Here is a 71,576-nt window from a genome sequence, read left to right on the forward strand (position 1 = left end):
TTTACATACACTTAGGTTGGAGTCATTAAAACTCATTTTTTCAACAATTATTTACAGACAGATTATTTCACAAGTCCAGTGGGTCAGAAGTGTACATACACTAAGTTGACAGTGCCTTTAAACAGCTTGGAAAATTCCAGAAAATTATGCCATGGTTTTAGAAGCTTGTGATAGGCTAATTGACATAATTTGAGTCAATTGGAGGTGTATCTGTGGATGTATTTCAAGGCCTACCTTCAAACTCAGTGCCTCTTTGCCTGACATTATGGGAAAATCAAAAGAAATCAGCCAAGACCTCAGAAAAAAGTCTGGTTCATCCTTGGGAGCAATTTCCAAACGCCTGAAAGGTACCACGCTCACCTGTACAAACAATAGTTTGCAAGTATAAACACCATGGGACCACGTAGCCGTCACACCGCTCAGGAAGGAGATGCGTTCTTTCTCCTAGAGATGAACGTACTTTGGTGCGAAAGGTGCAAATGAATCTCAGAACAGCAGCAAAGGACCTTGTGAAGATGCTGGAGGAAACCGGTACAAAAGTATCTATATCCACAGTAAATCGAGTCCTATATCGACATAACCTGAAAGGCCGCTCAGCAAGGAAGAAGGCACTGCTACAAAAATCCAGACTACGGTTTGCAACTGCACATGGGGACAAATATTGTACTTTTTGGAGAAATGTCCTCTGGTCTGATGAAACAAAAATAGAACTGTTTGGCCATAATGACCATTGTTATGTTTGGAGGAAAAGGGGGAGGCTTGCAAGCCGAAGAACACCATCCCAACCATGAAGCACACGGGTGGCAGCGTCATGTTGTGGGGGTGCTTTGCTGCAGGAGGGACTGGTGCACTTCACAAAATGGATGGCATCATGAAGAAGAAAAATTATGTGGATATTTTGAAGCAACATCTCAAGACATCAGTTAAAGCTTGGTCGCAAATGGGTCTTCCAAAAGGACAATGACCCCAAGCATACTTCCAAAGTTGTGGCAAAATGGCTTAAGGACGCCTCCCGGGTGGCGCAGTGGTTAAGGGCGCTGTACTGCAAACCTTTGACCCACAGGAACGTGATGAAAGAAATAGAAGCTGAAATAAATAATTCTCTCTACTATTATTCTGACATTTCACATTCTTAAAATAAAGTGGTGATCCTAACTGACCTAAGACAGGGAATTTTTACTAGGATTAGAGCTGGCCGCCCGGTCAAACTGAGCAATCGGGGGAGAAGGGCCTTGGTCAGGGAGGTGACCAAGAACCCGATGGTCACTCTGACAGAGCTCCAGAGCTTCCTCTGTGGAGATGGAAGAACATTCCAGAAGGACAGCCATCTCTGCAGCACTCCACCAATCAGGCCTTGATGGTAGAGTGGCTAGACGGAAGCCACTCCTCGGTAAAAGACACGACAGCCCACTTGGAGTTTGCAACCAAGATTGAACTCTTTGGCCTGAATGCCAAACATCACGTCAGGAGGAAACCTGGCACCATCCTTACGGTGAAGCATGGTGGTGGCAGCATCATGCTGTGGGGATGTTTTTCAGTGGCAGAGACTGGGAGACTAGTCTGGATCGAGACAAAGATGAACAAAGCAAAGTACAGAGCGATCCTTGATGAAAACCTGCTCCAGAGCGTTCAGGACCTCAGACTGGGCCGAAGGTTCACCTTCCATCAGGACAGTGGCCCTAAGCACACAGCCAAGACAAAGCAGGAGGGGCTTCGGGACAAGTCTCTGAATGTCCTTGAGTGACCCAGCCAGAGCCCGGACTTGAACCCGATCGAACATCTCTGGAGAGACCTGAAAATAGCTCTGCAATAACGCTCCCCATCCAACCTGACAGAGCTTGAGAGGATCTGCAGAGAAGAATGGGAGAAACTCTGCAAATATAGGTGTGCCAAGCTTGTAGCGTCATACCCAAGAAGACTCAAGGCTGTAATCACTGCCAAAGGTGCTTCAACAAAGTACTGAGTAAATTGTCTGAATACTTATGTAAATGTGATATTTACATGTTTTATTCTGAATAAATTAGCAAACATTTCTAAAAACCTGTTTTTGCTTTGTCATTATGTTAAGATTGATGAGGGAAAAAAATAATTTAATACATTTTAGAATAAGGCTGTAACGTAACATGTGGAGGGGTCAAGGGGTCTGAATACTTTCCGAATGCACTGTATGTTTGTGTGTTTTCGTTTGCTTGTTTACTCTACTTTCCAACAAAGTGTATCTGTGTATCTGTCCCTGCTGAGCTACATGTTTTTCTAATACCTCACATGGCATACCAGACACAGCCTGTAAAAATACACTTTGTTATTCGCTAAGTAGCCTAATCATGTCACTGACACACAGAAGCCTGTTTTACCATCCACATGAAGGATAATGGTATGTGCCGGTATGTGCCTTACTTCTGGATGAATCATACCACATACTAGCCCCACTGGCGGACTTACCATTAGGCAGAAGAAGCAATTGCCTCAGGCCTCACATAATCAAGGGGCCTCATGAGCTGGGATTTAAAAAATGTAATACAAAAATTGAATATATTTCTTTCCCCGCCGCTTGAGGACCTTTCATGCCGAGGCATAATGAACAAAAAACTAATTCCCATTCAAATCTGTTTAAGCTAGAGATACTGCATCTGTTTTCTTGGCATGGGCTGAGTCTCCATCCACCGCATCCACCAATGTGGGCCTTGTATCTGCGATGGAAGATGGCCGAGCTACAGCTGTGTTTGTCAGACCAGGAGACATCCAGAAAATCGGTCTTCTCACAAAAACGTCTGTAGCGTCGAGCAGTTTGGGCTACACTAATATGACCCCACTAAGATGAGACTCTCTTGAACACGATTGTCTTCTCCGTTTTGCTCTACAACACCCACAAGTGTTATGGAATTCGTCTGAATGTAACCAGATACTGGGCCAAAAAATGAATGATAGTGAATAGGGCATTTCCAAACATACATCCTTTTGATTACATTTTTGACAATCTGTTTTTCCATGTATGAATCTGTTATTCAATGAGTTTCTATGGGCTAATAGCAGTAAGGCCAAATTCAATGTTATCAAATATTTAATTTGTAATTATATTTTATACCTACAGTGGTCCTAAAATTCCAAATCAAATAGCTAAATGATCCTTGGTATGACCATCTTAAAACAATTCCATATGCTAGCTTAGTAAAAACCCAGCCCCAGGCACTCAAGCTCTTAGTAAAAAGATAGGTGCTGCTGATACCACTGTAATCGTCGTTGAGGCAGAGGATGTACAGTATGTGTAGCCCATGTATCTGATGAAGGCATGGGCAAAAAGATTAAGGCATGTTATACTCTTTTTGGCCATACGGCATCAGATACATGGGCTACATATAGTTAGACAGAGGGGCGTTGTTTTGCTCACTCAGATGCTTTCTCCGGTGAGATAGTTGGTGAGTGCACGGTGCACTGTTCGGATGCTGGAATTATTTTGGATGAACGTGTGAAGGTAACCTACTTTTTGAAGTTATTTATGGCACATTAAAAGGTAATACATGTTTACAGTAGTGCTGAGCGATTAACCAAAATGTTAGTTATTTTTTTGTTTTTGAAAAAAAAATTGCACAATGTCTTTTTTCCTTCTTCTTCGATCTCAATGTGCATATTGTGCTGCAGTTTCTATAGACATAAATCAGATCATGCCCAAACTGTGCGATGTAGTAGGGAGTTGTAGTTTCCAAGTGGCCTCTGCCTGGGCCCCCAAAATCACTAAGTCTGCCCCTGACCAGCTCTACTGGTAGCCTACTGTAGTTTAAACGGTTTATTATGTTGGAAAACATCCTGCAGTAGCCTCAGATATGTGATCATTTGTCCAGATCAACTAGCATGTGTCAAACCAGAGATTTATTTACACCACTCGATCCTGTCCATCTATAGGCCTATCACTCATCACCTCTCACAAACGTTTAAGTAGCCAAACCTGTGAGAAATAAAATAGTCAGGGGTTTAGGGGCCTTATAGATACATTAAAATAGGGGAAACATGTAATTCATTCCAATATGCTCAGTGGAAAATGTTCCACTACATGAAAGTGCCTTCTGGAAGTTAACACTTCTGTTTGTTCCATTTCATCTCATGATCAAAGATCACCCCATGGTATACACATATAATCAAAGAAGCACTCAGCTCGTGTCTCTGTTAAACTGAATATTCCAACTATTTAAAAAGTGTTTTAATTGAACCTGTAATACCTTTCTGTATATTATACCTCAGCAACAGACAACTCATAGCAAACAGATCAGTGTCAGGGATGATAATACCCTATTCCCTGTCAGTGGATGGTTTGGAGGACTGTGTCTCTCCAGGACTTAGTATTGTAAACGGCTCAGGTTTCTGCCCACACCCAGCCCAATGACAGACAGACATATCAGAAGCGGTAGGATGTTGGTTGATGTCTGTAAATACTGGCTACTTGAATTACTGCACAGACAGATACAGGTCTGGGATGTGACGTCAAACCTACAGCTGCCCGTTCAGGGGACTGTAACAGGGATTGTTAAGTGAGAGAGGGCAGACAGAGAGCGAGAAGAATAATGCACCCCAAACAAAAGTCGGGTTGTTTTGGAAAACACAAACCTCAACTCGCTGCCACATAAATTATTGCATAAATACTGGCAAGAAACAAACTTGAGAAACACACTATATGTACACCAATAAACAGCACACCCATACATCTTGTCGTTATTTCTACCCCATGATGGCTTCACAGTTTGTACCAAAAGCCTACAACAGAAGACAGCTATAGAGATGGCTAACACAGATCGTCAGGCAAATGCTTTGGCACTGTTGCTCTGCCCTCAAAAGGGCCTGCCTTCCTCCCTGAGAATGGCCAAGGAAACACTGGAAGGGAGTTCATAGTGACAGCTGGTTGGCTGCATCCCTTCCTGCAGATTCCATCATCTTCTCCCTGGGCCCAGAGTAAATGAGTGATCCCATAGGTCAAAGGTAGCACTCTTTTTCCCAGGAGTCCACCCAGCCAGAACAACATTCCCTTGAAACAGGAAGGGAGGGCAATGTCCATATGTTGTCTTCACTCACAGGGATCCCAATAGTGCTTCAGCAGCTCAGTGACAAGGCAGGGACCACTGTTTGGAACAGGACTGTGAAACTATCCCAGAGGCCGGAGAAACTGTAATGAGCTGTAAAATGAAGACTGCCCACCCACCCCAAACACAGCAGAACAGACACTCAAGGGAGAGAACAGGGTTTATATCAAAGTCTAGCTTATTACAGAATGTTGTGGAGGAACAGGTGTTGAAAATGGGAGATGGTCACTGACTCACCTCACGGCTGGTATGTATGTCACAGGCAGGACAGCACATCTAGGTGTTGTATAATGCTTATACCGACACTAAAACAATTCCCATTTCAAATAAAATGTTATGTCCCATGCGCTGAAAGAACAGGTGTAGCCTTTACCGTGAAATTCTTACTTACAAGCCCCATAACCAACAATGCAGTTCAAGAAATAGAGTGAAGAAAATATTTATTTACTAAATAAACTAAAGTTAAAATAAATAACACAATTAAATAACAATAACGAGTCTATATACAGGGGGTACCTGTACCGAGTCAATGTGCGGTGGTACAGGTTAGTCGAGGTAAATTTGTACATGTAGGTAGGGGTAAAGTGACTATGCATTGGTAATAAACAGCGAGTAGCAGCAGTGTAAAAACAAAGGGAGGTGGGTGGGGGGGCGGGGTCAATGTAAATAGTCCGGGTGGCCATTTGTTGAATTGTTCAGCAGTCTTACGGCTTGGGGGTAGAAGCTGTTAAGGAGCATTTTGGTCCTAGACTTGGTGCTCCAGTACCGCTTGCCGTGCGTTAGCAGAGAGAACAGTCTATGACTTGGACTTGGGTGACTGGAGTCTTAGAATTTTTCTGGGGCCTTCCTCTGACACCATCTAGATTATAGGTCCTGGACGGCAGGAAGCTTCGCCCCCCAGTGATGTTCTGGGCCATTCGCAATACCCTCTATAGCGCCTTACGGTCAGATGCCGAGCAGTTGCCATACCAGTCCGCGATGCAACTGGTCAGGATGCTCTCAATGGTGCTGCTGTATAACTTTTTGAGGATCTGGGGACCCATGCCAAATATTGTCAGTCTCCTGAGGGGGAAAAGGTGTTGTCGTGGCCTCTTCACGACTGTCTTGGTGTTTTTGGACCATGATAGTTCGTTGGTGATGTGGACACCATGGAACTTGAAAGTATTGACCCGCTCCACTAACAGCCTCGTCGACATTAATAGAGGCCTGTTCAGCCCGCCTTTTCCTATAGTCCACGATCAGCTCCTTTGTCTTGCTCACATTGAGTGGCTTTGTCCTGGCAGTCTCTGACCTCCTCCCTAAAAACTGTCTCATCGTTGTCGGTGATCAGGCCTACCACTTGTGTCGTCAGAAAACTTGGTGTTGGAGTCATGTTTGGCCACACAGTCGTGGATGAACAGGGAGTACAGGAGGGGACTAAGCACGCACCCCTGAGGGGCCCCAGTGTTGAGGATCAGCGTGGCAGATGTGTTGCTGCCTACCCTTACCACCTGGAGGCGGTCCGTCAGGAAGTCCAGGATCCAGTTGCAGAGGGAGGTGTTTATTCCCAGGGTCCCCTAGTGATGAGCTTTGTGGGCACGATGGTGTTGAATGCTCAGCTGTACAGTTGCCCCAATATTAATATGCATTCTTAACACCCAGAGGGATATTGTGTGTACTAAAAATGTATTTGATCATACAGCGGAGTACATTACAGTATATGTGATATTCAGTTACATGAGGTTACCGCTGAAGCCCAGCATTCAGGCCATAAGGTCTAAAACGGATACATGAAATAATTACACATTATCTGATACAGGCTGCAGGACTGAAGAGGCAACCAGTGCTGAACAAAACATCTGCAGTCTTCTGTGCTGAGGGGGGACCATGTGCGAAGCTTCGTAGTGAGTGTTGGCTGTGCAGCCGGTCACTTAACTCAGTCAAGCATGTGGTGCAACTGGAGAGCAGCTGCAGCCAGCTGTTGGTCTGAAGCAGTGAGTGGTAAAAACTGGAGAACCCCTGTCTAGGTCCTATGTGGCCCTGACAATAACATACACAATCACACTAGTTTGCTGAATGCTACTCAGACAAGATTACAGAGATCAGAAGGTTGTCAATGCAGATTAATGTCCTAAAGGTCCTGTTCATCAACCAGAGTGCACTGTACCCGGGAAGGAGGGCTTTTCACCAGGCTTCTAGATTTGTTAATATATATTATATTAATAAGTGTATCTACATTCACACAACATTGAGCTGGCTTGATAGATCATGACTGAACCAGACAGACTCAGGTCAGGTGTGGCACTGTCACACCAGGTCCAGCTCCAGGCATAAGCAACATACAATTGCTAAAAGTTCTCTCCGCCCCATGGCAAAATGTGTAGAACAGCAGAAAACAAGCTTTAAAACTGCAACATTTTCTCTAAACCATGGCAAAATGTGTAGTATTGTAAGAAATTAACTTTGAAACTTGAATTCTCTCTCCGTCGTCAAGAGGGGGGCCCTCAACCAAATCTCACTTAGGGGCCCCAAATGGCTAGTGCCAGCCCTGTGACAAACAAAACATTTAACACAGCAGAGAGAGATGGAAATTAGTAACCTACACTCACACAGACACATCCCAGTCAACACCAAAGACATCAAAGGTAGATCCACCAACACTTCAAACACCTCAATTATTAACTCTGTGGTTTATCATCAGTTTAGGCCTTATTCTGGAGTATGATATAACTGGTTAAAGATACCTCACTGGAACAAAACCAGCAAATGCCCTCCATTCATACACTCCCTTCTTTACTTCCCTCAAATGACACCCCTCCATTAACTGCTCCATTCCAGCCTGGTGAGACGGAACGGCGGTGAAAGGTGCCTACTGCATGGCCAGTCTCCACTTAAGCAGCTTGTCCACAGGGGCGAGGGCACTCTCCTTATGGATGGGCAACAGGTGTGAGGCAGGTGCCCCGGCTTAAAGCCTTCTCTAGTCAAATATGCATGAGGAAGGTCCCATAACCATGCTGCTGTCTGCGCTCAGCCTGGTTTAACAGCCTGGCAACAAGAGAGGATCATTACATCCTGAGCCTATACCCACTCCAAGTCAAAACAGCAGAGAGGCCTTTTAATTTAAAAGCCCTAATGAGTTTGTATTTTCCATTGGCATGCCTGATTAATAATTGATACATAATAACAAGTGATCCAGCGTTTGTTTTGACTAGGGTTGCAAAATTCTATACATTTCCTGGTTTTCCCAAATCCCAGTTGGAGGATACCTGGAATAAGGAGGGTATAAGCAGGAAATACAGTATCTTCCAACCAGGAAAACCGGGGAAAGTTCCTGTAATTTTGCAACACTAGTTTTGACCCAAGGGACAGAAGAAGCAAGCCATATGAGGGATGTATGGGAGCCTAGCAGTGGCGTGTATTCATGGTTGCCAAGGGAAGACAGGTTTCACAAAATAATTGACCAAGAAAATATTAACAATTATGTATCTCTAGACTCTCTGTGCTTCATACTTTTCCAATTAATAGCCAATTAACATTGAGCTGAACTGAGTGAGCTCAACTGTGAATGGTCCTGGCACACCAATTAGTTTTTTTGAGATGTTGCATCTCATTGTATTGTCCTCTGGTGGCTAGCTAGCTAAAATTGGCCCTTTCCTAAATTAGCCATGGATGGAGATAGGGATTTGGACTTGTGGATTTACTTAATTCTCCGTACTAGACAATGATTATAACGGCAATTCTGATCCAACCATAAATTCATACATTGTGCCCCTGGCCTGAGAGGATGGAAGTTCAACATGTAGCTATGTAGTAGGCTAACGTTAACTAGCTGGCTCATCGTTGCCCATGAAAGGAAGTTAGGCTACCTTACTAGCTAGCCTAAGACAAAACCTAAAAGCGTGTACTGTATGATGGTCATAGACCGTTTCGGCAAAATTAAAGAAAGGATGGCATTGGCGTTTCTCTACAAGTAGGGTGAGTCAACGTTTTTTTTTATAATTATGGACACACACAGAGAGAAATGAATCAGTATCATGGACAGCTACATGATATTTAGTTTACGTTGATTGGAATAAATAGTTTAAATATTTTAGTTGAAATGGTGCTGGAATAGTGGTAGCTCCTGATTTTTTTGTGACTTGCTGTAACTCTCTAGTGTTATAAAACAATAGTTTAGTAGTCTGAAAATGACAGAAACATTAACTTGATTGACCATGCTGTAGGTCATGTAAATGTTTGTTACATGCAATATCCTTTGTGGACTTCACCAGACAGATGTTGCTTTCCAGTTTTTGATTCATCACAAGGTGTGGTTGAAAATATTCTGCCACCGTGTCTTCTTATTGTCTCTGCCTTCAGCCTAAATACAGTATATGACGGTCTTAAGGCAGGAACTAACAGGTTATAGAGCAAATGACGATATTATCACAACACATAGGTTGTGATATGCCATTCCCCAGTGATTGTACCGATGTACCGCTACTGGAGCAGAGGACACAGGAACGAGCAGAGTGGAGGTTCCCAGAACAAGCGAGGGTCGGACACAGCATTTTCATTCCAACTAGAGATATTGAAGGAAAGCAAAGGTGTCTCAACGATAGCTCTTGGCTTCCATCTTGTGGTAATTTCGGATAAAGCACAGCAACTTTTTACTACACCCTTAAGACCAGCATGCATAAAAAACAGCATTCTGCACATTTCCAGTATTCCTCTTCTAGCCCCAATTTAATTTATTTATATATATATATATATATATATATATTATATTTTTTAACTACTGGCTGATATACATTGCAAATAAGAGGGCAATTTACACAATTCTCATTGTTCAACAGACCAAGCCAGGCTTCAGTTGTTGAACGCTGTTATGTTTACTGACTGGGCTCTTCAAAATAAACACCGGCTGTTGAGTGGAACACTGCCCTTTTAATGCCAAGTGTTCACACGCGTATTGTTACAGTGTGGCTCGCTGCTATACCCAACTGCCCATTGTACTCCACACCTTCACCTATCAGATGACAGGGACATGCATGCATCTGTCACTTAGTGTAGTCTACCTGGTCGCCACGTGGCAGCTGCTATACGACTTCACAGCATCACCTGGGCCCAAAGGGACAGTAAGAGGCAAACTGATCCCCTTTGACTCTCACCTAGACAGATGCTAAACAGGGCCATGCTCTCCAGGTGACTAATTGGTCGCTTTTAAGCCAGTCCTTGTCAAATATGCATGAGGAGCTATTGTGGTGCCTGCTGTATGTCTGGTTCTATTGACTATGGCCTTAGAAACTTCACATAACATGTTGTGGTTGATTTAGCATTCTATTTTAACTGTCACCTGAGAGGAATAAGCTGTAAATAAAGAATATTTTCTTTAATGAAACATCAGGGCAGTCATGGGTTATTAAAAAAATGTTTACTTCAGTGGCAATGACATTTCAAATCCAATTGTGACAAAGTAAATCCATATATACAGGATTACCAAACTTAATCTTAAATCAAAAGTACAAAAAGTATCTTTAAAATTGAGGATTAGCTTGTTGAGTTGATCATTGTCAGTAATCACATTCTATTTGTGTGCAGATTTAGACTTTTTGGGTGTTTTTATTCCTCCTTTTTTCTTGGGCGTTGAGAGCTCCTTGATGCAACACTCACAAACCCAGCAACCTGAGGAGAAAAAAACTGTGATGTTACATATTACAGTAGAGCCACATCAAACCAAAGGCTAAAAAATAGACCGCATTGTGGGATCCTTCAGACTAAAAAGCATCTGACAAAAAACAGCTATTTCTAACATTTGATTTCAACACTTAAAGCACTTTGACCACATTCCAAACATTAACTTCCGGATGTTTAATGTGCATCTACACTAACTATAGCAAATTGAGGTAACAAACAACCCTTCTTGACTGCACAAAAAAACAACTTAATTGGCAGTCTTCACCCCAAGCTGAAAAGTAGTTCAGTTGGCTAAGCAAATTAATAATGCTGTTTCACATAAAACCAGCTAAATTCAAATCACCACAAAACTCCATATGAGACTATAAAGAGAAAGTGAGAGAGCGCGCGACAGAGTCCCTTCCTTCCATGAAATAATCACTGATCTAACACACGCATTGAAAGGAGTAAGCAATGATTCCATCAATGATTTCACCAAGGAAAGAAGTAATGAGGCATCCTTAAAGTATTTGAACAGACCCAGAGAGAGAGCCCACCTAGAGGGATGGAGTCTAGGCCCACGCAGAAGGTGTGGAAGCCCCGGTCACACTTGTCACAGAACATCATCTCCTCCTCGTGGTGGGGCTGCTCACACACCGTGCACGTCTTACACTCCATACACTGCCACGGGTAGGTCTTAATCAGGCCCACCAGCTCCTCACTCATATCCAGGCACGATGGGTGACCTGGGACACACACACATACACACACACAGGGCATCGCTCGCACCACAGCACTACTTCAAAACACACTGCATAATCCCAACTTGTGATCACGACTAGGCTAATCGAACTAAGTTATTTTGCTCATATTTTAGAAGCTTTATGTTCATTATGAACAATGCTATGTTGTAAATGAAAGCTAGTGTGATTTGTCAATTTTAATTTAAAAACAAAACAGAAGTTCCACTTACCACTGTTCTTACACTGTGAGCAGTGAATGAGAGCTTCTGGCTTTCCTTTCTTGTTGGACTCCTTACCCTTCTGGCAAATGCCACAAATAGCATTGGGTATGACCTTAGGCTGCAAGGGCAGAACAATGCTATAATTTTTAGCAACAAGGCCTAGTGCACCATGTGACAAAGGGCTTCTGAGCAACACACATACTGTACAATGTGTAAAAGCCTAAAAGGCCTCATAGGATGTATATATATATATTTTTTTTTTTTTTCCACTCGCAATCGATCCAATCTTGTTAGGTGCTTCTTATTTCACCCCCTCAAATAAGAATGACTAAAAAAAGCCTATTGTCTAATTTTGAGAACCTCATCAAATCTTTGCTTGTAGTCATCACTTATATATAGTTGTGGGGACTGGGAGACTATGATACTTGGATCTCAAGAGCTCCAAAGGCAAAAACCAAGAGGTCAAGTTGATTTAAGTGTAAGTTGGATGTGCCATGCTGTCCCCCATCACCGCTCATAGCAGGCTAAACACTTGAATGTCCCGCCTAAGGAGACTGAGGTGTTTCCACCCATTGTTAACCCACATTTATAAAAAGGCAGTTAGCCAAAGACATTTCTGACAGAAGGAAAACTCCTCTTTCACTGCAGATATACATTTCTTTACAGGATCTCAGTCTCTGTGCTGCTAACACAATCAAAACATCTCTGTACAGTCTATTTGTTTGAAATCTTTATTTCAATGGTTAACTGTGTCTAAATACTGACATATCAAACGTTTTCCTACATAAAAAGTACTGGATTAGATAAGAGCAGTTAAAGCCTTTCTAAGAAACAAACAACGAAACGTGGGAGGGCGAATCGGAGATTAGAGACACACAGTTAAGTTAATAAAGGACATAGCGAAACAAGAGGTCTTCACAGAAAGAGTGCCAGCTAAACTAGGAGAACAAAAATGTATCCAAAGGAAGGTATGACAATTAAAGGGACACCTTTATGCCATTGCACTCAAATCAAACATGTAAGACACATTAAATTCTGAGAGTGAGAAGAATACAAATTGAGCTTTGAAGGATCAACATAAACTGTACCTACTTAGGTGCGCAGTCTGCACAAATATTGGGAATGTGTGCAATCAATTGGGAGGATACAGCCCATGAGTATGAAGTACGCTGTGTGTTCATGAAAATATCACCTATTTTCAAAATGTCAACCCGCTTGGTGTTGCCATCCTGAAAATGAACTCTACCTTGCATTAAAATTATAATAAAGTAAACTTTAATGCCATGTTTTCTATAGCAACATTAATAGGTTGAGTACATTTGTATGCAGTACATTTGTATCTGTATTGGCTTCAGTCTTAATTCAACGAGCGCCGATATTGGAAAGTTATTGTTAAATTCGAACACATCTATGACGCATTACATACTAACAATAAAGGGAGGGTAAGTAGACAAAGGTTTTACAAAGTTTGGTTTAAAAGTGTGGTGTGGAAACATGCTGATTGGAAACATAACAGACAAATCCATCCCTGTGGAAAGTTATGAGCTCTCCACATCAATCAATGACCAAATCCTGATGTATGATATGGTGTTTGTCGTGTAGTAATACGTAATACTAGTCATGCCATGACAAGCTATGTATATTTGTGCTGACTGCTCTTGCTGTCGGTTTTTGGCAAACTAAATTTGATCAATTCTGCCATGTTGCCCTTGCAGTAAAACCGATGAGAGTAAATTGCCAGAAGGTAGATCATGTTGATCCCGGAAATGCCATTCTCTTATCAAATAATTTAAACTTAACACAACAATAACTTTCAGAGGCAACCGAAAGTAAAAAAGCCAACATATAGAATGTGTATTAACAGGCCTCTGACACACTGACATTGTGTTCTCCAGTCTCATAATAAACAAAGAACAGTCTGTAAGGTTATATCAAACAACCGTTATAGAATAACGGCACAAGAATACTGGTTTAAAAGCATACTAATATACACAGACATAATTTTAATTATAAAACTTTTAAACACTCAAGTATTAACGTAATTTTAGTGCTACTACTAAATAAAATGTATGCATCTTATAAAGTATGTATCATAAGAAATATGTTTAAAAACAATGAATCTAGCAGCCAAATATACTGTAACTGGTCTCTTGTCTTAATTAGTGTGTTGCCAAGTACACAGAAGAGAGGTATATTAAGACATTCAAATAGGGTAAAAAATGTACAAGTCTTTAAGACCAATCAAAAGTGCAGTGAAGAACAAGTCCTAGATGTGACAGAACTACTCCAAAATGTTATTGCTCATAAATTCTGATACGGAACCATCAGTGTATTACCATACGGTTGGTATAGAACCATCACTGTTTTAAAGAGACTTTCCGGAAGATTTGCATACTTTTTAGCCAGTAGTTCTGAAAGTAACGCTGAAGAACCAGAACGGTTCCCCTAAAATTGCTTACATGCAGTACGTCATTGCTCGCTGTGTCACTGAGTCGTTGGGCCCGCCCTGCAACCTCATTGGATAACGCTGGGCATGCCTGGGCCAGCCGCCTTCTTCTCTCACTGTGCAACTCGTCAATGTGCATCTTGCTAGCTGTCACTCAAATGGCAAAGGGCTTAAGCAGACTGGCTGGAACTCTAATTGCTATGGGGCTTGACCACATGGGCCAAGCTTGCATTGCTCAAAACACAGCTTCCAGAAAACAGTTGTTTTCAAACTAGGGATTTTGTGGCTAATTGAGGTAAGACAATAATTCTGCTCATAGACTATGCATGTATGAACTACACATTGCCACATCCAGCCCAAAGCGGGAGGTTTAAAAATAATACTTAAGTAGTCGCCAAATATCCGGAACATCTCTTTAACCATATGGTTGGTTCACAACCAAACTGGACCAAGTGGAAGAGGGAAGGCAGAGTGTTGCCCCAAGAGAGAACTATTGCCACCTGGTGGAGTGTGTGTGTTAGGAGTGACAGGGCCAGAAATCGGGGTTGGGACAAAGGAGGGTCTCTCTACTGAAAGTGCTGAAGAAGCTGGAAGAGGTGCCGGAGTAGGGGAAAGGGAAAAGAAGTGCTGTTGGAGAAAGTCAGGGGCTTTTTTCTTCTACCTTGTACCCAGGGACAGATTTGTGTTGGTTGAGGCGTGGGGTGGCATCTTTAGCCGGGGTGGCAGTCCTGTCCTTGACCTTGCCCTTTGACTGCACTCCACTGTCCTGACTGTCCCCATCTGAGGTGTTTCCAGATGAGCTGTCCTGTAAACACAATTCAGTTCTTACTATTCAAGCAAGCTGCCAAGAAGTTTACATAGTCAACCTACAAAGCATCTCTAGGCATTTACTGGTAATACAATACAACATGTCATTGCATCTCAAGCTCTGAAATCAAGTGAAGCGTGTACAAAGAGTTCCAGAATCCAGTTCCTTACTGAATTTTTCTTGCCCTCTTCTCCCTTGTTTTCATCTGCATCATCCGAGTCCCCATCGCTGTCCAGGGCAGGCAGCTCCGGGTCAAGGGGGGGCTCGAACAGGGCTGTGTTCAGGGGCAAGTAGCGCAGCTCATTGGGAGAGTACCTGTATCAAACACAGGAACATCAATTTATCAGCTATTCAAATATCTTTAGAGGTCAGGACCTCATTAATGAAGACTAGTTTTTTGGTTAGTGACCCATACCTTTTGTAATAGTCCTGGAACTGCCCAGGGATGAGGGCTACTGGATAGGGTCCAGTCTTGGTTCTCTCTGGAGGAAGAACTTTATACCTCCCTTGGGGTACTTGGATAATCTGTTCGAAAGTTGCATTTGAAACACACTTCAATTACACGTTCAAATTCACACAAATAAGTCTTACAGTTTACCAATGTACCGATATACTGTATCTACTCAAACATGAACACTTGGGAGTTCTTATGAACACATACAAAATATGTATGACTACTAAGCCTCTGTTTATTGAAGGTATTATACATATACACATATACATGTGTCTGAAGGTCAAAATATGCCCTTCTCTCTTCCATCCTTTCCCGGTTGAAGTTACTGTTGAACTCTGCAGCTTTCTTGGCAGCTTTCTTTATGTACTCTGGCACTTTACTGGCTTCAACCTTCTGAGGGTTTTGTTGCTGCATTTTCTAGGATATAAAAATTAAATGTTACCACACAACATATAGAATAACCATGTCAACCATTAATGTACTGTGAGTGAAAATATAATCTGGGAACTTAAGTCAAAGGCTGTTGTAACATATATTCACACTCCCTTTTTTCATCCACACCAAAGCTATAAAAAAAAAAAAGTGTCAATGTTGCGGAGCATAGCAACATTAGTAATACTCTCTGAACTGAGAGTACTTACAGAGTACTCTTTTGCTATCCTCTGACGCTCCCTCTCTTGGAGAATGACAGAATACTCAGCATGTTTGCCCGGGTACTCCTTGATCATTAAATCAATTACTTCATCACTTCGTAAAGCAGTCAAACCTGGAAAAAGAGATTCACAATTACTTAATATATACAGTTTCAAGGAGTGGCCTAATTCCCCAAAACAACTATTGGGATGGCTTTGGCCCTGATTGGTCTATGTCACACTCCAAGCTCATCCTGGTTACGCAACAATTACATGTTTCTAAGTTCTCACCCAAGGTGCACTGTGTCTCGGTGATGACATTTTGCTCCCTCAGATATAGCTTCTCCTTGTGGGAGAGGTCTCTCCTTTCCAAATCTAAAATAATAATATATTGGATAATTAAAAATAGTAGGCTACTCCAGCCGGAGACAACATTACATACATTTTTTTTAAATGACAAAGCCTGAAGGCTTATTTCCATTGATGGTCCTTTGTAGCTCAGTTGGTTGAACATGCGCTTGTAACACCAGGGTAGTGGGTGTATTAATGTATACATGCATGACTAAGTTGCTTTGGATAAAAGTGTCTGCTAAATGGCATTTATTATTAAGGTAAGGCATGGTTAGCCAGAGAGTGACTAGTTGAACATCAGTATAGTCTACAGATAGCCTAGTTATAGCCCAATCATCAAATTTACACACAATGATCCTATATGCCAAATGTTCAGCCACATCACCTGGATATTTTCGCTTGAATGAAGTCACTCCCAGATATTCACTGACTTGTTCTTGCAACATATAGTACTCCCCACTGCCATCTGAGGGCCACCTGTACTCAGTCAGATTTTCTGCTGAGAAGTATGTGGGCCTGGGGAAACACATGTATGACTGAAAGGTTAAGAGCAGGGTAAAGTCTTATGTTATTAGATACAGAGGCTGCGATTAGACCGGTCCAATTCTGATATTTCTTCTCTGATATTTCTTTCACTAATTAAGTCTTTGACCAATCAGATCAGCTCTGAAGAGATTGATCAAAAAAACAATTAGTGAAAAAAAAGAAGATCAGAATTGGGCTGCCTGTGTAAAAACAGCCTAACTGTTTGTTAACAAAGATTGGGTGTGGTCTATTAGGAAGTAGTGATGCAAATATGTCTATCTACACCTTCAGATACGACCTTACAACATACCCAAGTTCCTGACTGGAGGTGTCGCAACTTCTGGAACTGTCGCCTGAACCCATGCGCCGCCTTTTTGGAGCTTGACTGCCATCATTGGAAACTTCCTCAATGTCATCCTAAAAATACAGTTAGGATACACAGTTAGGATACACAAAACACCTGAACTATTACTTGTTGAAGTTAATAGTTCTTTCCAGAATGAAAGTTTGTTGGCCACTGAACAACAATGTTAACGCAACATGTAGTGTTGGTCCCAAGTTCCTTGAGCTGAAATAAAAGATTGCAGAAATGCTCCATACGCAGAAAAAGCTTATTTCTCTCAAATGTTGTGCACAAATTGCTTACATCCCTGTTAGTGAGCATTTCTTATTTTCCAAGATAGTCCACTCTAAAATGTGCAGTTGTGACAACACAATGTCAAGTACAGCGTCTCAAGTTGAGGGAGTGTGCAATTGGCATGCTGACTGCAGGAATGTCCACCAGAGCTATTGCCAGAGAATTTAATGTTAATTTCTCTTCTTATAAGCCACCTCAAACATTGTTTTAGAAAAATTGTCAGTACGTCCAACTGGCCTCACAGTCTGCTAAATGACATGTAAAATGCAAGCCTAGAGTTAGCGCATTCATAGATGCCAACTATAGGGCCTTCAGAAAGTATTCGCACCCCTTGAATTTTTCCACGTTGTTGTGTTAGAGCCCGAATTTAAAATTGATTAAATGTAGATGTGTTATTGGCCTACACACAATACCCCATAATATCAAAGTGGAATTGTTTTTAGAAATGTGTACAAATGAATTAAAAATGAAAAGCTGAAATGTCTTGATCAATAACTATTCAACACCTTTGTTATGGCAAGCCTTACTAAAGTTCAGGAGTAAAAATGTGCTTAACAAGTCACATACTCACCGTTTGCAATAATAATGTTTACCATGATTTTTTTATGGCTACTTCATCTCTGTCCCCACACATACAATTATCTCTAAAGGTCCCTCAGTCGAGCAGTGAATTTCAAACAGATTCAACCACAAAGACCAGGGAGGTTTTCCAATGCCTTGCAAATGTCACCTATTGGTAGATGGGTACATTTTTAAAAAGCAGACATTGAATATCCCTTTGAGCATGGTGAAGTTATTAATTACACTTTGGATGGTGTATCAATACACCTAGTCACTACAAAGATACAGGCCTCCTAACTCAGTTGCCGGAGAGGAAGGAAACCACTCAGGGATGTCACCATGAGGCCAATAGTGACTTTAAAACAGTTACAGAGTTTAATGGCTGTGATAAGAGAAAACTGAGGATGGATCAACAACATTGTAGTTTCCCCACAATACTAACCTAAATGACAGAGTGAAAAGAAGGAAGGACATGAATCGTGCTTGCAATAAGGCACGAAAGTAAAACTGCAAAAAATGTGGCAAACAAATGAACTTCATGTCCTGAATACAAAGTGCTGTTTGGGGCAAATCCAACACAACACATTACTGAGCCCCACTCTTCATATTTTCAGGCACGGTGGTGGCTGTATCATGTTATCGGTATGCTTGTCATCGGCAAGGACTGAGGAGTTCAGTATAAAAATTAAACGTAATAGAGCTAAGCACAGGCAATATCCTAGAGGAAAACCTGGTTTAGTCTGTTTTCCAACATACACATGGAGACAAATTAACCTTTCAGCAGGACAATAACCTAAAACACAAGGCCAAATATACACTGGAGTTGCTGTCCAAGACAACATTGAAAGTTCCTGAGTGGCATAGTTACAGTTTTGACTGAAATCCACTTGAAAACCTATGGCAAGACTGATACAATCCAGGTGTGCAAACTGCAAAGCTCGTAGACTCACCTAGAAAGACTCACTGCTGTAATTACTGCCAAAGGTGACTTTAACATGTATTGGCTCAGACATGTGAATACTTATGCAAATTAGATATATTTCTGTATTTTCTTTTCAATCAATTTGAAAAAAAAAAAGAAGCTCAAAACATGTTTTCTTTGTCATTAAGGGGTATTCTGTGTAGATAGGTGAGAGAAAAATATAATTAATTTTGAATTCAGGCTGTAACAACAAAATGTGCAATAAGTCAAGGGGTATGAATACCTTCTGAAGGCACTGTACCCATCTATTGACGATAGTATGTTCGTGTCGAAGGTGTTTTGTCAAGAGCCCCGATGCTCGTTCTAAACGTGAACACGCATATTTCGCAGTACAGTTTTGTAAACAGAAGGAACAGATCTTTCTTATCAGCAAGAAATATATATATATATATTTTTAAACTTTTAAATTACTACACACTAAGAGTGTGAACGTTAAAATGTCAAAACATTTAAACAAAATTGGAATCCTTAACATTAAAGAAAAATCCCAAACCCTTTTTATGGCAGTGCAGTTACCACAAAACAATTCTGTGTTATAGCCTAACTAGACAATAGGCTATAAAGGCTGGGGAAAGTTCTGTAATTTAAATAGAATTTTAGGCTACTTTGGTGAATTTCCGAGGCATGCAAGATAGATTACCAATGCATATGCACACCGTTTTTTTCTGCTTGCCCACTCCTCGCTCTCCCTCGCCTGGGGCATATTCATTACACAGATTTGGTTGCAAAATGTTTCTTAAACAAAAGCAAACTGAATGAAACGGCGAGGGAGAGACCTACCTGCATTTGTCCAATAGAAACTCTCCTTTTAGTTGCAAATTGTTTTGCAACTGTTTCAACTAATGATTACACCCGTGTGTTCAGTCTTGGCAACTAAATCAGACTCCTCCGTTCCAAAATCACTGAATCTTAAGAGTCGATCCCATACGGAATCTAATCTTCAGTTGACGTACAAGGAGGAATCAATTACTTTGGCGTCGACTCTCCACAACTACGTCATCGTCATTAACAGTTGGAAAAATTTAAAAGAAAGGCGAGAGATAGCAGCAATGTCCTGTATGGTAACACTTTGAGAAGTTAAATGACAAGGAAATGTGAACTTTGCGAGGTGGAATTGAGGTACAGTAATGGAAGTACAGTTGCAAAGCCATATCATCTGAAAAGGAACGCACCATGAGACCCAACCCATTGCTGGCAGAAGCGCAGCTGCATTGTGAATGCACATGGAATTTCCATGTTGCTGCACTTGTTTGCGAAAAACACAGGTTACCATCCAAACACTTAACCTCTCTTGGGTAGGGGGCAGTATTTTCACATCCGGATGAAAAGCGTGCCCAAAGTAAACTGCCTGTTACTCAGGTCCAGAAGCTAGGATATGCATATAATGGTAGATTTGGACAGAAAACACTAAAGTTTCTAAAACTGTTAAAATTATGTCTGTGAGTATAACATAACTGATATGGCAGGAGAAACCCCGAGGACAAACCATCCACAAAAAAAAAAAAAAAAGCCTACCACTGTTTCCAATGGATGTCATATTTATTATGAGACTAAGTCCTCCCAGATTGCAGTTCCTAGGGCTTCCACTAGATGTCAACAGTCTTTAGAAAGAGTTTCAGGCTGGTTTTTGGAAAAATTAGCTAGAAGTTGTAGTTTTTCTAAGTGAATCCCATTTTGGCTGTAGTGTTTCCATGCACGTGGGTGAAAGCGCGTTCTTTGTTATTTATCTCCGGTAATGAACATAATACTTTCCATCTTAAATTTGATCGTTTAGTTACCTATTAGGGTACCTGAGGATTGATTATAAACGTTGTTTAACTTGTTTGGATAAGTTTATTGGTAACGTTTGGGATTCATTTTGTATGCATTTTGAAGGAGGGAAACCGGTGGATTATTCAATGAAGCGTGCAAGCTAAACTGAGTTTATATGGATATAAAGAAGGACTTTAACGAACAAAATGACAATTTGTGATGTAACTGGGACCTTTTGGAGTGCCAACAGAAGATCTTCAAAGGTAAGGCATTTATTATATCACCATTTCTGACTTTCGTGTCACACCTGCCTGGTTGAATTTTTTTTTCTTCATGAGGGCGCTGTCCTCAGATAATCGCATGGTGTGCTTTCGCCGCAAAGCCTTTTGAAATCGGACACAGCGGCCGAATTAACAAGACGTTAAGCTTTATTTTTATGTATAATACTTGTATTTTCATGAATGTTAAATATTTATACTTCTGTAATTTGAAATCTGCAATTTCACCGGATGTTGGCCAGGTGGGACGCTACCATCCCACCTGCCCATATTAAGACACACCCTATCCCATCAGCCATCAAATGAAGTAGACAATTGTTTTATTAACAACAAATCAACACAGGACGTACATGTAGGATCACAAGTATATGTAAATAATATACAAAGGTCAATAGGGCTAGGGTGTACAATATCACATTACACAAGGACCTTAAGGGACATACAGTTGAAGTCAGAAGTTTACATACACTTAGGTTGGAGTCATTAAAACTCATTTTTCAACCACTACACAAATTTCTTGTTAACAAACTATAGTTTTGGCAAGTCGGTTAGGACATCTACTTCGTGCATGACAAAAGCAATTTTTCCAACAATTGTTTACAGACAGATTATTTCACTTAATCACAATTCCAGTTGGTCAGAAGTTTACATACAGTAAGTTGACTGTGCCTTTAAACAGCTTGGAAAATTCCAGAAAATTATGCAATGGCTTTAGAAACTTCTGATAGGCTAATTGACATAATTTGAGTCAATTGGAGGTGTGCCTGTGGATGTATTTCAAGGCCTACCTTCAAATTCAGTGCCTCTTTGCATGACATCATGGGAAAATCAAAAGAAATCAGCCAAGACCTCAGGAAAAAAAAATGGTCTGGTTCATCCTTGGGAGCAATTTCCAAACGCCTGAAGGTACCATGTTCATCTTTACAAACAATAGTACGCAAGTATAAACACCATGGGACCACGCAGCTGTCATACCGCTCAGGAGGGAGACGCGGTCGGTCTCCTAGAGATGAACGTACTTTGGTGCGAAAGGTGCAAATCAATCCCAGAACAACAGCAAAGGACCTTGTGAAGATGCTGGAGGAAACAGGTACAAAAGTATATCCACAGTAAAACCAGTCCTATATCGACATAACCTGAAAGGCCGCTCAGCAAGGAAGAAGGCACTGCTCCAAAACCGCCATTAAAAAGCTAGACTATGATTTGCAACTGCACATGGGGACAAAGATCATACTTTTTGAAGAAATGTCCTCTGGTATGATGAAACAAAAATTGAACTGTTTGGCCATAATGACCATCGTTATGTTTGGAGGAAAAAGGGGGAGGCTTGCAAGCCAAAGAACACCATCCCAACCGTGAAGCACGGGGGTGAGAGCATCATAGTGTGAGTGGATGAACTGCTGCACTTCACAAAATAGATGGCATCATGAGGAAGGAACATTATGTGGATATATTGAAGCAACATCTCAAGACATCAGTCAGAAAGTTAAAGCTTGGTCGCAAATGGGTCTTCCAAATGGACAATGACCCCAAGCATACTTCCAAAGTTGTGGCAAAATGGCTTAAGGACAACAAAGTCAAGGTATTGGAGTGGCCATCACAAAGTCCTGACTTCAATCCTATAGAAAATTTGTGGCAGAACTGAAAAATCGTGTGTGAGCAAGGAGGCCTACAATCACACAGTCTTTGACAGCCATGAGTTCACATTTATTAATGTTAAGATATAGACCAGACGCTTTGGAAAAGGATTGTATCACATTGATCGATATGGGAATTTGGTAAGCGTCTTTCAGAAAAAGTGTCGTATCATCAGCCAGCTGGATTATAATAATTTCTTTGCCAGCTATGGAAATACCTTGTACAGGACTAATATTTAAAGAATAATTAATAAGAATAATAAGAAGTTGGGTGATTAATAAAAACAGATACAGATTGGACAGCCTTGCCTAATTCCTCTCTTTAACTCAAATCTAGGTAAGGTGCCATATTTCAATTTGATAGTGCTGTTACCATTTGTATACCGTAATTTACGGACTATAAACCGCTACTTTATTCCCACGCTTTGAACCTCGCGGTTTATACAATGACGCGGTAATTTATGGATTTTTCCCGCTTTCAAAAAAACTGAGCACCGTCACATAAAGTGACGTAAATCGAGCGCGCTCAAACTTCCCATCATTCTGATTACGGTAGTAATTTGTCACCCTCATCATGGCAAAGACACAGATAAATGCATATGATGGAGCTTTCAAGTTGAAGGCGATCGATCTGGCTGTTGGAAAAGGAAATAGAGCTGCTGCACGGGAGCTTGGCCTTAATGAGTCGAAGATAAGACGATGGAAACAGCAGCGTAAGGAACTGACTCAGTGCAAAAAGACAACAAAAGCTTTCAGAGGGAAGAAAAGCAGATGGCCCAAAGTATTTGCAGCCACTCGACATCAGTGTAATTTAATCGTGCATTTAAGGTGGCGCTCCGTGTTCAGTGGGAGGCTTGGATGACAAGTGGGGAGAAATCCTTCACTAAAACGGGCCGCATGCGAAGAGCAACTTATGGTCATGTCTGCCAGTGGGTCCTGACAGCGTGGAGCATTGTCAAAAAATCTACTATCATCAACGGGTTTCGAAAGGCTGGACTGCTGCGTGTTGAAGGGGCAGCATGAGCTCAGCGGGGAATTTGCCTCCGGATGAAAGTGACGAGAGCGACAATGAAAACGATCCAACATCGGATGAAGCAATTCAACTCCGACACCGAAGGAGATGATTTCAGTGGTTTCAGTGCACAGGAGGAGGAAGATAGTGACAAATGACTTTCTTGGTAGGCTACTGTTTAATTTTTGTTACAAGCCGTGTTTTGTTAAAGCCTATTTATTTTTGTTACAAGCCGTGTTTCCTTAAAGCCTATTTATTTTTGTTTACAAGCCGTGTTTCGTTAAAGCCTATTTATTTTTGTTACAAGCCGTGTTTCGTTAAAGCCTATTTATTTTTGTTACAAGCCGTGTTTCGTTAAAGCCTATTTATTTTTGTTACAAGCCGTGTTTCGTTAAAGCCTATTTATTTTTGTTACAAGCTGTGTTTCGTTAAAGCCTATTTATTTTTGTTACAAGCCGTTCGTTAAAGCCTATTTATTTTTGTTACAAGCGTGTTTCGTTAAAGCCTATTTATTTTTGTTACAAGCCGTGTTTCGTTAAAGCCTATTTATTTTTGTTACAAGCCGTGTTTCGTTAAAGCCTATTTATTTTTGTTACAAGCCGTGTTTCGTTTAAAGGCTGTGTAAAGTTCATTTGTTTCAATGTACCGGTAGGCACCTGCGGCTTAGACATGTGCAGCTTATTTATGTACAAAATAAAAAAAAAATAATTCAGTGGGTGCGGTTTATATTCAGGTGCACTTAATAGTCCAGAAATTACAGTAGTCTTAATAACTTTACAGAAAAACTCCCCAAAGCCAAATTTCTCAAGGGAGTGGAAGACAAACTGATGCTCTACTGTGTCAAATGCTTTATAAAAAATCTTTAAATAATATGAAGCTATCCTCGGTTATTAGGTCTGAGTAGTCAAGTATGTCTAATACGTGATATTGTTAGAAATATGTATGTTCCTCATAAAGCCACTGTTTCATCAATGATTGCATCCAGGACTTCTTTAATTATTTTTGCAAGTAGTAAGGCTAATATCTTACAGTCATTATTTAGAAGACAAATTGGACACCAGTTATCGATGAGCAGCACTTCTTTTTTAGGCTTAGGTGTCAGTGTTATTAACCCCTGACTCATTGTAGAAGGGAGAACATTGTTTAGAGAGTATTAAAAACAGACTTCAAAAAGGAAGTCTACTTGTTCAGAAAATAATATGTAAAATTCTGAAGTAATTCCATCAACACCTGGTGATTTATAGTCCTTAGATGTTTGATAAACTCTAATCTCTTCAACTTTGATGGGTTCATCACACTGTTTAGATTCTGTATCACTGATAGTAAACATTATTCAGTCAAAAAACATCTGTGGATTCCTGGTAGTACGTAGAGCTATACAATTTCCTGTTAAAATTGCTACAGTATTTAGCATACCACCATCCATGTTTAACTTATGGATAGGATAGTGTTACTTGTAGAGTGAAATTTCTCAACTCTAAAGAAATAGGATGAATTCTGTTCTCCCTCAATCAATTTTTTCCTAGATCTAATAAAGGCTACTTCTGCTTTTTATCTCTCTATATATATTATCCAGTTTATTTTGTAACTCAATCAGTTCCATCTTCTCCCCAGAGGGGCTGGCTGGGGACCTCTGAGAAAGGGAAGTCATCTTAATGATCACCTTTTCCTCCTCAGCTCTTCTGATCTTAGCAAGATTACTACCATATTTTCTAAGGTATTTGGAAAACTCTAATTTAAAGAGCTCTCAGTTCTTGCAATAAGATAAGTCCCTCTGTAGCCATTGATTTAGCTTCTTCTGAGTATTTTTTATGAGAGTTAAAATTTAGCAAGCCTCTAGACTTCTGATCCGTAGTAATGGTTATGCCTAAATATGCAAGTTCTTCTTTCACTGGAATACCATAATATGAAGGTGTCACACAATCTTTGACAGCCATGAGCTCTTCTGGTCTTAGCAAGATTACGACCATATTTTCTAAGGTATTTGGAAAACTCTAATTTAAAGAGCTCTCAGTTCTTGCAATAAGACAAGTCCCTTTGTAGCCATTGATTTAGCTTCTTTAGGTTTTTTTAATGAGAGTTCAAATTTAGTAAGTCAAATTTGCAATAAGATTTTTCTTCACAAGCCCTTTCCCAAAAGTGTGAAAGCAGATCTTTTACCTCATTTAACATTTAATAACAAGCCATTTGCTCTACCAAGGTCAGTATCATGGGTAAATATTTTGAAATCAATGTAAATGAGTGAGAGTGAGACTCTTGAAAAAAGCAAAAATCTGTTCGAAATGGTTTAGCAAATAAAAATAAGGCCTTGTGCTTCACATTGTTTTGTAACCCCCTAGCATTAAGATAAACTATAGACAAAGACAAAACAACAAAGATTATTTAAAAGTAAACTGTAGGATAAGTCAAAAACATAGGAGCAGTGAAGGTAAGCGATAAGGAACCAAGATTTGCACCATTTAAGTCAACTTAAAGTGAAAATATCTTATACCATAAACTCTGAGCTAGTTGTTATCCGGCTTTTGAAATTCAACTCAACAGAAAATTATGTTCAAGACCAAACCAAGGTTTCTCTGTAGTAAGAGAGACTAAAAAGCCTCTTTAGTGTAATCAAGAACTATTCTGAGAAATAAAATAGAAAATCATTTAAATAAAAGGGTACCTACTATTTTAAGTGAATATGAAAACTGATAAAAAATGGTTTACATATACACATTCCTAAGACCTTTTTCACTTGGAAATAAGTATTAACTAAATAGAACAATAACCGTGTAAAGTCAGAGCAGACCTATATGCCCCTTTAAAACAGTATCAGTTACTGTATGCATAAAAAATAAATACAACTTTCAGTCTTCTTTGTAAGTTTGTAAACAAAATAGGCCTTCTGGTCTGGTCATACAGAACAAACTAATAAATTGAGGTACCTGAGTATTCTGAAAAACAGTCACCTGATGCTTGTTAGGTAACATTAATCAGTACAAGAGAAATGGGAATACCATGGCTGAAACCATCAATGTGTCCTTCTGGTGAGATTCTAGGGAGGAATATGGATTTCCGAACCGTTGATGAAGCCTCGTCTTCCGACGAAGTAAGCAGCCTTTCCCTCATTCCGTGCTTTCTTGATCGTTGGCCACAACTTTTTCCTTCTTTCTATGTCCTCCGGGCTGAAACGTGAAGTGAAACGTGAAACGCAGAAAGTGAAACGAAAGTGAAACGCAGACCGTGGCTCTGAAGGAAGGCTTTCTTCCTAGCAGCTTTCCAGACAGCATTTCTGTAGAATATGGCAGTGAAGAGGATGATTATACCCCTTGGTCTTGAATCATTTTGTGGTTGCTTCTTGCCGAGGCGATGCACAACGTCGATGATATCACCAACTTTGTTCTTCTCTGCAGGCATAACTGCTTGGCAGATAGCCTCCTGTCGCACATCCTCATTCCCCACCTTTGGCATGCCGTAAAGTCTCAGGTTCCATCTTCTTGTGTATTGTTCCAGATCAGTGAGACTATGGTAGACATTGTTATTCTTTTCCAGACTTTTTTCAACCTCTGCCACTAATTTTCACATCATGCAAACTCCAGTATTTTTCAAGCCTTGGATAACCATGCTGTTCGCGCCTACCATTTTCTCAATGGCATCAGACATTGAGTTGATGAGTAAGGAGAGGGTAGCCATGATGTCAGAGTTCATGTTGGGTTATTTTGGGGGGTGGAGGTTTGCGTAGAGTAATGATGACTAACAGTAAGTGTATATTTAGCTTTCGTGAAATTATTTTGATGTGATATGAAAGTAAAGGGCTTTATGTTTTTAGAACTGTAATGCAATTGAGAATGCATTCTTGTTTAGATGGTATTTATCAATTATGGCTTATAAAGCCCAATCCCCTCGAAGCAGAACGCATAAGGTCCTTGGACTATAAGGAGTAACATTAGGCTCATGTAGTCCATTATTGGGTTAGCCTGTGGAGGCTGCTAAGGGGAGGTCGGCTCATAATAATGGCTGGGATGAAGCAAATGGAATGGCACCAACATGCGTTAGGTGTTTTGATACCATTTCCACTCTAGCCATTTCCACGAGCCCGTCCTCCCCAATTAAGGCGCAACCAACCTCCTGTGGCTAGCCTTGAGGTAGGCCTAGTCCCAATTGTGACGATGCCCCCATTGCCTGTGCAGCATAGCCACGCACATTTACAATGTTGAATAAAAATGGAACTTACTCTGACGATTGTCCTTGGGGTTGGTCCTTCAACTGGTTGAAATTTAGAACAAAATAACGACAGGAAATAATTATAAAACCGACTTCAAAACGCAGGTCTCTGTGTGGCAATCAAGAATTTGTTTGGTCATGACCCAGAGAAAGTGCACAGGTGATAAACTTTAATGGCAGCGCTCTAAAAAGTCGGATAAATAATACTTTCATGTGGATATATATATATATATATTTTTTTTAAACTTTTACCCCCTTTTCTCCCCAATGTTCGTGACAGCCAATTGGTAGTCAGTCTTGTCCCATCTCTGCAAATCCTCTACGAACTCGGGAGAGGCGAAGGTCGAGAGTCATGTGTCCTCCGAAACACGACCCTGCCAAGCCGCACTGTTTCTTGACACGCTGTTCACTTAACCTGGAAGCCATCCACACAAATGTGTCGGAAGAAAAACCGTCCAACTGGAGACTGACGTCATCTTGCAGGTGCCGGGCCCACCACAAGGAGTCGCTAGAACGCGGTGGGACACGGAAATCCCCACAGGCCAAACCCTCCCCTAACCCGGACGACGCTGGGCCAATTGTGCGCCGCCTCATTGGTCTACCAGTCACGGCCAGCTTTGGCACAGCCTGGGATCGAACCCAGGGCTGTAGTGACGCCTCAAGCACTGCGATGCAGTGCCTTAGACTACTGCACCACTCGGGAAGCCCTCCTATTAATATTTTGTCTCCAATTTCGACCATCTGAAGGACCAACCGCACAGATAACTGGTAAGGTCAAATGCAATTGTATTCAACATTCTGTATTCTAAGGATTTTTTGCAGGGCTTTGTTTCAGATAGTAACGTTATACCAATAATTGGTATCACAGTCAGATCCGAGTGGCGCAGTAGTCTAAGGCACTGCATCTCGGCGTATAATTGGCCCAGCGTCGTCTGGGTTTGGCCGGTGTAGGCCGTCATTGTAAATAATTTGTTCTTAAACGGACTTGCCTAGTTAAATAAATGTTAAATAAAATGTTTTAACGACAACTAGCATTCGACTTGGACTGAAGTCTAATGACACACACGATGTAAACAAAAACAATGATATACTGGCACACTAAACAGCTAGCTAGGTACCTAGCTAGATAGCGAGACATTATGCTAGCTAAGCAAGTTAGTTAGCTAACGGTATGGATAGCTAAGTAGTAATGTTAGTCGTTTGCTAACAACGACAAGTTACAACATATCGACCCTCCAACAGTAACATAGCTAACAACTATCTACATTACAAGTGGCCTGCGTTCAACAGCGCTGAATAAAACTAGTAGCTAACCTGGCCTACCACTATTAAATAGTCATTTGTAAATATTTCTCACGTTGCTAACTAGCGAAACGGCGGTAGGTTTGATGACAACAAAGGAGTTGGGGGTTGATGTGTTGTCGTTAGCGCGCACCGGCTTAGCATGCTGTCTTAAACCCATTATTAGCATGTTTGGCCAGCAATGTGTATATTCTGTTACGATATATTTGCCAAGTTTACCTTTATAGACTGGGCTCCCGGGGTTGCAGGGTTGCTATCGCAAGGTCTGGGTGGAAGAACTGTAGCCATGTTTAGCGGCTACTAGCTAGCTAATTTCAGAGATGCACACTAGGCGAATAATGTTACCGACTGGAAACAGACACGGAACACATGTTCCACAAACAAATGTTCCTCAAATAATGTCCAACTCTAACCACTGATAATGCAACTGGTTGGTTGTTTCGCAACAAAACCGAAGTGTGCGCAGCTATGGGGCGAAGCACACGTGATTGGTTTACATTGTTGACAACATGTTAACTGTATTTCGTCTTCAAAGTTTACTAAAAACATAAATATTTGCACAATTAGCACTTCTCTCAAATATATCGTTACAGTGGTTAGCTAGCTAGTGCATTTTAGCATTCACCCGAAATCATTCATAACCCCTCAACAAGACATGATGCAAGAACAAGATTACACTAACTCAAACGAGTCACTTAAAATAACCCACTTGAAAGTTCTTGTCATTGTTGGTAGCTGTCTGGCCATCCAGAATTACAACAACTCACGGATTTCTTCCCCACGGAAGCTTGCCCATCGTTTTTGTGACATTGTCAGCTAACACATCTACAGTCGTGGCCAAACGTTTTGAGAATGACCGAAATATTAATTTCCACAAAGTTTGCTGCTTCAGTGTCTTTAGATAGTTTTGTCAGATGTTACTATGGAATACTGAAGTATAATTACAAGAATTTCATACGTGTCAAATGCTTTTATTGACAATTGCATGAAGTTGATGCAGAGTCAATATTTGCAGTGTTGACCCTTCTTTTTCAAGACATCTGCAATCCGCCCTGGCATGCTGTCAATTAACTTCTGGGCCACATCCTGACTGATGGCAGCCCATTCTTGCATAATCAATGCTTGGAGTTTGTCATAATCTGTGGGGTTTTGTTTGTCCACCTGCCTCTTGAGGATTGACCACAAGTTCTCAATGGGATTAAGGTCTGGGGGGTTTCCTGGCCATGGACCCAAAATATCGATGTTTTCTCCCCGAGCCACTTAGTTATCACTTTTGCCTTATGTCAAGGGGCTCCATCATGCTGGAAAAGGCATTGTTCGTCACCAAACTGTTCCTGGATGGTTGGGAGAAGTTGCTCTCGGAGGATGTGTTGGTACCATTCTTTATTCATGGCTGTGTTCTTAGGCAAAATTGTGAATGAGCCCACTCCCTTGGCTGAGAAGCAACCCCACACATGAATGGTCTCAGGATGCTTTACTGTTGGCATGACACAGGACTGATGGTAGGGCTCACCTTGTCTTCTCCAGACAAGCTTTTTTTCCAGATGCCCCAAACAATCAGAAAGGGGATTCATCAGATAAAATTACCTTACCCCAGTCCTCAGCAGTCCAATCCCTGTACCTTTTGCAGAATATCAGTCTGTCCCTGATGTTTTTCCTGGAGAGAATTGGCTTCTTTGCTAACCTTCTTGACACCAGGCCATCCTCCAAAAGTCTTCGCCTCACTGTGCGTGCAGATGCACTCACACCTGCCTGCTGCCATTCCCGAGCAAGCTCTGTACTGGTGGTGCCCCGATCCCGCAGCTGAATCAACTTTAGGAGACGGTCCTGGCGCTTGCTGAATATTCTTGGGCACCCTGAAGCCTTCTTCTCAACAATTGAACCGCTCTCCTTGAAGTTCTTGATGATCCGATAAATGGTTGATTTAGGTGCAATCTTACTGGCAGCAATATCCTTGGCTGTGAAGCCCTTTCTGTGCAAAGCAATGATGATGGCACATGTTTCCTTGCAGGTAACCATGGTTGACAGAGGAAGAACAATGATTCCAAGCATGATTCCACCCTCTTTTTGAAACTTCCAGTCTGTTATTCAAACTCAATCAGCATGACAGAGTGATCTCCAGCCTTTTTGGAGGGGGTTCAGTTAATTTGAATGGCAAAGAGGAACTTTGCAATTAATTGCAATTCATCTGATCACTCTTCATAACATTCTGGAGTATGTTCAAATTGCCGTCACACAAACTGAGGCAGCAGACTTTGTGAAAATTAATATTTGTGTCATTCTCAAAACCTTTGGCCACGACTGTACATGGATGGGGATACACTTGTAAATACATTTTTGATACCAAACCAATCAAATCCAAAATAAATGTTTTGATCTCGTAAACAGATACGTTGATGTTAAAGCAGGTGCAGCGAACGACCGTTCCACAGGTGCATGTTCATGAATTGTTTATGGTTCATTGAACAAGCATGGGAACCAGTGTTTAAACCCTTTACAATGAAGATCTGTGAAGTTATTTTGATTTTTACAAATTATCTTTGAAAGACAGGGTCCTGAAAAAGGGGCGTTTCTTTTTTTGCTGAGTTTATATTCTACCATGGTAACGCACAATTATGATAAATGGTACCAAAAATTATCATATCTTATCATACCATCTTTATTAATTGTTCATTACCATAGTACAATGGCAGTATAATGCATTAAATAAATCAACCCCCCAAGGTCAAAAGAGGTTGGTTGGTATTATATTGATTAATTTATATACCAGTATGGGTATATTTTTTGATAAAGTCAGAGGCAGGCTACGATTTTGTCCTTAGTTTGTAACATCAACGAAAAAGGAAATGGTTGCTGTGAAAAAGGGGTAAAACTTTCTGTACTTTCTGTATTAATGTATTTTGCTCATGTTTTGGTTCCCTGTGTTGCCAACCTGAAATGTGAGATTATATGGGGTATCCTAATCATTTACCATATTGGTCGTTACAGTATTTCTAGTCAAGGGGTGTTGTGCTCGTTTCAGCACGCAGTGGGAGCCGCTCGCACTCTACAGCTTCACGCGCTAGCCTGCCTAGTAGTCAGGGAATGAAAGAGCCAAGCCAACAGAAAACTGAAGAGAGAAGCACTAGATGAACAAAATATTTAAAACTTTATAATCACGGTGAGCGAGTTATTAAGCATAGGATATGAAACACCAAGTAATGCAGAGTGTAATGATATTTTATAATTTGTGTAATGTTTCGATTTTTTTATTGATAAAAGTCAGTTTGCATAGAAGCGAACGTTGGCTAAAGTTAGCTCCAGTCAAGCTATTTTTTATGAGATATGAAAATTAATACATTTTTACAAATGTTTTAGTATGTTGCTATTTAGAATTCTAAGTGTAGCCAAGTCAGGTGATTGAGAGACAACTGAAAACTGTATTGAAGAGAGAAGCACCAGATAAACTATTTTTCATTTTCAAGGTTTCTTAATTCTTCTCACCATACCCGATCCAGGTCCCAAGGTTGAAGAGAGTAGACTACATTACTATACCATGTGTGTTGTGGTTTTTCACTATGAGCTAAAAGGGTTTAAGAGGGTACTGTTGCAGAGCCAATGTTGCATCATGCGAGTACCATCATGCGAGTACCATAAATCGCATAAATCATGCGAATACCATAAATGACTACAATTTTTGCTCTCTTTACCTGAAAAACAGTGGGACACAGACCATCATAATACATTGTAAACAAATACCATGCTTTCACTACATGCTACTAGTTTTAATTGTTTTTACATTGTTCTACCATGGTTGATTTTTGTAGCATGGTAGCAAGTACAATGAAAAAATATATATATTTTTAGAAACTACTGTCATTCGCAGAATCAGAATTCTTTAGGTAACATTTATAAATAAAATGTTTAATTTATTTTATTGCATGCTTATGTGAGATATTTGTCATTAGAATGTCTTCTTTTGGATAATACTGTTGGCCGTTTGCAGTTATCTGTTCTCTGTCAGGGTTCAGTTACTTGGGCCACAGAAAGGGGAGAGGTCAAGCTTGTCTTCATATGTAAACATATATTTTAAACCATGTGAAGGGGTGATTGAGGGGGAACCAATTATCTCTTGGCTCCACAATGTCTGTGTGCCAGTCACTGTCTCTCTGTGATCTTGTCTAGGAAGGGGTGTATTTGATATATGCTAGTGGATGAGGTTTTGTTTTTGGTCCTGAGAGGTACCAAGAGCGAGATAAGAACATAGTTTAGGAGACAAAGCTGAACGATAATTTATAGCCAATGCTGCCTGGCTGTGTGTGTCTTTGCTATAAAGGATCTCAGTTGCAATGTGTAAGGACTCTCAGAGAATTCATTTATAGACACTGAATTGATCTGAGAGTCACAGGGTTGTGATGGAGCTCATAATAATTAAAGATGGACTTTATGATAACTCTGACTTGTGTGGTGGTTTGCTCTCATGATTTGGTAAATACAGGAAATTTCCACTACACTACCATGGCAGAAAAATAACATGGTAATATTCGTGCCATGGTAGTTTCCAAAAAAAACATGATAGTACCATGGCATTTTTTCATTGTACTACCATGGTACATTTTTGTAAGGGATTTACATTATCCCACCTCTGCTTATCTCCCTCCTCTCTCTCAATTCATTTCAACGAGCTTTGTTGGCATGGGAAACAAATATTTACATTGCCAAAGCAAGTGAAATAAACAAAAGGGAAAAACAGTAAACATTACACTCACAAAAGTTCCAATGGAACATTTCAATGTCATATTATGGCTATACACCGTGTTGTAACAATGTGCAAATAGATACAGTACAAAAGGGAAAATAAATAAACAAATATTTACAATGGTGTTGTTTGTTCTTCACTGGTTGCTATTTTCTTGTGGAAACAGGTCACAAATCTTGCTGCTGTGATGGCATACTGGTATTTCACCCAATATAAGTATATCAAAATTGGATTTGTTTTCAAATTCTTTGTGGGTCTGTGTAATCTGAGGGAAATTTGGGTCTCTAATATGGTTTTACATTTGGCAGGTTAGGAAGTGCAGCTCGGTTTCCACATTTTTTGGAGCAGTGTGCACATAGCCTGTCTTCTCTTGAGAGCCAGGTCTGCCTACGGCGGCCTCTATAGTCAATGAGTCTGTACATAGTCAGAGCTTTCCTTAATTTCTGGTCAGTCACAGTGTCAGGTATTTATACTCTCTGTATAGGGCCAAATAGCATTCTAATTTGCCCAGTTTTTTTGTTAATTATTTCCAATGTGTCAAGTAATTAACTTTTTATGTAATCATGATTTGGTTGGGCCTAATTTTGTTGCTGTTCTGGGGTTCTGTTTGTGTTTGTGAACAGAGCCCCAGGACCAGCTTGCTTATGGGACTCTTCTCCAGGTTTATCTCGCTGTAGGTGATTACTTTGGTTACAGAAAGTTTGGGAATTTCTTCCTTTTAGGTGGTTGTGGAATTTAATGGCTCTTTTCTGGATTTTGATCATTAGGGGGTATCGGCTTAATTCTGCTCTGCATGTATTATTTGGTGTTTTACATTGCATGCAGAATTCTGCAAAAATATCCTTTGTGTACAGTCGCCATTTTGTGAATTATTGGTTGGTGAGCGGACCCCAGATCTCACAACCATAAAGGGTAATGGGTTCTATAACTGATTCAAGTATTTTTAGCCAGATCCTATCTGTCTCTTTCTCCCTCCCATCTTCACCCTTCTCTCTCTCTCTCCTGTATTCTCTCTTGCTACTTCTTTCCTTCCATCCCCATCTCTCTCCCCCTCCTCTCATTGAATTCAAAGGTATTGGCATCGGAAACTTCTCCCTCGATTGCTCAGTTTGGCCGGCTCTAGGAAGAGTCTTGATGGTCCCAAACTTCTTCCATTTAAGAATGTTGGAGGCCACTGTGTTCTTGGGGAACCTTCAATGCTGCAGAAATGTTTTGGTACCCGTGCCCAGATCTGTGCCTCGACACAATCCTGTCTCGGAGCTCTACGGACAATCCCTTCGACCTCATGGCTTGGTTTTGCTCTGACATGCAAAGTCAACTGTGGGACCTTATAGAGAACGACTACCTCATCTCTGTACCCCACACTTACAATTATATGTAGGTCCCTCAGTCGAGCAGTGAATTTCAACAACCAGGGAGGTTTTGCAATGCCTTGCAAAGAAGGACACCTATTGGTCAATGGGTATAAAAAATATATTTAAAAAAAGCAGACATTGAATATCCCTTTGAGCATGGTGAAGTTATTAATTACACTTTGGATGTTGTAGCAATACAGCCAGTCATTACAAAGATACAGACTGAACCAGTCCTTCCCAACTCAGTTGCTGGAGAGGGAAAAAAACGCTCAAGGATTTCACCATCAGGCCAATGGTAACTTTAAAACAGTTAGTTTAATAGCTGTGATAGGATAAGACTGAGGATGGATCAACAACATTGTAGTTTCTCCACAATACTAACCTAATTGACAGAGTGAAAAGAAGAAAGCTTGTACAGAATATAAATATTCCAAAACATGCATCCGATTTGCAACAAGGCTAAAGTAATACTGCAAGAAATGTGGCAAATCAATTCACTTTTTGTCCTGAATACAAAGTGTTATGTGTTGTTGGATTTGCCCCAAATATTACTGAGTACCACTCTCCATATTTTCAAGCATAGCGATGGCTGCATCATGTTATGGTCATGCTTGTAATCGTTTAGGACTGGGGAGTTTTTCAGGATAAAAAAAACTAATGGTGCTAAGCACAGGCAAAATCAGAGGAAAACCTGGTTTAGTCTGTTTTCACCAGACACTGAGAGATTAATTCAACTTTCAGCAGGACAATAACCTAAAAAAGAAGGCCAAATCTACACTGGAGTTGATAACCAAGAAGACAGTGAATGTTGTTGAGTGGTCAAGTTACAGTTTTGACTTAAATCTACTTGAAAATCTATGGCAAGACCTGAAAATTGTTGTCTAGAATTTAACAACCAATTTGACAGGGCTTGATGAATTTTGAAAAGAATAATGGGCAAATTTTGCACAATCCAGGTGTGGAAAGCTCTTTAAAGACTCACAGTTGTAATGACATACAAGCCTTTCCTAATGATGCAGATAATAATAATACAAATAAATTAGTAACACATGGAATAAAATACACAAGAATGGAGTTCTACAGTGACTACTAGTATAAGATCAATGTGCAGGTGTACGAGGTAATTGAGGTGGACATGTACATGAAGGCAGGGTAAAGTGGCTAGGCATCAGGATAAATTATAATAAAAGTAAAATAGTGAACAGTTGCAGCAGCATATGATGTATGTGTTGTGTACGTATGTAGTGTATGCGAGTTTACAGTATATGCACTAGTTTTGCGAGTCAGTGCAGGATAGAGTCAATGCAGATAGTTAATTAACTGGTTACCCGGACTATTTAGCAGTCTTAGAGAAAGGAAAAGGGGATACCTAGTCAGCTGCACAACAATGCATTAAACCGAAACTGGTCTTTCGCATTTAACCCAAACCCTCTGAATCAGTGGTGCTGGGGGCTTGCTTAATCAACGTCCACGTCATCGGCTCCCGGGAAGCAGTTGTTGTTGGGGGTTAACTACCTTTGCTCAAGGGCAGAACGGCAGATTTTTACACCTTGCCGGCTTGGGCATTCAAACCATTGACCTTTCGGTTATTGGTACAATTCTATTAAATGCTAGGCAACCTGCTGCCCCTCTAGGCTTACGGCTTTTTAGCAGTCTTATGGCTTGGGGGTGGAAGCTGTCTAGGAGCATGTTGGTCCAAGAGCCGATGCTCCAGTACTGTTTACCGGACAGTAGCAGAGTGAACAATCTATGGTTTGGGTGGCAGTAATCTTGGGCAATTTGTCGGGCCTTCCTCGGACACCACCTGATATAGAGGTCCCGAATGGTGGGGAGTTCTGTACTGGGCTCTCTGCACCACCCTCTGTAGCGCTTTGCCATCGAGGGCGGTGCATTTGCCATACCAAGCAGTGAAGCAGCCAGTCAAGATGCTCTCGATGGTGCAGCTGTAGAACTGTTTCAGGATGCTAAATCTTTTCAGTATCCTGAGGGGGAAGAGGTGCTGTCGTGCCCTATCCACGACTGTGCAGGTGAGTCAGGAAGACCAGGATCCAGTTGCAGAGCTATGGTGTTTTTAACGCTGAGCAGTGTGAAGTGCAATTTAGATTGTGTCATCTGTGGATCTGTTGGGGCGGAATACCAATTTGAGTGGGTCCAGGGTGTCTGGGATGATTGTGTGTCATGACCATTCTTTCAAAGCACTTCATAATTACAGATGTGTGTTCTACAGGGCGATTGTCATTTATGCAGGTTACCTTGGGAGTTCTTGTGAACAGGAACAATGGTGGTCAGATTGAAACATGTTGGGATTGCAGACTGGGGCAAGAAGAGATTGAAAATGTCAGTGAAAACACTTGTCAGCTGATCTATGCATGCTTTGAGATTGGAACAATGGGCTTTCACGCAAGACTCAATGTTGTATTCCTTGAAGTGAGCACAAAAGGCATTTGGCTCGTTAGGGAGCTCTGCATCTCATGGCTTGGTTTCCCTTTGTAATCAGTTAATAGGATTCCACCTTCCTCCTATAGTCCTTTTGCATGTTTGTCTCAGAGGCCGTAGCGTGCTCTCATGTATGCATCTGGCCATCCCGGGATCACGGCACTACTGACATGCAAGTTCATCCCTAACAGCATTCGTCCGAGATCACGTTCTTTCCTGTCCCGTCTGTGCATGGGCAAAGAGCCCTCGCCAACTACCTACCGGTAAGTTCGAGCCTTTACCTACACCACACAGACGATGGTCCCACATCACCAAGGATTTCCTCAGTGATCTGCCAGACTCTTCGGGCTTCACTATTTTAGTTGTAGTGGACCGGTTCTCCAAGATGTGCCGACTCATCCCCCTTCCACATCTACCTAATGCCATGGAAATGGCCGAGTGCATGTTCCAACAGGTGTTGTCTGTATGAGATCCCGGAAGAGATTGTTTCGGAGCGAGCCTTCTGGCGGAGCGAGCCTCTCTGTAGCGCTTCTGGCGAGCCTTCTGCGACCGACTGGGGGTCTCCATCAGCCTATCCTCCAGATACCATCCCCAAACAAACGGGCAGACTAAACGCCTGAATCAGGAAATGGGGAAGTACCTTCGCCAACACTGCACCCACCAATCACACAAGTGGAGTCGCTATCTAGCCTGGGCCGAATACCCACAGAACTCCCTGGTGCATTCCTCACTCCTTTTCAGTGTGTCCTCGGATACCAACCCCCTGTGTTCCCATGGGAGACAGAGCACAGAACTGTGCCTGCCATCGGCGAGTGGTTTCGATGGAGTGAACAGGTTTGGGAGACCGCACATCGAGCACCTACTTCGAGCTTCCCTCTCCCAGAAACGGTTCGCTGACCGGCGTCACCAATCTACTCCACTTTTCCACCCTGGGCAACGTGTGTGGCTCTCTACACGGGACATCCGGCTTCATGACCCCTGCTCATTGGTCCCTTCAATCTAACACACAGCATCAATCCTGTCACCTACCGTCTCCAATTGCACCGGATCTCATCCTTCCGTGTGTCCCTTCTCAAGCCTGTGAGGTACAGCCCTCTCCATCTTCCAGTGGCGCACCCCCTTGACGTCGGCGGTGCACCGGCTTATTCCGTCCTAGCCCTCATTGACTCCAAGTGCCTGGGTGATCGCATCCACTACCTGATGAATTGGGAGGGGTACGGACCAGAAGAACGGTCCTGGGTCCCCGCCCAAGACATCCTCGACCCAGCCATGATAGAGATAGATCTCTCTATCTATATTCAGCTCTACTTACTCTGAATTGAAAATGCTAATTAGCATCTAAATAGACATTATGCAAAATACAAATCCCTGCAAGCTCCAAAAGGTCATCTCAAGCTGACACCTTTGCTAACAGGTATTGTCAATTTAAAACTTGCACAAGACAGTTTCACAGCATTGTCCATTTAAAATGTTGCAAATATATTCATCAGTACATTTAGCTAACATTTGCCTTGTCTATATGCTCATGGCATTTGTAGTTATTTATAATTAAATCACCTTGTCCTAGAGAAAATTACACGGTTATCAAAACGTTATGCCAGGGTAAGCCGACAAAACACAGCCCTTATTTTAAGTGCTACTAAAATCCAGTGGAGGCTGCTGAGCGGAGAACAGCTCATTATGGGAGAGCAAATGTTGCAATTGTATAACAAAGTTTGCCATGTTCATGATATGAGTGAGAATGCCCAACAAAATTTATGGGGGCCCCCTGGAGATCAGGGCTCCTGGGCACATGCCCTGTCAGTATTCGGCCATGATTTCTCAAGTTTACAGTCTAGCCAGCAAACTTACCAATCTAAAATGTGTTAGCTGACATAGCTAATTGAGTGACTGTCAGTGACTGATATAACAAGAGAAAGACTGCTGATGCACAACATTTCAAAATTACACATAACTCACCAGTAATTGGCACGAGTTCACATCTAGGACAATAATTGCCCTTTTTTTCAGCCTAGCATTTGCTTTTCAACAGCAGAGATCTGAAAACACCTTGTCGTCTGCTTCTCTTCTTTGCAGGGAATCAATGGCGCAGAAGTATGCCATTTTACAGTCCCCGAAACAATTGTGCTATTGTGTTTTTTTCCATGTTATTTGAAACTTATTTTGGACAATGTTTCTGCCACTGTCTATTATGACCAAAAATAGTTTCTAGATATCAGGACAGCGATTACTCACCCCGTACTGGAATATTTGATCTTTAACGAGACACGAAAGGATTTACTTCAGACACCTGACAAGGCCCTCATCCCAGTCATTCGCTGAAAAGAGATATCAGGGACATAGGGCTTGGTGTCCTGTAAGGATCCGACGGCGAGTGGGTAATCTGCCTTTACATTGGCCCTATTAGCCAACGTACAATCATTGGATACGAGCACGTACAGTTGAAGTCGGAAGTTTACATACACCTTAGCCAAATACATTTAAACTCAGTTTCACAATTCCTGACATTTAATCCTCGTAACAATTCCCTGTCTTAGGTCAGTTAGGATCACCACTTAATTTTAAGAATCTGAAATGTCAGAATAATAGTAGAGAGAATTGTTTATTTATTTCATCACATTCCCAGTGGGTCAGACGTTTACATACACTCAGTTAATATTTGGTAGCATTGCCTTGAAATTGTTTAACTTGGGTCAAACGTTTTGGGTAGCCTTCCACAAGCTTCCCACAATAGGTTGGGTGAATTTTGGCCCATTCCTCCTGACAGAGCTGGTGTAACTGAGTCAGGTTTGTAGGCCTCCTTGCTCACACACGCCTTTTCAGTTCTGCCCACAAATTTTCTATAGGGTTGAGTTCAGGACTTTGTGATGGCCAATCCTATACCTTGACTTTGTTGTCCTTAAGCAATTTTGCCACAACTTTGGAAGTATGCTTGGGGTCATTGTCCATTTGGAAGACCCATTTGTGACCAAGCTTTAACTTCCTGACTAATGTCTAGAGATGTTGCTTCAGTATATCCACATAATGTTCCTTAATCATGATGTCATCTATTTTGTGAAGTACACCAGTCCCTCCTGCAGCAAAGCACACCCACACCATCATGCTGCCACCACCGTGCTTCACGGTTGGGATGGTGTTCTTTGGCTTGCAAGCCTCCCCCTTTTTCCTCCAAACATAACGATGGTCATTATGGACAAACTGTTCTATTTTTGTTTCATCAGACCAGAGGACATTTCCCCCAAAAGTATGATCTTTGTCCCCATGTGCAATTGCAAACCATAGTCTGGCTTTTTAATGGCGGTTTTGGAGCAGTGGCTTCTTCCTTGCTGAACGGCCTTTCAGGTTATGTCGATATAGGACTCGTTTTACTGTGGATATAGATACTTTTGTACCCGTTTCCTCCAGCATCTTCACAAGGTCCTTTGCTGTTGTCCTGGGATTGATTTGCACTTTTCGCACCAAAGTACGTTAATCTCTAGGAGACAGAACGCGTCTCCTTCCTGAGCGGTATGACGGCTGCGTGGTGGGGGTGCTTGCTCAGTCCCCTCCTGTACTCCGAGCTTCCTGCCATCCAGGACCTCTATACAAGGCAGTGTCAGAACGCCCTAAAAATGGTCAAAGACTCCAGCCACCCTAGTCATAGACTGTTCTCTCTGCTCCCGCACAGCAAGAGGTACCGGAGCACCATGTCTAGGTATCCAAAAGGCTTCTTAAACAACTTCTTCAGGATCGGTGAGTCCTCTGGGGGACGGGGCTAACGTAGGCTAATGCGATTAGCATGAGGTTGTAAGTAACAATTTCCTAGGACAGACATATATGATAAGCAAAAGGCTTAAATTCTTGTTAACCTAACTGCACTGTTCAATTTACAGTAGCTATTACAGTGAAAGAATACCATGCTATTGTTTGAGGAGAGTGTACAGTTTTGAACATGAAGTTATTAATAAACCAATTAGGCACATTTGGGCAGTCCTGATAGAAACATTTTCACATAAATGCAATGGTTCATTGGATCAGTCTAAAACTGTGCATATACACTGCTGCCATCTAGTGGCCAAAATGTAAGTTGCGCCTGGGCTGGAATAATACAGTATGGCCTTTCGCTTGCATTTCAAAGATGGTACAATTATTTCTTTGTATTATCTTTTACCAGATCTAATGGGTTACATTCTTCTACATTCCTGTCACATTTCCAAACTTCAAAGTGTTTCCTTTGAAAATAGTACCAATAAAATGCATATCCTTGCTTCAGGGCCTGAGCTACAGGCAGTTAGATTTGAGTATGACATTTTAGGCAAATATTGAAAAAAAGGGGCCGATCCTTAAGCCATAAGACTCCTGAACAGCTAATCAAATGGCTACCCAGACAATTTGCACTGCCCCCCCCCCCCCCCTCCCCTTTTACACTACTGCTACTCAGTTTCATTATCTACGCATGATCACTTTAACTCTACTTACATGTGCATATTACCTCTTACCTTGACTAACTGGTGCCCACGCAGACTGTACCAGTACCCCCTGTGTATATAGCTTCGCTATTGTTATTTTACTGCTGCTCTTTAATTACTTGTTTCTTTTTTTTACATCTCTTTTTCTTAAAATGGCATTGTTGGTTTAAGGCTTGTAAGTAAGTATTTCCGGCGCATGTGACAAATACAATTTTGATTTGATTAAATTTTGAATTGCGACCTCCACCAAATCATTGAAACTGTCCAAACGAAACAGATGGAAAGTAGGTCTGGTTTTCATAGTAACATACAACTAGCTAGCTAAGGTGCGAGGATAACAAATTGATTCAAATCAAAATTTGTCTAGTATAGCCATTTAGCTTAGATAGCTAAGCTAGCTTGGCATTGAACGTATAGAACTAACGACCGGTTTGGTTGGCAACGATGCCAATAGAATGAAGAACAAGATTTGTGTGTGGGACTATCTCGAGAAAGGATGGAAATGATATGAATAAATTCATCAAAATAACATGTAAATCATTATTTTAATTCAATATTTTCATAGGTTGGTAACCATTGTATTAAAGCGATAATGCCCTCAAAGCTAGGGTTTGGATGACATATCGGCACGGTTTGCTGGCCCGAGACGAATGCCAATATGTCCTCCAAACCACGGCTTTTTGGGCATTATCACTTAAATACACTCCTCTCCCCAAGTCCATCACGGCACAGGTGCCACCACACTCCTGTCTCGTCTCCTTCTCCCTCCTTCCCGATATGCTGCCAGCTGCAACCACTTTTTCATGACAGACTCCACATCGCTCTCGGATGCTTTAGATGTTAACGGATTCTTCCGGACAACAGCTAATGAACAAAAACACAAGTGGTCGCAAAGATGTGAAAATTTGGTTGCAACAGGGTGAATTGAATACTTTAAAATGTCATGGTAATTGCATTGCAGGAAGCCATTCGTGTCATGAGACATTTGCAAATATGAGAAATCCTTACCAATCAAAACCTCTCTCAGTCGAAGAGATCCAAGAGAGATTTTCCTATTCACTCCTCTCCAATTCATGTTTTTTGCCAGCGCATTGGAAATTGTGTGCCTCATTAAACGCCACACGACATCCTTTACATCGCATCCCCCAACGAGGCTCAAGTGGTTAATCTAAAGGAAGAAAAAAAACCATTTGAATAATGTATCAATTGACAAACTTTAAGCCACAAGTGACTGCCACTTTTCCCCAGGCGAGGGAAGCATATATGGTTAAGAAACTTGTATGCTAATTCTGATGAAGGTCTTAGGAGGTTGAAACGTCATGCTTTAATCCTACATAAAGTTGAAAAGTTTACTGGGGAGTGAGAGACCCATTTTCCATTTCACAAAAAGTTTGTGGAAATACATCCTACTTTTTTTCCCTTCTTGCATATCTGAATTTGATTTGAATCCCATGAACTCCCACTAAATCACTCTAAAAGAGCATTAGATGTAGTGGAATGAAACTCACCAGTTTAAGTTTGAAGTCAGCCCCCTGAAGATCGGTTTCCAGCCTCTGGAGACTTTGTTGATCCTTCAATGGCAGAAGGCCTCCTTCGATCGCATATTCTGCTCCATTCTGCTGTGCTGTTTGTAAGAGTCGTAGGATGAGTGTCTGTTGTTCCAGTATCATCTCTTGCTTGGTAAGCATTTCCCGAATTAGCACTGAAAGACATTTAAAAAAAAGGGGCATTTCACTATAACACAATGAGGTGGACAAGAGTGCCCTTTTGCCCTCAGAACAGACTCAATTCATCGGGGCATGGACTCAACAAGTTGTCGAATGCGTTCCACATGGATACTGGCCCATTGACTCCAATGGTTATCACAGTTATGTCAAGTTGGCTGGTGGACCATTCTTCATATAAACGGATCTGTCGACTGTGATAAACCCAGCAGCGTTGCAGTTCTTGACACAAACCAATGCGCCTGGCAGCTACCACCATACCCCGTTCAAAGGCACTTCCATTTTGTCTTGACCATTCAAAAACTTTGAAAGGCATATATACACACAACACGTCTCAAATTGTCTCAAGGCTAAAAAATCGTATTATTTTACCCTTCATCTACACTGATTGAAGTGGATTTAACAAGTGACATCAATAAGGGATCATAGCTTTCATCTGGTCAGTCTCATGGAAACAGCATATTCTTAATGTTTTGTATACTCAGTGTATATTATCATATACAGTACCAGTCAAAAGCTGACAGCTACTCATTCCAGGGTTTTTCTTTATTTTTACATTATAGAATAATAGTGAAAAAATCAAAACTATGAAATAACACATAAGGATTCATGTAGTAACCCAAAAAAGTGTTAAATAAAAACATATTTTATATTTGAGATTCTTCAAAGTAGACACATTTTGCCTTGATGACAGCTTTGCACACTCTTGGCACTCTCTCAATCAGCTTCATGAGGTAGTCACCCAGAACGCATTTCAGTTAACAAGTGTTTCAAGAACTTTGAAAGTTTCTTCAAGTGCAGTTGCAAAAACTAACAAGCACTATGATGAAAATGGCTCTCATGAAAGGAAGATCCAGAGTTACCTCAGCTGCAGAAGTTCATTAGTTACCAGCCTCAAATTGCAGCCCAAATAAATGCTTCACAGCGTTCAAGTAACAGACATCTTAACTTCAAATCTTCAGAAGAGACTGCGTGAATCAGGCCTTCATGGTCGATTGCTGCAAAGAAACCACCAATAAGAGTCTTGCTTGGGTCAAGAAACACAAGCAATGGACATTAGACCGGTGGAAATCTCTCCTTTGGTCTGTGTTCAAATTTGACATTTTGGTTCCAAACGCTGTGTCTTTGTGAGAGGCAGAGTAGGTGAACGGATCTCCACGTGTGTATTTCCCACCGTGAAGCATGGAGAAAGAGATGTGATGGTGCTTTGCTGGTGACACAGTGATTTATTTAGAATTCAAGGCACACTTAACCAGCATGGCTACCACAGCATTCTGCAGCGATACACCATCCCATCAGGTTAGCGCTTAGTGGGAAAATAACCAAATAATAACAATGACCCAACACACTGCCAGGCTGTGTAAGGGCTATTTGAGCGATGAAGTGCTGCATCAGATAACCTGGCCTCCAATCACCCAACCTCAACCCAATTGAGATGGTTTGAGATGAGTTGGACCGCAGAGGGAAAGAAAAGCAGCCAACAAGTACTCAGCATATGTGAGAATTCCTTCAAGACTGTTGGAAAAGCATTTCAGGTGAAGCTGGTTGAGAGAATGTCAAGAGTGTGCAAAGCTGTAAATAAACTCTTTGAAGAAACTCAAATATATTTTGATTTGTTTAACACTTTTTTGGTTACTACATGATTCCTTATGCATTATTTCATAGTGTTGATGTCGTCACTATTATTCTATTATGTAAAAATAAAGAAAAATCCTGGAATGAGTAGCTGTGTCAACTTTTGACTGGTACTGTATATAATATACACTGAGTAGTCAAAACATTAAGAACGTGCTGTTGTCTCCATTATTATTCTACAATGTAGAAAATAGTAAAAATAAAGAAAAACCCTTGAATGAGTAGGTGTGACCAATCTTTTGAATGGTACTGTATACATTATTTATTGCTGCTCACCAGAAGAAGGAGAGACAGGGTAGATGTGTTTATCCTCTGCAAACACCCAATTGTCCTGGTCAAGGCACTGAGCCTTGAGATTGGAGTGAGCTGTAATGCCCTTCTCAGCAGATGTATGTTTTCTAAGTTGATGTTTCCTCAGGTTTTTTTTGTTAAGCCACAAACTACAGTTGCAACACTTGATTTTCCGCTTGACTGCAGGTTTCACAGCTGGACACGCTGAACCGCTCGCCGATGCACTGGTTACATCTGGGGCTCTCGCCGATGCACTGGTTACATCTGGGGCTCTCGCCGATGCACTGGTTACATCTGGGGCTCTCGCCGATGCACTGGTTACATCTGGGGCTCTCGCCGATGCACTGGTTACATCTGGGGCTCTCGCCGATGCGGGGCTCTCGCCGACAACTCTCGCTGTTGAACCTGGGGCTCGATAACATACTGACTCACATTGTGGAATGTGTTTGGTAAAATCACTCCTATTTACATAGGTCTTGGGGCAATATGGGCAGTGGAAATGCTTTGCTTCTCTGCACTCCAGATGGCATATGAATATTGTGAACTCTGAAATGAATAAAAACAAGCAAATCAACATCCAGGACACAAACTACCTGGTTTATATAATCATGTGATGATGACCGGTACTGAACTAGTCTAATTAATGAAAGCCTTTATGCGGCTAGTATGTGTAGCTATGTGTAACATCACGGTACATGTGCTAACCTCTATGCAGCACAGCCTTCAATCTGTGCGACTCAATGTGTGTCAACACACTGGCATAGTCTCGGGGCTTGAAAATTGAAGGCTGGCAGAAGGGGCAATGATACAAGTGGTCCTTCTGGCACTGGGATAAAACCAAACGGCCATCTGCTGCTTTTCGCACTGTGATATGCTGTCAAACACAAACATAAATTACAAATAGTTTAGCAAGTCAGCGAACGTTATGTGCGTTGATAGCGAACAGTCGGTCACGGCAAACTGACTTTTCGGTGATAACAGTATAGTAACTAGTTAAGCTAAAATGCTAGCAAAGTGCTATGTTAGCTAGCTAGCTTGGTAAATAGCCACGTTAATGTTAGACAGCAATAACATGATAGATAGTATACATATATCTAGCTAAGAAAAACTTAGATACCGGAAGCTACACCAAGGCGTAACTCAAAGTGAAACGAAAAATGCTACCCTAACGTTAATTGAAAAGCCTTACCATAATCCCGGAAGGCGCGTTCTAGCGGATCACGTCTGTCAAATCCGTCTTCGTCATCTTCATCTTCTTCTTTGGTATCGTCTGTTCGCACATTTTGTTTGTACATGCCGCCACCTATTGTGCGGGAGTGTGTGGTCAATCACGTTAGTTGTTGTGCCCCAAATTCTAAAGGGGAAAAGAGGGAAAAAATGCACCACCAACTAACCCTACACCTATGTCCTGCTATGTCATAAAAATTCGAATAAATAACACCACTCCATTCCACTACTTTGACCCTAACTGATCCTACACCAGGCCGATGCCTGGGAGGAAATGACTCTTTCGTTCAACACATTGTAATTCCTCAGTAAAATCTCATACACCGAAGAACTGCTCTGCAGCTGACACCACAACATCTATTTCTGTGATTTACGTTCTGTTTCTGCAGTACAGTTGATAACCATGGCAATGAATGCTAAGAAGCCAACATTACTGAAGCACAAATTGCATCACTCTGTATTGGCCTAGAACCGAAGGCCTACTACTCACCCTTGACTCATCATCCTCTCTTCTCTTCTCTGCCTCAGCATACAACACCTTCTGTTCTACTCAGAATCTCCCTCCTACACACTACTTCAAAATGACCATGAGCTTGGTATCTGAAACACCTTAGTGGGTTCGGCACAAAAGCTCTCACAGCATAACTGACATATCCTAACATGACTTTGTCAGGTAAAGACTCAGCTTTAAAACTCAAAAGGCAGACAGTGTCTTCTCAGTTTCACCACACTCACCACCGGGTCTGTGTCGCACCCAACGGCGGGTGTCACAGACACAGGGAATCTTCCATTTCAGTTGCTCCACCTCAACACTTAACACAGTAATCACTCCTTTCCAAGGCGCCCTGCTCCAGAGAGCAAAGCAACACACATCTTCCCTCTGCCCTCGGCACCTCTCCATCTTCCTCACTGTCTATAACCACGTCTATCCATTAACCACGCTCATGCCACACCTTCATCCACTGTTTTGTTTGCAGAACACGCACTGATGGCCTTTCTCTAATACCCAACTTCTGTTCCTTAGCCCAAATTACTAGTCTGGCTATCTCTGGCCTCTCCATCCTCGCAAAACGTAGGCTACTCTGCATCTGAGCACTGCCTTTCAAATTATGTTGCATTATGGGGATAAAACATTTCCGACTTGCGCCTTCAAGTCAACTGCAGGTTTCTTCAGTTGCTCTACACCAACTTCATCCTGCAGCCATCGCCTGCATTGTGGGAGGTTCAATTGTCAACAAATCAATAGGGTGTTTTTGTTTGACTCACGCAAACGTGACCAAAGAGGTAACTGAAACAAGAAACAACTTTGTCTCAGTACATGTATACAGTGGATTTGTACAAATGAATGTGATGTGAGGCTCTCTCACCAATTGTTTGTACAATATACACACATATATTTTCAGTTTGTGAGTGTATGATATGGGGCTTGGAGACATGTTTATTTTGACATTATAAAGAACAACTATTATAAACAATGGCAACACTGCCATGTTGCACTGAGCCTTGCTGTTGGAAAACCACATCAGTGTCCAACTTTTGGCTGTCGTAAATACACCTTCCCCGACTTCACTCTTCAACTTTCATCTACAGTCGGTTGCTTTTGCCTAACCATTCAAACGAGCCCAGAAGCAGAAAGGGCACATTCTATGTAGACGACTTTAAAGGCAAGGCAAGACTGACTCATCTGCAAATCACCTTGCATCATAAATAACTACTCAATATTATTTGTAGATCAGTCAGTCAGTCACAATTAACCCAAGATACATCATGGTTTTGATTATCTCAAACACGGCCAACGACACCGCAGCCCAAGCAGCCATGCAAAACGGTCTTGAGTGGCAACAAATATGGCAACAAATCTTCCCAATTAGCTGTTTGCTTTTGACGGCCTATGAGGGTGTCGATTAATCTAGCCCGGCGCCCGTGTAGGCGTGTTGATGTATTCCATTTGGAACCGGGCTGCCTTCTAGGTGTCTGTCCGACAGCAAAGTCAGCTCAAAACAAAAGTGACGTAATTACTACACCGACTCTGACGCTCATTGGATGTGGCTTGAAAACTATTAAGGAATACAAAGGGAAACCCAGCTGTGAGCTGCCCAGTGAAGCGAGCCTACCAGACGAGCTAAATGCCTTTAGTACTCACTTCGAGGCAAGCAACACTGAAGCAGGCATGAGTGCACCAGCTGTTCCAGACGACTGTGAGATCACGCTCTCCAGGTCAACATTCACAAAGCCGCGAGGCCAGACCGATTACCAGGACATGTACTCAAAGCATGCGCGGAAGAACTGGCAAGTGTCTTCACTGACATTTTCAACCTCTCCCTGACCGAGTCTGTAAAACCTACATGTTTCAAAAAGACCAGCATAGTCCCTGTGCCCAAGAAAGCGAAGGTAACCTGCCTAAATGATTACCGACCCGTAGCACTCGTCGGAAGTCACGAAGTACTTTGGAAAGGATGGTCATGGCTCACATCAACGCCATCATGCTGGAAACCCTAGACCTACTCCAATTCGCATTACGCCCCAACAGATCCACAGATGATGCAATCTCAATTGCACTCCACACTGCCCTTTCCCACCTGGACAAAAGGAACACCTATGTGAGAATGCTGTTCATTGACTACAGCTCAGCGTTCAACACCATAGTACCCACAAACCTCATCACTAAGCTAAGAACCCTGGGACTAAACACGTCCTTCTGCAAATGGCAACAACACATCTGCCACGCTGATCATCAATACTGGGGCCTCTCAGGGGTGCGTGCTTAGTCCCCTCCTGTACTCCCTGTTCACCCACGACTGCGTGGCCAAGCACGACTCCAACACAATCATTAAGTTTGCTGACGACACAACAGTGCTTAGCCTGATCACTGACAACAATGAGACAGTCTATTGGGAGGAGGTCAGAGACCTGGAAGTGTGGAGCCAGGACTACAACCTCTCCCTCAATGTGAGCAAGACAAAGAGCTGATCGTGGGCTACAGGAAAAAAAAGCGCTGAACAGGACCCCATTAACACCGACGGGGCTGAAGTGGAGCAGGTCGAGAGTTTCAAGCTCCATGGTGTCCAAAACACTAACTAATGATGAGCTTGGAGGGTACTATGGTGTTGAAGACTGAGCTATAATCAATGAACAGCATTCTGATGTTGGTATTCCTCTTGTCCCGATGGAATAGGGCAGTGTGCAGTGCGATGGCGATTGCATTGTCTGTGGATCTATTGGAGTGGTAAGCAAATTGAAGTTGGTCTAAGGTGTCAGGTAAGGTAGAGGTAATATGATCTTTAACTAGCCTCTCAAGCACTTCATGATGACAGAAGTGAGTGCTACAGGGCGATAGTCATTTAGTTCCGTTACGTTTGCTTTCTTTGGTACAGGAACAATGGTGGACATCTTGAAGCAAGTAGGGACAGCAGACTGGGATAGGGAGAGATCGACAGGGAGAAATTTTGGGAGATAAGGATTTTACATCTGAAGACTTGCAAGGGGTACTGGCACCGGAAGACAGCCTGCCGTCCCAGGCTCCCCTTGAGCTTGTGTCAGCTCTGTTTTATTTTTATCAGAAAAGTTGTTTGATTAAATTATATTTAGATTTTTTGGGGTAGTAGTTGAGTAGTTTTAGTTTGTTCAGTTTTTTGTGAATTCTGTTTCCATGCCGCACACTAAATGGTGTGAACAACAATATACAGAAGAAGAAGAATGTTGAGTTCACACCCATGTTCTGGTCGACAGTTGAGTTGCATTTACCCATGACTCCAGCCAGAAGATGGTAGGAAAGACACGTTTTTGTTTTGCAGGTTGTTGAAGAAGAAGAAGCATATCCGTTCGCCATATTGCAGTGATACAGCGATATTTCTCACTTGTCTTTGGGAAGCTGAAGGCTTTGCGTTTCCTCGTTAACCGGCACAATGTTTGCGACACAAGTTTATGGAGATAATGGGAAAATGAAGGAATATCACTATACTGGACCAGTAGAGCACCGATTCTCTCCATATTCCTTTAACGGAGGGTAAGCATGAATGTCCAACTAGCAAATCTTAGCAAGTTACCGTGAACTAGCTAATGCTGTTGTGCAGTCAGAACGGACAGTGATCGAATATAAGTTAGTGTCTGACTAAATGTGCCCATGAAGCAAATAACTAACACTTAACTAATCGAGATCACTTTTAGCTAGTTACGTGAACAACAGACTTCGCTACCTACATGTTTAGTTTCGATTTCAGTTAGCATACGTTCGCTAGTATCTGACGCTAACAGTAGTTAGACTAGTTTCTTTATAGCTAGCTACTTATGTCACGGAGCTGATTAATGTTTTGCCAAAACTAACTTGTTTGTCAGGGAGCTTCAAAGTCTTAACATAGTTTGTATTGTGCTTCCAGGACTGTGCTTGCTGTTGCCGGTGAAGACTTTGCCATTGTGGCCTCTGACACCCGTTTGAGTGAAGGCTATTCAATCCACAGCCGTGACTCTCCAAAATGCTACAAGTTGTAAGTCAAACACACACTATTGTATTTCCAAGGATGAGCGAAGGCACATTGTCAGATGGTGTGGTTTAACTCCACTAACTGGCTTACTATTTCTACGTTTAATCAGGCAGTCAAATTCTCCACAAATATTTTTCAGAAATTGGTCTTTTGACCTATCAGATTAGTTCTGAAAGAGCTTGCTGTGAAAATATCTGATGTGATTGGTCAAACTAGCAATTAGAGGGGAAAATATAATAATTGGGCTGCCTGTCTAAACACAGCCTAAGTGACTCATCAATGTCTTATGTATTGACACAGATGACACTTCTATATGCAGTCTTGGTAAAACAAAAACATTTTAAATGGTGGTGGATACTGCTTGTGAACATCATAATACATTGGATGTAAATCAATATTCAACCTCTAAATGCTGTTACTAATACAGTTTTTCATTTATCACAGGACAGATACAACTGTCATAGGATGCAGTGGATTCCATGGAGATTGCTTGACTCTTACTAAAATCATTGATGCAAGATTAAAGGTGAGATCATCTTGGGCTTGAGACTGTTTCACTTTCATTCATAAATGTTACTTTAAAAATAGTTCGCTAAGCTGAAAGTTATGGAATACTGCTGTACACTAAGTTAGCATTTGTAAATGTTTCATTTTCAAACACATATTTGTAGATGTACAAGCACTCCAACAACAAGTGCATGACAAGTGGAGCGATTGCAGCCATGCTGTCAACAATCCTGTACGGTAGAAGATTCTTCCCCTACTACGTTTACAACATCATCGGTGGCTTGGATGAGGAGGGTATGTCTCCTGCTCTATTTCTGTTATTACTATAATCACAATGCTTGGCTAATTTTCCATGTAATTTATTCACTGCATATTTTTTAGTTTTTTTTAATCCACTTCTAGTTCAATATGTATTACTCTCCTAACTGAATTGGATTGTTTTTGCTTTTCAGGTAAAGGAGCTGTTTATAGTTTTGACCCAGTGGGATCCTATCAGAGAGACACATACAAAGCTGGAGGCTCAGCGAGTGCTATGCTGCAACCTCTGCTTGACAACCAGGTAAAGAAACAAAGGGGCATAAGTTCAGCATCACTATCTTTTAAGGACTTTGTTCCCCCTGAAGCACCTCTGTCCAATGGATTGTACTGCAATCCAACAGCACAATATGACTTGAATGTTTGTGTGTTTAAAAGAAAAAAGGGAAAAAAAGTGATGTATTATTTGGCGGTTTCAAGGCAACTCTAGACATTCTAGTGGCCTAATTGATACTGTATTGGTTCGGAACAAACCAGTTCTTGGTTTCTGTATAGCCCCTTATCGTCTTTGTCTTTATTCTTAATTTACAATCAGATTGGATTCAAGAACATGGAGGGTGTGCAGCACCTGCCCCTGAGCCAGGAGAAGGCTGTGCAGCTGGTCAAAGATGTCTTCATCTCCGCTGCTGAGAGAGATGTGTACACCGGGGATGCCCTCAGGATCTGCATCGTCACCAAGGATGGCATCAAAGAAGAGACAGTCCCTCTCAGGAAGGACTGAACAACCTGCCGCTGTCAACCTCCCACTTTTGTCTGTATTTTTCATATTTTGGACCGATCTCCTGCTTTTCTTTTTACATTCTTGCTGAAGAAAAATGTTCCCTGTAGTTAATTTTGTCTGACCATTTTTATTAAACATTAAATGTTTGAAAATGTATTTGATTACAATGATTACAACTGTTTAGAAAAACCAACAAACACAGTGTATAAAACATTAGGAACACCTTCCTAATATTAAGTTGCACCCTGTTTTGCCCTCAGAACAGGCTCAATTTGTTGAGGCATGGACTCTACAAGGTGTTGAAAGCGTTCCACAGGGATGCTGGCCCATGTTGATTCAATGCTTCTCACAGTTGTATTAAGTTGGCTGGATGTCCTTTGGGTGGTGGACCATTCTTGATATGGATAGGAAACTGTTGAGCGTGGAAACCCTGCAGTGTTGTAGTTCTTGACACACTCAAACCAGTGCGCATGGCACCTACTACAATACCCCAGTTCAAAGGCACTTAATAATTTGTCTTGCCCATTCACCCTCTGAATGGGGCACAATCCATGTCTCAAAGCTTTAAAATCCTTCATTAACCTCTCCTCCCCTTCATCTACACCAGGGCTGCCCAACCCTCTTCCTGGAGATCTACTGTCCTGTGGGTTTTCAGTCCAACCCTAATTTAACACCTGATTCTACTAATTAGCTGCTCAACCAGACCTTAACTAGCTGGATCGGATATGCTAAATTAGGGTTGGACTGAAACTACATGACAGATTTCCGAGAAGAGGGTTAGGCAGCCTTGATCTACACTGAAGTGGATGTAACAGTTGGCATCATAGCTTTCACTTGGTCAGTCTGTCATGGAAAGAGCAGGTGTTCCTAATGTTTTGTACACAGTGTATATGCCATTGGTCCCATGATTGGAATTGGCTCCTTTAGAAGAGAGTTGGTTAAGGCTCGCAATAATACTTTTTGCCAAATAGGGGTGTTTACAACTGTAGAGATTGAGTTTGGACATTCAGAACTGGATCCACAACCCCGCTGTGCCATAACTGTCCAGACCTATTTGTGGTAATATTTTCATACGCAACTCCTCAGAGGTGTACTACACATTAAAACCCCTATGCAGCCAGGGGAATGCTTCTGACAAAGAACAGAAACCAGGGATTATTCTTCTGCTGCCACCAATGTAATTGAGGGGCAACTGCAGAAGAAGGGGTTGAACCAGTGACCATGTGGATCAAGGCATGTGCACTACAACCTGTGCCATAAAAGCAAAAATCCTATCTAAGCATGCTCAGGCCAGGAAGACTACACATGGGTCAGGATAAAGATGAGTCTGGCAGGAGTGAAGATTTTGGAAAAAGTGGACCCTTGCCTTTTGGCTGATCCATTTGTAGTTTCAAGGTGGGTGAAAACAGTTACTGCTGTGGAATCGGTGAGGGGAACCAGAAGTGGTCTTGTGGTGATTGTGTTTCTGCTGGTCAGAGGGAGCAGGTGCTCTGTGCTAAATGAATGGGGGCAAGAGACGTGAATTGTTTTGCTCTCAAGAAAAGGGTGCCATTAAAATGAGTGATTGCTGGGGTAGCGGTAAATGTGAAAGCTGACCAACCGAATGGGAAGATTCCCAGTGTTTGTGATGCTCCTCGTTTGGTGTGACGCAGACCGGGTGGTGTGAGTGGAGAAAGAGTCATTGTCGGTTCTTTTGAGTTTTGATGTTGAGTCTGCCTGACAAAGTGATGTTATGATATATAAGTTATCCTGTATGGGGTGGGTATAATTTGTGGAACGTTCCAACAGGAATCTGTTCCAAAAACGTCTTAAAGTACAAAGTTGCTAACAAACAATGTATACAAAGTAGCATAATCAATTCACCTAGCTAACTAGCTGCCGAATCACCACGTAGCTTATTGTTAATGTTTGTCCATAGGCTACCAGAGACATTTTTCGAGAATTAACGTGGTGAGTGAAAACTTAATGAAATAGCCCCCTCCCTACCCGGAATCTTATTCGGCCGCTATACAACTCTGTATACGTTGTTTGTTGGCAACCTTCTTATTTACAAAGTTTTTGGAACATATTCCTGTTGGAACGTTCCACAAATTACACCCACCCTCCTGTACGAGCTTTTGTACCAAATACATTACGCTGTTACAGGTGCCAAGTTTATGGGCATGTGGCAGCAGTGTGGAGGAGGGAGGTTCCTAGGTGTGCAGAAGGGCATGAGACAAACGAATGTGTAGCATTGGGGAAAGTAGTGGTGAGTGTTAATTGTAGGGGTGCCCATGTGGCTGGGGATCAGAAATGTCCCGTGCGAGAAGCTGGTTGAGGTTTCCAGGGTTAGAATAGTGCAGAAGTTGTCATATACTGAGGCAGTGAAGAAAGTAGAGAAAGGTTAAGGGGGAGGGAGAGGAGTGCTGTGAGTATTAGATCTGTACCAGTACAGAGGGATAAACCAACAAGTGATATATGTTTCAGGAAGATTGGATTTTTGGCATTTATAGCAATGGTTATCAACTGTACTGCAGGGATGGAACGTAGTCACAGAAAATAGGTTGTGGTGGCAGCTGCAAAAGGTATGTGTGTGTGTGAGACTTGACATCAAAAGATTTATGTGATGTTTTAATTGGTAGTGTCCCATTCTTTCAGGCTGTTGGTCTCAAGTAGGGCTAAATAGATAGAAAGTGGAGTATTTTTATAAAAAATAAAACAAATGTTAGTGTACTGTTAGACGGTAGGGTATTTTTTTAATTTTTAATTTTGTTATTATTTTTTTAAGGGAAGTGTAAGGGCCTACGCCAGTCTAGTAGGTGGCGGTAATGCAAAATGTATTGGATGCCAACCGCCGTTAAATTTAATCAAAGACTACACACGCTCAGGCCAAGAAAATATATTATCTTTTATTTTTTCTTGAACAGCACTTTCTGTTTTTGATTTGGGGGAACTGTGCCCTTGTACCATGTCAGAGAAAATAATCAAGAATGTATTAGGAACCCGCGGTTAAACCTCATCGGAAAAGGCTTAGGAACTTTGACACCGGAAGTGGTCACTGATGTCGCTGTTTAGTGCATGAACAAGTGCATGAATCCGTGGAACCATCAGCTAGCAAAAGCTCCTTTGAATGTTATAGAGACGGGGGTGAGTATTTGACATATTTACGGAGTCCCTTCTCAACACAACAGCATCACTTAGTGAGCAAAACACTAACGACCACACGAGTGTTGCCATGGCAGTAGCTAGCTTGCGTTGGCTAACGTAACTACTACGCTAACCTGGTCAACTGCAAGTCAGGTGCGAAATTTGCGCCAAACTGTTTTTTTACGTTCACACGAAGTTGCAGGGTTTCTGTAAACAAAAGCATACATTGCAAAGTTGCATTGAATTTCAATGCGTGGTGTTAAAGTGCTAGATAGCTATGTTAAAGTTCGCGCGCCACTGTAGCGGTAGCTAACTTAGTTAACGTTTGTTAGCTGACTGTCTGGCTGCAAAGGTTAACTAATTAGATAAATTAGCTGTCTATAGTTAGTTAGGTACTGCTGCCATTATGTGGTCTAGTTGAGTGATTGGTCAAGTTTCCATTGACAAGTGTTTGCCACCGATTTCCCCTGTCTCAATGCTTAGCCAACTTTCTGTATGTGATTTGTCTGTTCTTTCTGGTCAAAAGAAGCGATCTAAGGGGTTCGCTGCTACGCTCTGCTATTGCGATTCATGACTTGTCGAAATTATCAATCCTACTCCTCAGAGAATTGCAGGCCTTTGAGACGGCCAGTCAAGTGAACGCTTCATAATTTGAGGACATGGAGCAGAACAACAGTTTGCCTCCTTTCCAGGGTCTTGCCTCCCCTCAGGTAACAAATTTGAGTGAGACGTTATTGTTGTCAACACAGGAACAACATTGCTCAAATGTTTTTAGATTCAACTAGCCTAATTGAGAGATTTGTTCTTCCATCTGTCAAAGGGGGCAATGACTCCTGGTATGCCCATTTTCAGCCCCATGATGCCCTATGGCAGTGGTCTGACTCCCCAACCTGTCACGAACACAAACAGCCTGTCTCTCCTGGAAGAGCAGCAGCGGCAACAACAGCAGCAGCAGGCTTCGGCCCAGCAGGCTGGGGTGCCAGGGGGTTTGGGACAGACACCACAGCTTTATCACTCCCAAACGGTCACCACCACCACACTGCCAGGAAACACTCCCCTCTACACCGCTACACCGCTAACCCCCATGACACCCATCACACCTGCCACTCCTGCCTCTGAGAGTTCTGGGATTGTCCCTCAGTTACAGTAAGTGTTCCTGAACAGTTCATTAGTCTCCTGTACTCCTATAAAGCTGAAATACAAGAAGCTAATAGATGAAGGTGAATAGTGATGGGACCATATCAACAGCGAGAATCTCCATCCTGATGGCATGGTTTATTTCCTTTTGTTTTTAGGAACATCGTATCCACTGTGAACTTGGGCTGCAAACTTGACTTGAAAACAATAGCACTGCGAGCTAGAAATGCTGAGTACAACCCCAAGGTAAGCATAAATTGTTATTCTTCATTTGCACAAATCATTGTCAGGGCCCAGGGAAAGGTGAAATAGGACCAGGCTAAAATGTAACTAGAATAAGCCCACAAGGCATGTTGCTTCAGGTCTGAGAATGTCCCACCAAGACACTGTTCTATTGACAAAATGTTAAACTTTCTCAACTGTTCTTGTCTTACAGCGATTTGCTGCTGTAATCATGAGAATACGAGAGCCAAGAACAACTGCACTTATCTTCAGTTCTGGAAAAATGGTTTGCACGGGAGCCAAAAGGTTATTATCTTTTTTTTTTAAAGAACACAAAACATGTCAAAACAAAATCTGTTTAAAGACCTCCTCATGCTCTCCCCTACCCCTTTAGTGAAGAGCAGTCCCGCTTGGCGGCCAGGAAATACGCCAGAGTTGTGCAGAAGTTGGGCTTCCCAGCCAAATTTCTTGATTTCAAGATTCAGAACATGGTGGGCAGCTGTGACGTCAAATTCCCCATTCGGTTAGAGGGACTTGTACTAACTCACCAACAGTTCAGCAGGTTTGTCATATTCACTACTGCAAAATTAAAGCCTGTAATATCTGATGGGATGCATTCTTATACTGGTAATTCTGCCATATTTTGTACATTGTTTATAATACTAAGATTGGTATTTTAAAGTGATTTAGTACTGGGAGCAAAGATTAGAAGTAGGCCTAATTTGTTTCCCTTATTTTTCCAGTTATGAACCTGAGTTGTTCCCTGGGCTAATCTACAGAATGATCAAACCCAGAATTGTCCTGCTGATATTCGTTTCAGGCAAAGTTGTATTAACAGGTGAGGTTTTTCTCCCTTTCCTAATAACATAGAGTAAGGGCATTTGTTGTCAAATGTAACTTTACTATCCCTTTTGCTGCTTATTTCAAGGTGCAAAGGTCAGAGGAGAAATTTATGAAGCATTTGAAAACATCTACCCCATCTTGAAAGGATTCAGGAAGACGACGTAAATATTTATGCCTGCAATCTTTTTTATTTTATTTTTTTAATAGTCACAGGGGAACTTGCTCTGTTGTGACCCGTTACATTGGGACTCTGAACCTGTACATTTTAATCGGCAAGTCGGGGACCCCTCCTAATCACCTTAATGGTGATTTGATACTAGGGGAAATGCTGTATTTTAGCAGTTTTATTTGTTTTTAAATGACTCTCTTGCTTGATATTAAATGAGGCAGTCTGACTGACAATTTCTTTTTATTGAAGCATTTAATTTTTCTAATGTAGGTTTTAAGATGTTATCCTATCATTTCTCAGTGCATGTTTGTCCACACAACCCTACAAGCAGACATTCAAGATTCCTAACCTTATTCTTTAAATGGTTTTTACAGTCAAGTTAACTGTTATGAATAATCTCCAGATTGAATGTTATTTAGGATTGTGTTGCAAGGCTTACCAATTTGTCATTATTACGACTATATTTTGTACATATTCCATTTTGATAACTCTTTGCTTCTGAAGTCAAGAAAATGGTGTAACGTGGAGTGGAACATTCATCATGCAACCTTGTGCATCTGAGTTTTATTAGTAACTATGTACCTCGGATGTCTTTTCTCATTCAGTTTTTGGTCATTTTAAGTGCTATTTAAGAACAGTCATGTTTTAATGCTAAAATAGACAAATCATTTCACCGTGGATTTTGTTTCAATAGTTGATACGTACTGTATATTTGGTCTACCAACTAAGCACACGTAAGCAGTCAGTCATTATGTTCTTGTTTTAAATGTTATTTTGCCCCATTGTGCACAATTAAATATTCACTTATCCAATTGTGATCTCCCTCGTTAAAGCTTTTATCAGGGTATGCAAGATTATGAACTAGTCATAATTTCACCTGATTCATCAAATGTTATTGGACATGCGTGTTTAGCGAAATGCTTGTTTCTAGCTCCAACAGTGCAGTAATATCTAACAATACACACTTCTAAATAGAGGAATGGAATTAGGAATATATAAATATTTGGACAAGCAATGTCAGCGTGGCATAGACTAGATGCAGTATAATAGAATACAGTATAGACATGAGATGGGAATGCAAAATATGTAAACATTATTAGTGACTGTTCCATTATTAAAGTGGCCAGTGATGTCAAGTCTTCATAAAGGGCAGTACCCTGAAATGTGCTAGTGATAGCTGTTTAACAGGTTGATGGCCTTGAGAGAGTGCTGTTTCTCGGTCCCAGCTTTGATGAACCTGTACTGACCTCGCCTTCTGGATGATAGTGGGGTGAACAGGCAGTGGCTCGGGTGGTTGTTGTCCTTTATCTTTTTGGCCTTCCTGTGACATTGAGTGTTGTAAGTGTCCTGGAGGACAGGTAGTGTGCCCCTGGTGATGCGCTGGGCAGACTGCACCACTCTCTGGAGAGCCCTCCGGTTGCGGGCGGTGATACGAGTGGCACAGCAGTCTAAGGCACTGCATCTCAGTGCTAGAGGCGTTACTACAGACCCGGGTTCGATTCAAGGCTGTATCACAACCGGCATTGATTGGGAGTCCTATCAGGTGGCACACAATTGGCCCAGCGTCATCCGGGTTAGGGTTGGCCTTGGTAGGTCTTCATTGTAAATAAGAATTTGTTCATAACTGACTTGCATCTATAAAAGTTTGAGGGTTTTAGGTGCCAAGCCAAATTTCTTCAGTCTCCTGAGCCTTCCACTGCAATCCTGTCAATGTGGATAGGGGTGTGTGTTCCCTCTGCGGTTTCTGGAAGTCCACGATAGGCTCCTTTGCTTTGTTGACGTTGAGAGGTTATTTTCATTGCACCGCATACCCAGGGCCCTCACCACCTCCCTGTGGTGCTGTCTCGTCATTGTTGGTAATCAGGCCTACTACTGTTGTCGTCAAACTTGTTGATTGAGTTGGAGGCGTACGTGAACAGGGAGTACAGGAGGGGGCTGAGCACACACTCTTGTGGAGCCCCAGTGAAGTGGAGGTGTTTCCTATCTTCACCACCATGGGGTGGCCCGTCAGGAAGTCCAGAACCCAGTTGCACAGGGCGGGGTTCAGACCCAGGGCCTCAAGCTTAATGATGAGCTTGGAGGGTACTATGGTGTTGAATGCTGAGCTATAATCAATGAACAGCATTCTTACATAGGTATTCCTCTTGTCCAGATGGGATAGGGCAGTGCGTCAGTGGATCTATTGGGCAGTTAGCAAATTGAAGTTGGTCAAGGGGGTCTAGTGAAGGCAGGGGTGATTTGATCTTTAACTAGCCTCTCAAAGCACTTCATGATGACAGAAGTGAGTGCTACGGGGCAATAGTCATTTAATTCAGTTACCTTTGCTTTCTTGGGTAGGGGAACAATGGTGGCCATCTTGAAGCATGTGTGGACAGCCGACTGGGATAGGGAGAGATTAAATATGTCTGTAAACACTCCAGCCTATGAACATGGATTTGCGATAACTTTGACCTTAGTTTAAAGAATGGACACAAACAATTGTGGAAGGTGCATCATGACATTTTAACATGCAAATTGCATTTATTGATATGTAATGCTCAAATGACATTCCATTACAGCAACCTTTTTAAACTGGATTTGAAGCAAACAAACAATGGACTAATATTAGGTATTTTGCTTTTCGGTTATGATAAAGCAAGTTCTGTCTCATCTGTTGAAAAAGATTCATACTTTCATACAACAGAAATGGCAATAATGTATAGACTAATATTTAGGCTGTGTCCAATGCCAAATATTTTCTCCCTTCCCTCTGCTTTTGATGACCCGCCTTAACGAAAGCACTAGATAAGTAAATACAATGCAGTCTAACTTTTTACCATCAACTGAAGAGGTGCATTCCATGCTATTCTGTGCGTACCCCACTGTTTCACTTGACTCTTCTTTTTGATGTTCCTCAGGCACTGCACTGGACTGCACTAAAGATTAATTGAACGTTTATCTTTCAAGGCGGGGGGACACACAATTTCAAATAGTTTAACAGTCCAGGGTAGGGGTTTCCCAAACTCGGTCCTGCCCCCCCCCTCCCCCTCCCTGGTCTAAGGGTGCACAATAATCACCTTGCTTGCAACACTCTTTCTTGTGACAGTGTTTCCAGTCTATAGTCGTCTGGTGTTCTTTGCTGCAGTAGGACTGCATGGCATTTAGAGCAGACTTTCTGACCAAGACAGCCACAGAGCTTGCATAGTTTAACCCCTGAACTGAGGGAGCAGGGGTCAAGCTCAGTCCCATTTGGTCCTTCATCAGATGGAGGATCGTAGGGATAAAAGTTGTTTGTCCTTGCCAACTGGCTCTGAAATACTGGAAAAAAGTCATCACAATGTCAGCTTGAGCTGGAATCATAGCAGAGTAACATTAATATCATCAACAATGTTGCACATCATAACTACACTCAAGGCTCTGATGGACACAAGAAGCTCACTATGGATCCCAGCATATTTTTGCTACTACCCAACAGCAGACCACATCCTCTTACCAAGGGATCTGGACCTTTGGTAGTGTGCTTGTCCTGCAACAAGTTTGCAAGTTCAAGCCCCTCTCCAACTGTTACGCCACAGTAGTTACACTGGTGGCAGCAGTGGGATGATCCCAGCCGTTTAGTGTGCTCCTCTCACATCACTGATTAATCAAATGCACGAAGGACACTAGGGACATGTCGGCCATGAACACGAACTTAGAGGAATTGATAGGCCTGTTCCGTGTATTCAACAGCTGAGGTGGGAGGTGGCTTGTTTTTTCATACTGTTCCTACCATCGTCAGCTTCCTCTTGAGTTGCTCCTGTCCCAGATTGTGCGAAGTCAAAAGTTAACGCATGTGATGTTGTGGCCACGGAGTCCTTGTGACACGTCCAGGACAACCCGCATGCATCCCTTGGTTCTTCTCAGGGCCTCCTCCACCTGGCTTCCCCGTATACACTTGCAAGTTCACAAGCAGCATCACAGGCAGCCCAGATCTTGATTCCATATTTTGCTGTTTTAGACGGTATGAACTGCCTGAAGGGGCAGCGGCCCCTAAATGGCATAAGCTGCTCTACAACAGTAATATTGGGCCCAGGGTTGTAAAACAAGGGAAGGCGGTCCACAGGAGAGTTGTATGGCATTGAAGCTTGTCTAGAGGTTAGTTAACACAGTGTCCAAAGAAGGGCCGGAGGTATACAGAATGGTGCCGTCTGTGTAGAGGTGGATCAGAGAATCACCAGCAGCAAGAGTGACATCATTGATGTATACAGAGAAGAGAGTCGGCCCGAGAATTGAACCCAGTGGCACCCGCATACAGACTGCCAGAGGTCCGGACAACAGGCCCTCCGATTTGACACACTGAACTCTATCAGAGAAGTAGTTGGTGAACCAGGCGAGGCAGTCATTTGAGAAACCAAGGCTTTTGAGTCTGCCGATAAGAATGTGGTGATTGACAGAGTCGAAAGCCTTGGCCAGGTCGATGAATATGGCTGCACAATATTGTCTCTTATCGATGGCGGTTATGATATCATTTAAGACCTTGAGCGTGGCTGAGGTATAGCGGAGAAGGTACAGTGGGATTCGAAATGGTCGGTGATCTGTTTGTTAACTTGGGTTTCGAAGACCCTAAAAAGGCAGGTAGGATAGATATGTCTGTAGCAGTTTGGGTCTAGAGTGTCACCCCCTTCGAAGAGGGGGATGACCACGGCAGCTTTCCAATCTTTGGGAATCTCAGACGATACATAAGATAGGTTGAATAGGCTAATAAAAGGGGTTGCAACAATTTCGGCAGATAACTTTAGAAGAGAGGGTTCGTAGGTAAGGGCTCGTAAGTAAGCATTTCACAGTAAGGCCTACACCAGGCCAGTGGCCCAAACACTTAAAAGACACACCTTCGCCCACTTACTCTCGCCTTATGCCCTTGGGGGAATACCCATCGCCATCTTTGAGGACGGTCCAAATGTTTATCCAAGCAAGGGAAGTTTGCAACGTAAGCCCCTCAGCCCTCATCTTTAGTCGGCTTTGCGAGTGTACAATTATGTTCACCCCGGGCCTGAAACTCCCCATAATTCATTTTGTGACGATTGTACATCCGTTAAGAAAAGTCCACGATAACAAAATCAATGGAGAGGTCACCATACAAGTGTAAGTAAAAACAAATGCAAATAAGTTATAAGTTGTGCTACTAATGCACATGACGGCACAAACACGTCTCAGGCTAATGTTCGGTAGCTAATTCATGTGCTAGCTATCATACAGTAGGCATTTATTAATAATTATATTTAATAAGTAGACATGCACTCAATTGACTGTAGCGCATATACGGGTGAAAACACGGGAAATTTGTCTCTCCAGGGATGAACGAGATACACATTTCTGGACATGGTGGTCCATTTAAAAATCATTCCTTCCTCACCCTGCAAGTGTATACTCGTCAGAAGTGTCCACTTAATTTGAGGGCTGTGGGGATAGGGTGTGTCTTTTAAGTGTTTGGACCGGAACCCTGTTGTATTCGGTGCACGTGCTGTAGGAAGTTGTCATTTTCCACATGCTAACTCAGGAAGACTTGGGATGTCCAACTGAGGTTTTCCTCCCACTTTGCTGGGGAACTAATGACTCTGTAGTTGCCTGTGTTTGGCCTTCTCCAAAAACCCAAGAGCAACAGCAGTTTCTGCGATAGTGGTAATTTTACTATTTTCCAAGTAATGTTGATTTTGTCGTATTTCTGTCGTATTTCTTTCTTTAATCCCTGTCTAGCTGTCTGTCACAACAAATTCCAACGTGCGTCAAGGTTGTAACTTTAAAATTTGTCTCGAGTAGAGCAAGTCTTTGAGGCAAACGTTCCATGTAAATCGTTCTCCTGCCATATCACTAATTTGCAATTAAAATAGTTTTGCGTACCATGGAAAACGTAATTAAATTGCATTCATCTGTCGGTCCAAGAAACGCTAAATGCATGATTTGTCTCATTCGCTTCATGGCAGCAACAGTGTCCCAGCAGTAAGATCAAGACTTCCGATATTGCTTTCAAAATAAAAGTCTGCGGTAAAAGGCTATGTGTATCAATGATTTTTGAAGCTTTGCATAGTGCATAATGTTAAAATATTGTTACAAAATTAACTAAATCGGGGAAAAATCTAAACCAAAAATTATTTATATTTAAGAAAATAAAAAAATTATAATATTATAAGGTGGAGCACATTGCAAAATAATTAATTCCAAGATGGCGCAGCAGTAAGACATGTTTGTTTTTGTCCCATGTAAATATTCTGTATTTTTCTTTTTTTGTATACATTTCATTATATTTCAATCTCTTTTTTTCCATTTTCGAATTAAATATACCTTCCTGCAACCCACCTCACCCATGTGGTACGGATCTGCTATTTTTTAGACCTTATAACTGGAACCTCCATCAAGAGCTAGCCATCTGAAGCTAGACAGCTAGTTAGCTACTCGCTATTTAGTCCTTGTTAGCCACTGCTAGCGGTCTTTATCTTTGGGCTCGGACACCAGCCGCTTTAGCCCGGATAATACCTGCCAATCCATCACTACTGGTCTGCTGACATTATTCGGCCGATGTGCTCTCAACCGGCCTCTGCGTCAAGGATGTTGGTGATGATTCATCGACTAGCCCCGGCCCGCTAACTTGGCTTCCTGAACGCCGTGTCTCCCGCTCGCCTAGCGTAGTAATCAACTACCGAATGGCTCCCTGTTTCATCTATGTTTTTTTATTTTTTTTATTTCACCTTTATTTCAAATCAAATGTATTTATATAGCCCTTTGTACATCAGCTGATATCTCAAAGTGCTGTACAGAAACCCAGCCTAAAACTCCAAACAGCAAGCAATGCAAGTGTAGAATGTAAGCTAGTTGAGAACAAGTTCTCATTTGCAACTGCGACCTGGCCAAGATAAAGCATAGCAGTTTGACACATACAACAACACAGAGTTACACATGGAATGAACAAAACATACAGTCAATAATACAGTAAGAAAAAAAGAAAACAAAGTCTATATACAGTGAGTGCAAATAAGGTCAAATAAGGAAGTTAAGGCAATAAATAGGCCATGGTGGAAAGTAATTACAATATGGCAATTAAACACTGGAATGGTAGATGTGCAAAAGATGTATGTGCAAGTAGAGATACTGTGGTGCAAAAGGAGCAAAATAAATAAATACAGTATGGGAATGAGGTAGATAGATGGGCTATGAACAGGTGCAGTGATCTGTGAGCTGCTCTGACAGCTGGTTCTTAAAGCTAGTGAGGGAGATGGGAATCTCCAGCTTCAGTGATTTTTACAGTTCGTTCCAGTCAGTGGCAGCAGAGAACTGGAAGGAAAGGTGACCAAAGGAAGAATTGCTGGTCATTGGACCCTTCATTGGACCCTATGTTCACTCAGCTACACAGCTGATGCCTGCTGGACTGTTCATTAATAACATGGTACTTCATTTTGTTTATCTGTCGGTCCCAGCCTCGAACTCAGGCCCTGTGTGTAGCTAACTGACCCCCTCTAACCATTCATCGCGATTTACCAATTTTTGATGTCTCAGCCGTTTACCCATTGTTGTCTCACCCGTTGTTGTCTTAACTCTCCCAATCAACACCTGTGATTGCTTTATGCCTCTCTCTCATGTCAATACGCCTTGTATACTGTTGTTCAGGGGAGAGCTCATTGTTTTATTTTAATGTGGAGCCCCTAGCACTGCTCAACATGCCTCAGATAGCCCCCTTGAAGACTCGTGTTAAAAGGAACCACCAGCTTTCATATGTTGTCATGTTCTGAGCAAGAAACTTAAACATGAGCTTTTTTACATGGCACATATTGCACTTTTACTTTCTTCTCAAACACTGTTTTTGCATTATTTAAACCAAATTGAACATGTTTCATTATTTATTTGAGACTAAATACTTTTATTGATGTATTATAATATGTTAAAATAAGTGTTCATTCAGTATTGTTGTAACTGTCATTATTACAAATATATATATATATATTAAAAAAATTTAAAAAATTGTCCGATTAATCGGTATCGCGTTTTTTTGGTCCTCCAATAATAGGTATCGGCATTGAAAAACCATAATCGGTCGACCTCTAACTGGCGCCTCCAGAGATGCAACATCTCTCATCGTCACTCAATGCCTAGGTTTACCCCCACTGTACTCGCACCCTACCATACCCTTGTTTGTATACTATGCCCTGAATCTGTCCTACCACAGCCAAAAATCTGCTCCTTTTATTCTCTGTTCCCAACGCACTAGACAACCAGTTCTTATTGCCTTTAGCCGTACCCTCATCCTATTCCTCCTCTGTTCCTCTGGTAATGTAGAGGTTAACCTAGGCCCTGCAGACCCCAGCACCACTCCCATTCCCCAGGCACTCTCATTTGTTGACTTCTGCAACTGTAAAAGCCTTGGGTTCATGCATGTTAACATCAGAAGCCTCCTCCCTAAGTTTGCTTTATTCACTGCTTTAGTATACTCCGCCAACCCAGATGTTCTAGCTGAATCTGAATCCTGGCTTAGGAAGACCACCAAAAATGCCGAAATTTCCATCCCCAATTACAACATTTTCTGTCAAGACAGAACTGCTAAAGGGAGAGGAATTGCAATATACTGTAGAGTGCCTATAGAGTTCTGGCATACTATCCAGGTATATGCAGTTTGAGCTTCTACTTTTAAAGATCAATCTCTCCATCTCTCCAGAAATAAGTCCCTCACTGTTGCCGCTTGTTATAGACCCCCCTCAGGTCCCAGCTTTGCCCTGGACACCATGTGTGAATTGATTGCCCCTCGTCTATCGCCAGAGTTCGTACTGCTAGGTGACTTAAATTGGGATATGTTTAACACCCCCGGCCAGCCTACAATCTAACCTAGATGCCCTCAATCTCACACAAATTATCAAGGAAACTACCAGGTACAACACCAAATCCGTAAACACGGGCACCCTCATAGATATAATCCTGACCAACTTGCCCTCTAAATACACCTCTACTGTTTTCAACCAGGATCTCAGCGATCACTGTCTCATTGCCTGCGTCTGTTATGGGTCTGTGATAAAACGACCACACCTCATCACTGTCAAGGCTCCCGAAAACATTTCTGTGAGCAGGCCTTTCTAATCAACCTGGCCCGGGTATCCTGGAAGGATATTGACCTCATCCCGTCAGTAGAGGATGCTTGGTTGTTCTTTAAAAGTGCTTTCCTCACCATTTTAAATAAGCATGATCCTTTCAGAAATTTTAGAACTAAGAACAGATATAACCCTTGGTTCACTCGACTATGGCGCTGACAGAGATGTTTGCCTCGCTTCGCGTTCTTAGAAAACAGCAGTATTTTGTTTTTTTGATGTATTATTTCTTACATTGTTACCCCAGGAAATCTTGAGTCTTATTACATACAGCCGGGAAGAACTATTGGATATAAGAGCAACGTCAACTTATCAACATTACGACCAGGAATACGACTTTCCCGAAGAGGATCCTCTGTTTGGACCACCACCCAGGACAATGGATCGGATCCCAGTAGGCGACCCAAAACAACTACGATGGAGCGGCCTTTTGGTAAGGCGCCGTAGATGGGCACATCGCTCACCGCTCCCAAGTAAACTACTCGCCAATGTCCAGTCTCTTGACAACAAGGTAGACAAAATTCAAGCAAGGGTTGCCTTCCAGAGAGACATCAGAGAGTGTAACATTCTCTGTTTCACGGAAACATGGCTCACTCGGGATATGTTATCAGAGTCGGTACAGCCACCCAGTTTCTTCACGCATCACGTAGACAGACACAAACATCTCTCTGGTAAGAAGAAGGGCATGTATGCCTTATGATTAACGAGTCGTGGTGTGATCATAACAGCATACAGGAACTCAAGTCCTTTTGTTCACCTGACCCAGAATTCCTTACAATCAAATGCCGACGGCATTATCTACCAAGAGAATTCTCTTCGATTATAATCACAGCCGTGCACTGTCGTGCCTAAAAGTTTTGTCAGATGTTACTATGGAATACTGAAGTATAATTACAAGAATTTCATAAGTGTCAAAGGCTTTTATTGACAATTACATGAAGTTAATGCAAAGAGTCAATATTTGCAGTGTTGACCCTTCTTTTTCAAGACCTCTGCAATCCGCCCTGGCATGCTGTCAATTAACTTCTGGGCCACATCCTGACTGATGGCAGCCCATTCTTGCGTAATCAATGCTTGGAGTTTGTCAGAATTTGTGGGTTTTGTTTGTCCACCTGCCTCTTGAGGATTGACCACAAGTTCTCAATGGGATTAAGTTCTGGGGAGTTTCCTGGCCATGGACCCAAACTATCAATGTTTTGTTCCCCAAGCCACTTAGTTATTTATTTTGCCTTATGGCGAGGTGCTCCATCATGCTGGAAAAGGCATTGTTTGTCACCAAACTGTTCCTGGATGGTTGGGAGAAGTTGCTCCCGGAGGATGTGTTGGAACCATTCTTTATTCATGGCTGTGTTCTTAGGCAAAATTGTAATTGAGCCCACTCCCTTGGCTGAGAAGCAACCCCACACATGAATGGTCTCAGGATGCTTTACTGTTGGCATGACACAGGACTGATGGTAGCGCTCACCTTGTCTTCTCTGGACAAGCTTTTTTCCAGATGCCCCAAACAATCGGAAAGGGGATTCATCAGAGAAAATGTCTTTACCCCAGTCCTCAGCACTCCAATCCCTGTACCTTTTGCAGAATATCAGTCTGTCCCTGAAGTTTTTCCTGGAGAGAGGTGGCTTCTTTGCTGCCCTTCTTGACACCAGGCCATCCTCCAAAAGTCTTCGCCTCACAGTGCGTGCAGATGCACTCACACCTGCCTGCTACCATTCCTGAGCAAGCTCTGTACTGGTGAAGCCCCGATCCCGCAGCTGAATCAACTTTAGGAGACGGTCCTGACGTTTGCTGGACATTCTTGGGCACCCTGAAGCCTTCTTCACAACAATTGAACCGCTCTACTTAAAGTTCTTGATGATCTGATAAATGGTTGATTTAGGTGCAATCTTACTGGCAGCAATATCCTTGCCTGTGAAGCCCTTTCTGTGCAAAGCAATGATGACGGCACGTGTTTCCTTGCAGGTAACCATGGTTGACAGAGGAAGAACAATGATTCCAAGCACCACCCTCCTTTTGAAGCTTCCAGTCTGTTATTCGAACTCAATCAGCATGACAGAGTGATCTCTAGCCTTGTCCTCGTCAACACTCACACCTGTGTTAACGAGAGAATCACTGACATGATGTCAGCTGGTCCTTTTGTGGCAGGGCTGAAATGCAGTGGAAAAGTTTTTTGGGGATTCAGTTAATTTGCATGGCAAAGAGGGACTTTGCAATTAATTGCAATTCATCTGATCACTCTTCATAACATTCTGGAGTATATGCAAATTGCCATCATACAAACTGAGGCAGCAGACTTTGTGAAAATTCATATTTGTGTCATTCTCAAAACTTTTGGCCACGACTGTATATCCCCCCCCAAGCAGACACCTCGACCTCCCTGAAAGAACTTCATTGGACTCTATGCTTAACTGGAAACCATATATCCCGAGGCTGCATTTATTGTAGCTGGGGATTTTAACAAAGCTAATCTGAAAACAAGACTCCCTAAATTCTATCAGGATATCGAATGCGCAATCTGGGCTGGCAGCGTTCTGGATCATTGCTACTCTAACTTCCACGATGCATACAAAGCCCTCCCTCGCCCTCCTTTCGGCAAATCTCACCACGATTCCATTTTGTTGCTCCCAGCCTATAGACAGAAACTAAAACAGGAATTGCCTGTGCTCAGGTCTGTTCAACGCTGGTCCGACCAATCTGATTTCACGCTTCAAGATTGCTTCGATCACGTGGACTGGGATATGTTCCTAATAGCCTCAGACAACAACATTGATATATACGCTGATTCGGTTAGCGAGTTTATTAGCAAGTGCATCGGTGATGTTGTACCCACGGTGACAATTAAAACCTTCCCCAACCAGAAACCGTGGATTGATGGTATCATTTGCGCAAAACTGAAAACACGAACCACTGCTTTTAATCATGGCAAGGCGACCCGGAAACATGACCAAATACAAACAGTGTAGCTATTCCCTCCGCAAGACAATCAAACAAGCTAGTATAGAGACAAAGTAGAGTCACAATTCAACGACTCAGACACGAGATGTATATGGCAGTCAATCACGGATTACAAAAAGAAAACCAACCTGTCGCGGACACCAACGTCTTGCTCCCAGACAAATTAAACAACTTCTTTGCTCGCCTTGAGGACAATACAGTGCCACTGACACGACCCGCTACCAAAACCTGCGGGCTCTCCGTCCCCGCGGCCAACGTGAATAAAACATTTAAACGTGTTAACGCTCGCAAGGCTGCTGGCCCAGACGGCATCCCTAGCCGCGTCCTCAGAGCATGCGCAGACCAGCTGGCTGGTGTGTTTACGGACATATTCAATCAATCCCTATCCCAGTCTGCTCTTCCCACATGCTTCAAGAGGGCCACCATTGTTCCTGTTCCCAAGAAAGCTAAGGTACCTGAGCTAAACAACTATCGCTTCGTAGCACTCACTTCCGTCATCACAAAGTGCTTTGAGAGACTAGTCAAGGATCATATCACCTCCACCCTATCTGACACCCAAGACCCATTCCAATTTGCTTACCGCCCCAATAGGTCCACAGACGTCGCAATCACACTGCCCTAACCTATCTGGACAATATGAATACCTATATAACAATGCTGTTCATCGATTACAGCTCAGCATTTATCACCATTGTACCCTCCAAACTCATCATTAAGATCGAGACCCTGGGTCTCGACCCCGCCCTGTGCAACTGTGTCCTGGACTTTGACGAGCCGCCCCCAGGTGTTGAGGGTAGGAAACAACATCTCCACCCCACTGATCCTCAACACGGGCCCCACAAGGGTGCGTTCTCAGCCCTCTCCTGTACTCCCTGTTCACCCATGACTGCGTGGCCATGCATACCTCCAACTCAAT

General features: G+C 42.0%; 4 protein-coding genes across 5 annotated transcripts; 2 read left to right on the plus strand and 2 right to left on the minus strand.

Moving 5' to 3' along the window:
* Positions 1-10,442: 10,442 nt before the first annotated feature.
* Positions 10,443-29,707, minus strand: LOC139376831 (PHD finger protein 10). Its single transcript, XM_071119777.1, has 12 exons — positions 29,467-29,707; positions 17,194-17,300; positions 16,744-16,874; positions 16,299-16,382; positions 16,017-16,141; positions 15,643-15,792; positions 15,337-15,446; positions 15,092-15,236; positions 14,775-14,918; positions 11,677-11,785; positions 11,261-11,449; positions 10,443-10,712 (listed from the first exon to the last, which is right to left on the minus strand). Exons 1-12 carry the CDS (start codon positions 29,533-29,535, stop codon positions 10,615-10,617), a joined length of 1,461 nt encoding a protein of 486 aa, XP_070975878.1. The 5' UTR covers positions 29,536-29,707; the 3' UTR covers positions 10,443-10,614.
* A 12,639-nt stretch (positions 29,708-42,346) lies between these two features.
* Positions 42,347-47,142, minus strand: LOC139375671 (uncharacterized). The gene is made up of 6 exons (XM_071117475.1): positions 47,064-47,142; positions 46,580-46,748; positions 45,860-46,420; positions 43,733-43,926; positions 43,233-43,392; positions 42,347-43,088 (listed from the first exon to the last, which is right to left on the minus strand). The coding sequence occupies exons 1-6, from the start codon at positions 47,064-47,066 to the stop codon at positions 42,946-42,948; spliced, it is 1,230 nt and encodes a 409-aa protein (XP_070973576.1). The 5' UTR covers positions 47,067-47,142; the 3' UTR covers positions 42,347-42,945.
* Positions 47,143-50,896: 3,754 nt separating this feature from the next.
* On the plus strand, positions 50,897-53,277 carry LOC139376809 (proteasome subunit beta type-1). The gene is made up of 6 exons (XM_071119744.1): positions 50,897-51,107; positions 51,478-51,585; positions 52,027-52,108; positions 52,254-52,383; positions 52,542-52,648; positions 52,940-53,277. Exons 1-6 carry the CDS (start codon positions 51,007-51,009, stop codon positions 53,123-53,125), a joined length of 714 nt encoding a protein of 237 aa, XP_070975845.1. The 5' UTR covers positions 50,897-51,006; the 3' UTR covers positions 53,126-53,277.
* Positions 53,278-56,145: 2,868 nt separating this feature from the next.
* On the plus strand, positions 56,146-59,434 carry LOC139375672 (TATA-box-binding protein-like). Of its 2 annotated transcripts, none has more exons than XM_071117476.1 (8): positions 56,146-56,251; positions 56,856-56,961; positions 57,072-57,397; positions 57,547-57,634; positions 57,825-57,916; positions 58,005-58,172; positions 58,354-58,448; positions 58,539-59,434. In XM_071117476.1, the coding sequence occupies exons 2-8, from the start codon at positions 56,911-56,913 to the stop codon at positions 58,616-58,618; spliced, it is 900 nt and encodes a 299-aa protein (XP_070973577.1). In that variant the 5' UTR covers positions 56,146-56,251; positions 56,856-56,910; the 3' UTR covers positions 58,619-59,434. The 2 variants fall into 2 exon arrangements, with proteins under 2 accessions (XP_070973577.1, XP_070973578.1); XM_071117477.1 differs by having other exon boundaries at positions 56,162-56,251; positions 56,781-56,961.
* The last annotated feature ends 12,142 nt before the right edge of the window (positions 59,435-71,576 follow it).

This window comes from Oncorhynchus clarkii, chromosome 20 (genome assembly GCF_045791955.1).
Source record: "Oncorhynchus clarkii lewisi isolate Uvic-CL-2024 chromosome 20, UVic_Ocla_1.0, whole genome shotgun sequence".
In the NCBI taxonomy this organism is placed as follows: Eukaryota; Metazoa; Chordata; class Actinopteri; order Salmoniformes; family Salmonidae; genus Oncorhynchus; species Oncorhynchus clarkii.

Bases quoted from the DNA above. Each gene is read 5' to 3' on its own strand.
- LOC139375671 (XM_071117475.1), bottom strand. The intron at 46,421-46,579 runs GTTAGCACATGT...TATTCATTTCAG, and splicing joins GAAGGCTGTGCTGCATAGAG to AGTTCACAATATTCATATGC. The intron at 43,927-45,859 runs GTGAGCAGCAAT...AATGTCTTTCAG, and splicing joins CCCTGTCTCTCCTTCTTCTG to TGCTAATTCGGGAAATGCTT.
- LOC139376809 (XM_071119744.1), top strand. From the start codon at position 51,007: ATGTTTGCGACACAAGTTTATGGAGATAATGGGAAAATGAAGGAATAT. The intron at 51,586-52,026 runs GTAAGTCAAACA...CATTTATCACAG, and splicing joins TCTCCAAAATGCTACAAGTT to GACAGATACAACTGTCATAG. The intron at 52,649-52,939 runs GTAAAGAAACAA...ATTTACAATCAG, and splicing joins AACCTCTGCTTGACAACCAG to ATTGGATTCAAGAACATGGA.
- LOC139376831 (XM_071119777.1), bottom strand. From the start codon at position 29,535: ATGGCTACAGTTCTTCCACCCAGACCTTGCGATAGCAACCCTGCAACC. The intron at 16,142-16,298 runs GTGAGAACTTAG...CTCTTTTTCCAG, and splicing joins CGAGACACAGTGCACCTTGG to GTTTGACTGCTTTACGAAGT. The intron at 15,237-15,336 runs GTATGGGTCACT...TGTTTGATACAG, and splicing joins TTCCAGGACTATTACAAAAG to GTACTCTCCCAATGAGCTGC.
- LOC139375672 (XM_071117476.1), top strand. From the start codon at position 56,911: ATGGAGCAGAACAACAGTTTGCCTCCTTTCCAGGGTCTTGCCTCCCCT. The intron at 57,398-57,546 runs GTAAGTGTTCCT...TTTTGTTTTTAG, and splicing joins GGGATTGTCCCTCAGTTACA to GAACATCGTATCCACTGTGA. The intron at 58,449-58,538 runs GTGAGGTTTTTC...GCTTATTTCAAG, and splicing joins AGGCAAAGTTGTATTAACAG to GTGCAAAGGTCAGAGGAGAA.